Here is a 72,089-nt window from a genome sequence, read left to right as displayed (position 1 = left end):
TTGATCTCGCTCAGCTGGTCCTCAAGAGTACGGCACATCTTCTCCAGATTGCCCTGTTAGTGAAACATGTTCCATCATTACTTTATTTATGAGACTCCTGTCAACTTCAGTTCACTTGAATGGTAATGTAGTTGACCCTACTCAACACTGCTTGATCAAAACATCACTACTCACCTTAGCCTTGGCGATGGCCTCCATGTTGCTGGAGAGGTCATCAATCTCCATCTTGTACTCACTCTTCTCCTTCTCCAGCTTCTGTTTGACACGCTGCAGGTTGTCGATCTGCTCCCCGAGCTCAGCCACACTGTCGGCCTGTTTCTTGCGCAGAGCGGCGGCTGTGGCCTCATGCTGCAGGGTGGACTCTTCAAGATCACGACGTAGCTTCTGGAACTCTGCCTCACGCTTCTTGTTCATCTCAATCTGAACAGAAGTGGCGCCTCCGGCCTCCTCCAGCCTCTCGCTGATCTCCTCAAGTTCCCTGGAGAGATCGGCTCTCTGCTTCTCAACCTTAGCCCTGGCAGCACGCTCAGCCTCAATTTCCTCCTCCAGCTCCTCAATACGGGCCTAGAACAGGGGGCAGGAGCAGGGAGGGATGAACACTACAATACAGTTGAAACAACTGAACCAAATAAATAATAAACAAAATAATAAGAGTCTGTATATTTTTCATAAATGTTAACTTAAAATGTGTTCTTACAAAGCCAGTTTCACAAATATATTAAGTAGATAGTGTCCCTTGCAACCTTCAAGCCACCAGGAAAAATGTGTGCTACCAGAATATTTTTTTAGGAGATGTTTCAGGTGTGTTCTTTCCTGTACTGTACCTGGAGTTCCTTGATCTTCTTCTGCAGCTGAGCTCCCAGAGACTGCTCATCCTCTATTTTACTGAGGAGCTGGGATGTCTCAAACTCCTTCCTAAGAAACACAAACACGGACATTTTCAAACACATTTTGGGTTCAATAGTGTAAAGAGAGAGTATTGTACGAATCACATGCAAATGTTAATTCATATTTACAAGAATTAGACAAGAACAACCATTCATTTGCTCAATATTGCAGGTAAAATAGTCATTTGTTTTTGTTTACTTCTTGATTTTCTCATCAGACTGCTGCTTGTCATTCTCCAGGTCCATTATGGACTCCTGGGCCAGTTTCAGATCTCCCTCCAGCTTTCTCTTGGCTCTCTCAAGGTCCATACGGAGCTTCTTCTCTTGCTCCAGAGAACCCTCAAGCTACAAGATAAAAACACACATGTATTGTTCAAATCTAAACAACAGAAGATAATAACATCTTACATACTATCATGGCCAAAATGTCTAAATCCACTCACGTCGTCCACTTGCTGTTCCAGCTTGGTCTTGGCCTTGGTCAGAGTGTTGACTTTGTCCTCCTCTGCCTGCAGGTCGTCCAGTGTCTGCTGGTGGGCCTCTTGGAGGGCTTTCTTCTCCTTGGTAAGCTTGGCAACACTCTCATCCAAAGACGCCATCTCCTCTGTCAGGTTTTTAACCTGAAAACGGCCACCACATAATTAGCCTATTGTTACTTCACATAAATGGGAGATTTAGTTTCATACGTATTGCATTCATTTAATTCAGATTAGAAATGTGTCAACAGGTACTGTTCTATAGATTCAACACTAGGTGGCAGTGTACTCCATGCCAGTGTACTGAATGGAAGTTATAAACGAGGGGCAGCTGAACATACAATAAACGTGGGGAGTACCACTATTCTACTATTTTGTGTCTTCATGTTTCCGCCACCCACAATACATCTGGAATTCCATTTCTGTTGAGTTATGTTTTGAGTTGATTATGGTTTGGGTTATTGTTTGGTTAGACTGTCTTTGGTAAGACACAAGACCTTGTTTTCAGTGGCGTGCTTCTCCTTCTCCACTTTGGCTAGGGTGAGCTCCAGGTCATCAATGTCCTTCTTCAGCTCAGAGCACTCATCCTCCAGCTTCCTCTTCTTGGCAGTTAACTCAGCATTCATCTCCTCCTCATCCTCCAGCCTCTCAGCCGTCTCTTTGAGTTTGGCCTCCAGCTGGATCTTGCTCTTGATGAGTCCCTCACACCTTTCCTCAGAATCGTTCAGATTCTCTGATTCCTGGTTTCAGAACAGGAAAAATATTTGCAAACTCACGTTGTTTATCAAAATATAGACTTGATTTAGTCATAGAGGTCAGAGCAAATCAACATTCATGAAATATGTATTTAACATGGGCAATAAAAAAATGGTGCTCGTTTGTGTATTCATGTGTATGAAAATATGACCTTATGAGGATCATTTCTCACTCACAGATGCAACTTGGAGTGCCAGGTCGTTCTTCTCTTGCAGAATGGACACCATCTTCTCCTCCAACTCCTTCTTCTTGGCCAGAGCCTTGGCCAGGTCTGTTTTCATCTTGTCAAAGTTCTCCTTCATGTTGGCCAGCTCCTTCTCTGTCTCAGCGCTCTTCAGCAGGGGCTTGATCTTGAAGTACACCTTCATCCATGGCCAGGTTTTCACATTCATGAATGAACGGATGTTGTACTGGACGGTGAAGATGGCATCTCTGGTCGACAGAGAGAATAGAGTGGCATGGTGAGTGACAAGGCCCAGTGCCGTCAAAAACAGGATTGTCCTCTTTTTTATGTATATTTCCACACTATGAGTTGGGAATAATACTCTGAAATTGTGAAGATTATGATAATGCCCTTTTAAGTGTAAGCTTTATTTGAAACGATTGCCTGAAATTGGTAATGTAAACTAGTTAATAGACCAATAAGAAAGAGCTTTACAAACCCCTTTGCCAATAACAGATAGCCTCCCCACTTTTCACCTACCCCCAGACAGTCATAGATAAATTCTTGCTTGAGAAATTGCTCTTTGCTAAGAAGCTATTTTTGTTTGTTTTCAATTAACCTCTTTGGGTAGGTGGCTGCATTTGACATCTGGATGAAAAGCGTGCCCAAAGTAAACTCCCTGTTACTCAGGCCCAGAAGCTAGGATATAGAAAACACTCTAAAGCTTCTAAAAACTGTTGAAATAATGTCTGTGAGTATAACAGAACTGATTTGCCAGGCAAAACCCAGAGGACAAACCACAGAAGGAAAATGGGACTCCATTATTCATTTATTTATTTATTTTTTTAACCTTTATTTAACTAGGCAAGTCAGTTAGGAACAAATTCTTATTTTCAATGACGGACTAGGAACAGTGGGTTAACTGCCTGTTCAGGGGCAGAATGACAGATTTGTACCTTGTCAGCTTGTACCTTTCCGTCTTAAATTGTATTGATGATTTACATTTTAGGGTACCTGAGGTTGGATTAGGAACATTTTTTGAAATGTTTGGACCAAGTTTACAGGTAACTTATTAGATCCTTTATAGGCGTGTTGGGCAAGTTGAAACCGGTGTATTTCTGAATCAAACGCAGCAAATAAATTGACATTTTTGGGACATAAAGAAGGACTATATCGAACAAAGGGACCATTTGTCTGAGCCTGCCTGGCAGTGTTGGTCAAACAAAGCCAAAGCCCACGAATGGTGAGCATAATATACAAGGAATTTCTCAAAGCTGCTAATGAGAACCTTGACGACCCCCACCTAGGTAGAGACCCCCACCTAGGTAGTGGCAGTGCTGGCAACATTAGCAGCAGTAACCCATGGGGATGGGTTCACACTCAGACAATCAGAGAGGGGGCATATTATTATGGCCCTGGCAGGACAAAATAATTGAATGGTCTGACTGCATCGATGTGCTTGGTTAAATGGTCACAGCTCAGTTCAAGACTATGTGAAACATCACACCACAGTTGAACAATATATGGCTAACATAAATCCAATGAGGGGAGGGATGTTAGGGGGAAAGAATAAAGAAGCTAAATATATATATATATATATATATATATATATGCTTTCAATATATATTATATTAAATATGGGGGATTGGAAATTATGTAGACAATTACAATGATGGAAGCCACAATCTATCCACAATATTAATGCTGATCTACCCCCCCCACTCCCCAAAAAATACAAAATAATGAATGGGTAAACATTACCAATACAAATGACAACTGAACAGCTTTGCCAAATCCCAAACTGCAGCACTAATAGAGCATTATAACACCTACTTTCTCATTCTGATCAACTCACAGCATTTATTAAAGTATGTGATCATAATGCATTACATTCAGGTGGTTCACAGAAAGTTTTGCTAAAATGTCTACGCTTCCTCACCTCCTTTCCATCATCTTGGTGAACTCTTTTCTCATGAGGAATCCACGGCTGAGAGCCTGGACCATGCCGATCAGAACAGCCAGCTTCTCATCTCTCATCTCCTCCAAGACACCCAGCAGACCGGCTTTGAAGAACACCTGAGACACAGGTCAACATGGCCATTGGAACCAGAGTCAGATGGTGACAGATAGAAAGGGTTGGATCAGAACAGGGGAACAACATCACTAGATTCATTTGACCAACATAAATATTGCAATTCTTACAAACACACCATGAAATAGCTTGTTTAAAAGTTGTAGGTTTTGCAGAGTTGTAGATGAATAATCTACACAGATACAGATAACTGAAGCCATACCACTCCAACACAATGCACATGATAATGAGTTGAGTTCCTATACTTGTATGAATTTGAAGAAAAAAATACCCCCCAAAAATTATACATCTTTTTAAGAAAGAAAAAAGGATGGATAACCAACTGGTGAGATGTTTTTGTTACGTACCAGACATCGACACACCGGTGCATCAAACGATTCTAGGGGTTTAAATTATCATTGTAGTTCTTTTTTGTTGTCAGATTTTGCTGGGGGTATTTGACTGACCTTGGTGTGTCCAAACTTGTAATCGTCGTGATTTATATCAATGGACCCAAGCAGCTTCTCAGAAGCCTTCTTGTTGTCCATGAACTGGCCCTCGGGGATGACACTGGCATTCAGTACTTTGTACCTGAATGAGGAGACATTTTTAACATATGTCAAGTTGTAATAGGTTGGCTATATTACATAAAAAGTAAGCCTATTCTGATGCTGCGAATGCCCCTGGAGCAGATCCTTCTGTGGTTGTGTGTGTGTTGTATGTTGTGTGTGTTGTGTGCATGTGTGTTTGCATGAGTGTACCTCTGCTTGAAGTCAGCATAGATGATTCTGCTGGGGAAGCCCTTCCTGCAGATCCTGATACCCTCCAGAACACCATTACACCTAAGCTGGTGGATAACCAGGAAGTTCTCCATCAGACCTGGAAACACAAACCATGTCTCTTTAATACTTATTAACATATTAAAGAATTGTTAAGGTTACTGATACTGTACTGATAAGATGCCATATTAAACTCAATATTTCTTGTACCTGGAGTCTTTGACTCGTTTGGGATCAGGCAGCGCACAAAGTGAGGATGAGTGCTCCTCAAGTTGGTCATCAGCTTTTGTAAGTTCTCCTGGAAGAGGGTTACAAACCATTTTCTCAGAAATAATTTATGGTAATCAATGCACCTTTTGGAGGACTGAATATACACGTTACAAAAGCTCACCCTGAACTGGGACGACACAGTCTGCATGGAGCCACCCTTCTTCTTGCCTCCTTTCTTGGTCGTATCTGTCACATGTAAGTAAGTCAAAGATCATTAGAAATAAGAGAATCAAATGCTGCCAATGAGATTGTGAAAAATAACAACTATTGACTTTAAAAACAATGTGGGTCTGAATTGTAACAAGTGCATTTGATGTGATGCTAGTCTTACCCTCAGGTGGGGCAGCGGGATACAGGGTAGCCATCAGTTTGACTGAGGACTTCCCGTACATAAGAAGAACTGATTCGTTCAGGGGGTCCTTGTTCTTCTCCAGCCAGCCAGTGATGTTGTAGTCCACAACGCCAGCATAGTGCACCAGGGAGAAGTGGGCTTCTGCCTTGCCTTTGGCAGGCTTGGGCTTCTCATATGCCTTGGTTTTGCCAAGATGCTGATCGTTCAGCTTGTTCTTGAAGGTAGTGTCTGAAGCCTTGGGGAACATGCACTCCTCTTCAAGGATGGAGAAGATGCCCAATGGCTTTACAAAAACAGATGTGTATCAAATTAGTGATTTTACATTTAGGATCATCACATTTATTTCTTTAGTAAACATCATTTTATAGGATTATATTCATTTAGGGGGCCATAATAGGAAACATATTGAGTTCTCAACAGTCAGAACATTTTTACCATTGCGATAATATCTATCAATGCGCTCCCTATGAGCTTTGATGTTGCATCCCAATATAATCCTTACAGACAATTTACCTTCTCAATAAGCTCAATGCAGGCAGCCAAGTCCATGCCGAAGTCAATGAAGGCCCAGACAATTCCCTCCTTCTTGTACTCCTCTTGTTCCAGGACGAACATGGTGTGGTTGAAAAACTGTTGCAGTTTCTCATTGGTGAAGTTGATGCACAGCTGCTCCATGCTGTTGTACTGTTGATGGAATTTCAGAAGGGATCATTTCATGATACAAGGCTGTAACCCTTCTCAATCACAACTAATTGTCTTGTTCTGGTCTCATACTCACATCAAAGATCTCAAATCCGGCAATATCGAGCACACCGATATAGAACTGCCTTGGATTCTTGGTGTCCAACATCTCGTTGATACGGATGACCATCCACAAGAACATCCTCTCATAGATGGACTTGGCCAGAGCCATGACTGCATTATAAACCTTCAATGATAATGCCTCAAATTAATACATGATATATTGACCATGTCCAGTGATAAGGTTGGGAAAAACAACCTAAGTATTTATAAAAAGCAATGCAATTGTCCCCAAAATAATTAATGTGGTCAGAAAATATTTGATGCTGTGTGTTTAACCGCCTTACCTGAGGCACAGTCTGTCCCTTGGTCACGTACTCGTTGCCGACCTTCACTCTGGGGTAGCACAGACATTTCAGCAACTCAGCTGAGTTCAGGCCCAGCAGGTAGCCGATTTTATCAGCCACTGGAGAGAAAACCAACAGCAACAGATCGCTTGTTTCTGATGTCACAGTGACATTATAGTTTGGTCTTTTGATTTTTAACCCAGCTATGTTATTTAAAATATTTTATGGGGTTTTGAGTTTGTATCTCCTGCCTGACTTTCATGTGTCTGTCTTACGTGCTTGGGACTGGGAAAGGGACTAATGCTTTCCATATATTACGTCTTATGAGTGGGACTCACCCTCTGTGCCGTCTGGCTCGGCCTGCTCCTCACGCTGCTTCTGCTTGAATTTCAAGTTGCCATGGTGCATTACAGCTCCTGTCAGCTTGTAGATGGCCATTTTCTCATCGTTAGAGAAGCCCAGGATTGTAATTGCATCCTGGTATTAAACAGGAAGTACAACAGTGAGGAACTGAACGGTAGTTTGCTCAGTTACAGTACACTACCGTTCTGTATTCAGTCCAGAACAAATGGGATGGTTAGAATGAACTGGCTTCTCAGTTCCACATGATTACTTTTGGCCAACACACTAGTATATGACAGCACAATATGAGTTTTATCAATGCATTCAGTGAGTATTGTGGTCCTACCCATTCCATATCTAGAGTTTGGTTCACACTTTGTATCACTCACATCGGTGGCATCCAGCTCGACCTTGTCGTCAATGCTGGCCACACTGATCTGACCCTGGCTGATCATGGGGAAGTCGTAAGGGTTGGTGGTGATGAGTGTCATTTCTGTGGACAACAGAGAATGGCTTGTCAGTTAAATCACTGAGAATTCTGCTGTCCTACCTTTACAGTATCTCTCCCTCCTTTACTCAATAGATGGACTCAAGGATACATGCAGTATATAATGCATAGCATCAAAAGAGGGGGACTGATGCTCCTGGACTTGTGCATCACAGTGCATTACTTGATCTTTCCCATGAAAGACCTTGAAAGACCTGACCCATGTTTAGATGCCTTGTTACCTTGGAAGTACTCATTATAATAATATTAACAGTGTGGACTAGGAAACATTTGAATAAGTTCCACAGATGGCGGTGTAAATAATTTCACCTTAACCTGTACTTTGCCTTACCAACTAGCTCAGGTTTGTGGTTGGTCATCATCTGGTAGAAGATATGGTAGCCTCTCTCAGCGGGCAGCTGGAAGGCCACTCTGGACTTCTCTAGCAGGTCTGAGACAGAGAGCGAGAGAGAGAGAGATATAGATATAACGATATAGATATAACAATATAGATATATAGATATAGATATATAGATATAGATATATACAGTAGATATAACGATATAACGATATAGATATAACGATATAACGATATAGATATATAGATATAAGGATATAGCGATATAGATATAACGATATTGATATATAGATTTAACGATATAGATATATAGATATAACGATATAGATATATAGATATATAGATATATAGATATAACGATATAGATATATAGATATAACGATATAGATATATAGATATAACGATATAGATATTACGTCTGATGATATGATCTCCCCAAAATGTTGTGTTTGAATTTAAAGAGATTCTCCGGTACTTGTGTATACTTCATAGCCAGTAGTTCATAGTTCATAGTTCATAGTTCTGGAACTCTCACGAGTCAAAAGTGGTCCCTGACAATTACGTACTACCTCACATTGGTGCAGATATGAGGCACCAAGTCATTGCTCTATCTTTTGCTCTGTTGTGAGTGCAACTTGCTAGCTGTCACTCAAATGGTGAAGGGCTGAAGCTCATTGGCTGAAACTTGAATTACTAAGGGGGCTGACCCACATGGGGGAACATTTTGAGAAAATGGCGCCACATAACTTCCAGAAAACATTTCCTGGCTAATTAAGGTAAGAGAGATTGTGCATGTATGAACTACATATTGACACATCTAGTCCAAAGCGGGAGGTTGAAAAAATGCTTGCTAGTCTTCAAAGTTCCACAGCATGTCTTTAAGGAAAGCATTGAGAAACAAGGAAAACCAACTCACAGGTCTCAATGTCAGCTTTAGCCAGTTTTCCTCCTTGGAAGTGAATCCTGATGAATTTACCCTGTTGTAGAGCATGGTGGTTAGAAGTAGGTCAACTAAATAAATCTAACATTTTACTTTGATACACCACTTGAAATGTAACATGTGTTGGATAGCTGATGATAAAACTATACTGAAATTTTTCCACCCAATATAAGGTAACTTCCACAGTATGCCGTTCATACTCACAAAGCGAGACGAGTTGTCGTTCCTCACTGTCTTGGCATTACCATAAGACTCCAGCAGAGGGTTAGCTGCAATGATCTGATCTTCAAGAGACCCCTGATTGAGACAAACACAAGTTTCTCAGAAACTAGCAAACACTTTTCTTAAAACAGTATTCACCGCTTGAAAAACAAAGTTTACACAGCACACCAAAATGAAATATGTTATAAAAGCACAACCAACCTGCATTTTGGTGGGGTCTACTTCCTTCTTGACACCAGAAACTGCAATGGTGGCAAAGTACTGGATGACACGCTTGGTGTTGACAGTCTTTCCTGCACCGGATTCTCCGCTGGTTAATATGACAGACGGGTTTGAGTGTCAGATTGGTTTTTGCTAATCTGCATTGACAAATACAGTGTTTACCTGTTTTCTAACAAAAGTCAATTATTAACTAAATATTTCCACTCATTGGCTCATTATAATGCACAACCTAATCCATTTATAATGGAATATAATAACTGAACAGAAATATAAACGCGCCATGGAACAATTTCAATGAGTTACAGTTCATGTAAGAAATCAGAACATTTAAATAGATGAATTAGATCCTAATCTATGGATTTCACATGACCGGGCAGGGGCGCAGCCATGGATGGGCCTTGGAGGGCATAGGCCCACCCACTTGGGAGGCGGGGCCACCCACTGGGGAGCCAGGCCAAGCCAATCAAAATGAGTTTTTCCCCACAAAAGGACTTTTGTACAGACAGAAACACTCCTCAGGCTCATCAGCTGTGGCTGGTCTCAGTGCTTGTGAAACTGGTTGTACGTACTGCCAAGTTCTCTAAAACAATGTTGGAGACTTATGGTAGAGAAATTAACATTCAATTATCAAAACATCTGTGGCAATGTGACAAAACGGCACATTCTTTATTGTCCCCAGCGCAAGGTGCACCTATGTAACAGTCGTGTTGTTTAATCAGCTTCTTAATATGCCAATATGGTCCCATTCTTAATATTAGACCAACACTTTACATGTTGCATTTATATTTTTGTTCAGAATATTTTCATCACACCCAAGTCACACAACATATCAGAATAGAAACACTTAATCAAGTGAAATGATAGAAAACAACTTACGTAATCAGGACAGACTGGTTCTCCTTATCTGGAACCCAAAAAACATGTTGCTTATTATAATCAATCAACATTTGGAGTACATCATTGTCTTCATAAGCATCATCATGAATTTCATTTTGGAATATTTTCCATTCAAGGCTAGTGAAATGAGAGATTCCCAGCAAACTGTTCTAACTTAGACTAGAAGACAGTAGATTCCATCCATGCATCCATCCATCTATTTCTCCATGAGAGCTCGTACCAATCATCATGAACTGGAAGGCGTTGTCAGAGACAGAGAAGATATGGGGTGGAGCCTCCATCCTCTTCTTCCCTCTGTAGGCGTTGACAACCTCTTCGTCGTACACGGGGAGCCACTTGTAGGGGTTCACCGTGGCACAGAAGAGCCCAGAGTAGGTCTGGATGAAAGGGATTTCAAATAGGAGATTAGCAAAGTTATATTGACTTTTACCTGGATTTATGTGAGGATGTGGGTGTACTATGGTATACTAATGTGGGTCTACTGTATTTGTATGTTTTGGTTTCTACTATTCATTTGAGTGTTGTACTTTACGTGTGTATTTCTCATGTTCATGCATGTAGGAATTTCTTATGTTCATTTACAGTATGTGTGTATGTTTATGCAGGTTTCTTACATAGATCATCCATGCTGCATAACGCTCTTTGAGGTTATACAACACAGAGGCTTCATTCAGGTAGGTCATCATGGCCATGTCCTCAATCTTGTCGTACTTAGGGGGGTTCATCTGGTAGATGTCTGCTTCTTTGAACTCTTTGTCCTGAAACAGTCAGAAATCTAGATTTCACACGGATCAAATTGGTCATGAATGTTTTTGCTGATTAAATACAAGATAAATCTTTTTAAAAAATGCTTACCACCATTTAATCCAAGTACTTTGTTATCACCCACTGACAAATACATGTGATTCTTGAATTGTCATTATCAATAATTCAATGCCAATTTTAAACAGCATCTATAAAAGTGTTTTATTTGAGGGTTATTTTCTGCTTTAAAAAAAGAACAAAGAAATGATTCTTAATCTTTTTTTGTTACCGATTTCATATTGGCTTTGGGAATGTTTTTGATAATTTTTAAATTTCAATACTTTTCAGATCAGACTTACCATTGTAGTGCCGTCAGGATTTTTGACTTTGACAGTACACTTTCCCTCTGTCCTGCCAGTGATCAAACCCTTAAGGTACAGCTCCTTGACATCTGTCACATAGCAGGCGTTCTTTGAATCAAAGGGTGCGGCTTGTGCCTCAATCCTCTCCCTCTCGGGTTTACGAAGATACAAGGCAGCCTTGCCGTAGATTTTCATCTCCGCGTCCGTACTCATGTTGACGGTTCACTAGGAAAGAGATGAAACAAGAAACATGATTGACTCTGTGGTGCTTCCTCCACAGTCAACAGAGTGAGCGGTACTGTATCTCACACAGAATATTTTCACACAGATTATTGTTTCACCTTCTTTTTACCCCTCCTACAGATGTATTCGTACGTCTTGGAGGATCCTGTGAAACATTAGGCTGTTGTGAATAAGCATAGGTCTGAAGCCTTATCATTTAGCCCGCAAAGGACAAGAAACATTTTGAATGGCATAATTCAACTCCATCATTACAGCCATGTCCAATTCAACTACAGATGCAACCATACACTTTCATTTTCCTAGTTGCAATTCACTTTACATTCTCTCAAGAATTCTAAAAATAGCCCTGAAAACCCAGTTACATTCTAGACCACCCCCTCATTTTACAAAAAGGGTGCAGTAATACCAAATTTTACTGTGAATGAAAGTTACACTTTACAATGAAAGTTACACCTTACAATTGAAGTAAAACACATTTAACGAAAACCTTTTAAATCAATGCCACTTTGATTGCGTATTGTAAAATCTTACAAAAGACAAAAAAATGCTGAATTCAAACAATGCAGTTAGCTACTGCCTTAGATGCTGAGTGAAAATAGACTGTATGTACACACTAAGGAAGTCGAGAAAGTCTTACCACAGAGGAAGAAGGTATCAATCTGACTTATGAATGCTGGGGCCTCAGCCTCCTTATATCTGGTTGGAAGTGCCAACCAAGCAAAAGTTAATTATGGACCACTCTAGTAAAGGAAATGGATTGGATGTGAGACCCCTGTGTGTCTGTGTCTCTCTAGTCCCACCCACTTCGAGGAGCACCACACTCCTTATTCTTTTACCATGGATTGTTCTAGACTATTTTGAGACCTTAAGGAGGATCGGGTTGCCTACTGCAGGAATGTCTACAAATGACATGTCCATCTAACGTGCTCCTAGAGTAGAGCTCTGTGGCTGACCTTGAGCTGCTGTACATACTAAACATGTACACGCTGTCATTTACATAAATAAAACACAATAATTTAGTTTAGAACTTGACCGACTGGTTCCATGTAAATCTCAGACGGGGAACAATGTGATCTCCCGCTATCTGCAAGTTTGGCCAATGGCATAACACCTCATTGACATGTAAATTCAACCAACCAATACATACTTATCTTTAATATAATATAATATTACATTTCACAGAATTTTACGTAAATGAGAGATGTCATAACTAATAATTATGCCAATGTTTTATTAATCAAATTGATTCCAATAGTATTCCAGATTGATTCCAAATGTTCCTCAAATAGTGTAATGGAGTGAGTCCACGTTGCCTCCACAGCCATTATAATTCTTTCTAGAAAATATAATCTGACCTTATTTAGTTGAATTTCAGTAATTAATTCATCCTTATCAATAACTATATATCTTTTTTGAACCTCTCCTCACCTCATGCTTCTGACGGACTTGGCCATTACCTCACGCTTTTGCTTAGTTTGATTTATGACCCTGGTGAAACCATATGAAATAAATATTTAAAATCTAGAACAGACACATTTAGGCTTTTATATAGCTTATAGCACTGTTAACTCCAATGTGTAGTTATTCATCTACATTATGAAGATGCCGCAGGCGCTTTAAACAGTCCAGTAGGATTCTTACGACTTAAGGTTAGAGTTAAAATTCCGATGGTCCATAACACCGGTACACTATTTCATGACTCCTATCCACTCATATGGCTGAGAGAGATATAATATAGCTGCCTCAAACTTTTATGACACTCTGAATGAAGTAAATCGCTTAGCAGCTGAGCTTCAATAAAACTGATATGAAATGAATAGGGGTGGCACTTAATACCAACACCTTTGTAATAAATCATTTATCATTTATTATTAAATCGTTTATTCATAATTTATTAATCATTACTCACGAATGATAGTAAGCTAGTTATTCACACATTTATAAACAAATTTTAACATGTTTAATAATGATTTATAAGATCACTCATAAGATGTTAATTTAAGGCACCTATAAACCATGTATTAATCGGCAGAACGAAGTTGTCAGCTCAGGGATTCGATCTTGCAACCTTTTCGGATCCTAGTCCAACGCTCTAACCACTAGGCTACCCGCCACCCCATGTATATCCCCTTCAAACAAAATAACCGCTAATCCTGAAACAATTCATTTGTTTTCTCCAAATTGGAGATTACATGTGAGATGCATCTTTAAGATTTGATGTACTAGTGTGATTTGTATTTGTTAAAAGACATAAAGGTTCTTCAAATCAAATCAAATCATGTATTTGTTCTTGGTATCAAATCAAATCAAATCATGTATTTGTTCTTGGTATCAAATCAAATCAAAACTTTTAACAATCAATTCACAGCTTTTAATATCAACATTTTTCTGCAATCAATCGCTGTGTAAAAGTTATTTATTTCAAATTGGTTCAGATGAATTATTGTGGCATTCTGATTATTTCAGGTGCAGCGTCTCATTCCATCCCCCTACTAGCAAAATGAAGATGTCACAACGTTCTCCCAACTTATTAGCAACAATGTGACAATGTCCTGGATTAATAAAGTCACTGTTGGAAACATCATAGGGGGGCGTTGCAGGAGACACATGATGAGTAGGCAAAGCAAACAATCTTTTAATTTCTTAGGCTATGCTATTCTCATCTCAGCAGTCGAGGCGTATTGTTTTAAGCCTTTGAAGTGATTGAGTATCGGCCAACTCTTCCAAACAGCTGCCACAACATATTTTCTAGACACGTTTGTGGGTAGAGAGAGTCTTCGTACCATGCAGATTATTAAAATGGAGTTCATGACATTAAAGATATTTTAATGGGCAGGAGTGTAGATATCTTATATGATATTTAACCACTTGTCATTGTATCTGCGGGACTTGTTTCTCTTAGATCCACAGTTGGGTATAAGCTTTCCTTAGAATCAGTTTACCAAGTCCTCAACTTAACCATTACGGGGGAAATTATAAAACAGATCATTAGATTGATTTTAGATCAATATCAAAGTTATTCTGTGCTTACCTGACACTCCATGATAGAGGACACACTTGTACATTCGGCCACAAAGGCCAAAGCTGAGGATTCTCATAATGAGGGGAGCACTGTATCTGAATGGTAAAACAGTAGCTGGACAGGAAAGGGTTAAGGTGTGCTGTAGATGAAGGCGGTGGACCAAGCCCGGGCCTGGAGAGCTGCTGGCAGTGTGCACAGGCTTTTTTCACTAACACACCTGATTGGTTCGAATCAATGCTATGAGGAGTTGATTTGCTGAATCAACTGTGATAGGGCTGACACACCTGATTGGTTCGAATCAATACTATGAGGAGTTGATTCGCTGAATCAACTGTGATAGGGCTGACACACCTGATTGATTTGAATCAAGACTATGAGGAGTTGATTAGCCGAATCAACTGTGATAGGGCTGACACACCTGATTGGTTTGAATCAAGACAATGAGGAGTTGATTAGCCGAATCAGCTGTGATAGAGCTGACACACCTGATTGGTTTGAATCAAGACTATGAGGAGTTGATTAGCCGAATCAGCTGTGATCGAGCTGACACACCTGATTGGCTTGAATCAAGACTATGAGGAGTTGATTCGCCGAATCAGCTGTGATAGGGCTGACACCTGATTGGTTTGAATCAATGCTATGAGGAGTTGATTAGCCGAATCAGCTGTGATCGAGCTGCTGTGGAACAACAGTCTATACCACCTTTGCAGCTGTCCGGAACCGTCTCAGAACAGCGATGCTATTGTTAACTGCCAGCTGTCCAGAACTGTTGCAGAACCCTGATGGTAACATCACAATGACATCAATGATATCGCAGAGTGGCAAGTAGCTTATAGTGATTATAGTGTTAATAATAGAAAGGTTGCTAGTTCTAATCCCTGAACTGACAAGGGTTTCTCAGGGGGGAGTTGGCATATGGGAAGAACATTAAAAAAATGGAATTCACAAATGTAAATCACCCATCATGTTTAAATCAGACCAGCTCCTTGAAGTCTGCATTTGTCTACAAAACAGTATTTTGCTCAAAACTTATATATTTTTTTACCCTTAAGCATGTGTGCATTACTGTATTTTTACCTTGGGATATTGTTTTTCTACAGGAAAAGTATAAAATAAATAGCTGGAGTGCCTCTTTAAGGGTGTTGTATGTCACAAAGTAGTGTTATTGTGACAGGCATGAGTTGCCTGCGAGTCCTCCGCCATTGGCATACAACAGCGGGTTTTTTTGTAACGTGATTTAATCCATTACAATGTCCCCCCGGTAAAGGTCTAAATTGGGATGTATAATGTCACACACAGTGGCAGGGGTCCACATAACAGTTGTGGTATCCTTTTGAAAAGACTTGGAGTCGTCAGAGCAAGGGCTCAGCTCACTCAGAACTTATTTTCCATGCAGGTCACATATCTCAGTGGTACATCTATTACAGTAGCCAATGTCAGTCAAAGTGAGGACAGGGTTGACCAAAATGGTCAAAATATTGCGCTGTCCTGCACCAGATTCCTCTGTGTTCCACAGCATAGGTTGTCAGAGCTTTACTTTAACAGCAAGTTTATGAAAGGATGACATGTCTAATTAAAAAAATATATATTGCTTTTAAAAGTATAAAGAAATGAATCTTAAAAGTCAGTTATTGTGTCTTTTTAAAAAGATTTTCATCCCCATAACCACCCAATCAAATACATCTGTTAAACCTTGTTTTTGGAACTCCAGTCCAATGTCATGAGGTCAAAGAGCAAAAAACACGATTATTTACAAGCCCTATCAATGATCTTGTCTTCAATATTGCCATGTTCACAAACTGGGTGTCAGGAGTAAATGTAACCACCACACCATCGTTTGGCTTTATTACCCCCCCCCTCCCCCCGTCAAATTGAATGAGTATCAAACCAGATCTACTGCCGTTTGAGCACCAGTGGGATACAGACTAGACATGGCCAAATACAGACCAGTGTCAAATACACGCTTCTTTTTTTTTGGACAGCTATATATATGTTCAGATCCTTTTAAGACAGGACAAGTTCATAACAAAAGAGAACATTGATGAAAGCGGTAATCCCATCCCCTCCCCTCAAGGGTTAGGGATGTCCTGCAGCTGTTGAGTGTACATACATCTTGGGTAGCAGGGGACTGGTCCAGACCAGCCTTAGGAAAGAGTGACATCACAGTCCTCTAGAGCAGTGGTTCCATAACTGTGTATATACAAGTACCAGTCAAAAGTTTAGACACACCTAGTCATTCATATTTTCTACATAGTAGAATAATAGTGAAGACATCAAATCTATGAAATAACACATATGGAATCATGTAGGAACCCTCAAAAAGTGTTAAACAAATCAAAATATTTTTTATTTTTTATTTTGGAGATTCTTCAAAGTAGCCACCCTTTGCCTTGACGACAGCTTTTCACACTCTTAAATAGTACCCACGAAACACCAGTCTCAACGAAAACAGTGAAGAGGTGACTCCGGGATGCTGGCTTTCTAGGCAGAGTTGCAAAGAAAAAGCCATTTCTCAGTCTGGCCAATAAAAATAAAAGATTAAGATGGGCAAAAGAACAAACACTGGACAGAGGAACTGCCTAGAAGGCCAGCATCCTGGAGTCGCCTCTTCACTGTTTTCGTTGAGACTGGTGTTTTGCGGGTACTATTTAATGAAGCTGCCAGTTGATGACTTGTGAGGCGTCTATTTCTCAAACTAGATACTAATGTACTTGTCCTCTTGCTCAGTTGTGCACCGGAGCCTCCCACTCCTTTTTATTTTCTGGTTAGGGTCCTTTTGCGCTGTTCTGTGAAGGAAGTACGAGATATTCAGTTTCTTGGCAATTTCTCGCATGGAATAGTCTTCATTTCTCAGAACAAGAATAGACTGACTAGTTTCAGAAGGTCTTTGTTTCTGGCCATTTTGAGCCTGTAATCTAACCCACAAATGCTGATGCTCCAGATACTCAACTAGTCTAAAGAAGGCCCGTTTTATTGCTTCTTTAATCAGGACAACAGTTTTCAGCTGTGCTAACATAATTGCATAATGATCAATTATCCTTTTAAAATGATAAACTTGGATTAGCTAACACAACGTGCCATTGGAACACAGGAGTTGCTGATAAATGGGCCTCTGTACGTCTATGCAGATATTCCATATAAAATTAGCCGTTTCCAGCTACAAAATTAATTTACAACATTAACAATGTCTACACTGTATTTCTGATCAATTTGATGTTATTTTAATGAAAAGAAATGTGCTTTTCTTTCAAAAACAAGGACATTTCTAAGGGACACAACTTTTGAATGGTAGTGTATTTTTCTTAATTCCCTTTCTTTACTTTTAGATTTTTGTGTATTGTTGTGAATTGTTAGATACTGGGGCTAGGGACACAAGCATTTCGCTACTCCTGCAATAACATCTGCTAAATATGTGTATTTGACCAATACATTTTTATTTAGATTTTGCATTTGAATTCAAACCACAAGTCCAGAGATTAATGAACCATTTCTTTGTGGATTTTGAGGTGATTGTATTGTTTTCTTCCAGGCACACCGACACGACAATGCCTCTTCCCCCTCAGAACATGGGGCTTCAGATCCTCAGAAAGTTCTACAGAAGCACCATCGAGAGCATCACCGCTGGCTGCATCACCGATTGATATGGCAACTGCTTGGCATCCGACCGTAAGGCGCTTACAGAGGGTAGTGCGAAAAGCTCAGTACATCACTGGGGATGAGCTCAATGCCAATCCATTACCTCTATACCAGGCGGTGTCAGAGGTAGGCCCTAAAAATGGTCAAAGACTCCAGCTACCATATACTGTTCTCTCCGCTACCGCACAGGAAGCGGTACCGATGTACCAAGTCTGGAACCAACAGGTCCGTGAACAGCTTCTACGCCCAAGCTATTAGACTGCTCAATAGTTATTTAGTTATTTAAATAGTTACCTGGACATTCTGCATTGACCCCATCTGCACGAACTCATCACATACACTGCTGCTACTGTTCATCTGTCACTTTACCCCTCCCTATATGTACATATCTACCTCAATTACCTCATACCCCTGCACATTGACTCAGTACTGGTACCTGTTAGTCTACACCTGTTGTTTATGTCACTTTACCCCTACCTATATGTACATATCTACCTCAATTACCTCGTACCCCTGCACATCAACTCAGTACTGGTACCTGTTAATCCACACCTGTTGTTTATGTCACTTTACCGCTACCTATATGTACATATCTACCTCAAATACCTCATACCCCTGCACATTGACTCAGCAATGGTACCTGTTAGTCTACACCTGTTGTTTATGTCACTTTACCCCTACCTATATGTACATATCTACCTCAATTACCTCATACCCCTGCACATTGACTCAGCACTGGTATCCAGTAGTATATCATTATGTATTTATTCCTCGTGTTATTATTTTCTATTATTTCTCAATGTTATTCTCTGTATGGTTGGGAAGGGCCGTAAGTAAGCATTTCACTGTTAGCCTACACCTGTTGTTTACGACGTAACCAATACAATTTGATTTGATTTTGGAAGGTCCACTTACGGCCAGGTTTCAGCCTCCTGAGAACATACCCATACCCATAACATTACTGTAACGGCTGTCTTGGGAAGAAGGTGAGGACCAAAGTGCAGCGTGGTAAGTGTTCATCTTATTTAATGAAAAAACTGAACACTGAATAACAAACAACAAAGAAACAACTGAAACAGTTCTGTCTGGTGCAGACACACAAAGACTGAAAATAACCACCAACCAAACACAATAGAAAACAGGCTACCTAAATATGGTTCTCAATCAGGGACAACGATTAACAGCTGCTTCTGATTGAGAACTATACCAGGCCAAACACAGAAATAGAAAATCATAGAAAAACTAACATAGACAACCCACCCAACTCACACCCTGGCCATACTAAAACAAAAGACAAAACAAAGGAACTAAGGTCAGAATGTGACAGTACACCCCCAAAAGGTGCGGACTCCGGCCGCAAAACCTAAACCTATAGGGGAGGGTTTGGGTGGGTGTCTGTCCATGGTTGCAGCTCTGGCGCGTGACGTGGACCCCACTCCACCATAGTCCTTCTCCGTCTCTCTACCCGCCTCTGTGGCCTCTTTAACGCGGCGACTCTCGCCGCCGACCTCGGACTGAGTACCCAAGCCACGGGTCCCGAATGGACGGGAGACTCCGGCAGCTCCTGGCTGACAGACGGGAGACTCCGGCAGCTCAGGACAGACGGGAGACTCCGGCAGCTCAGGACAGACGGGAGACTCCGGCAGCTCAGGACAGACGGGAGACTCTGGCAGCTCAGGACAGACGGGAGACTCTGGCAGCTCAGGACAGACGGGAGACTCTGGCAGCTCAGGACAGACGGGAGACTCTGGCAGCTCAGGACAGACGGGAGACTCTGGCAGCTCAGGACAGACGGGAGACTCTGGCAGCGCTGGGCAGGAGGAAGGCTCTGGCAGCGCTGGACAGGCGGGAGCACCTGTAGGAAGGAGACGGAGAGAGCCTGGTGCGGGGGGCTGCCACCGGAGGGCTGGTGCCTGGAGTTGGCACCGGATAGACCAGACCGTGAAGGCGCACAGGAGGTCTTGAGTACCGAGCCTGCCCAACCTTACCTGGTTGAATGCTCCCCGTAGCCAGGCCAGTGTGGCGAGGTGGAATAGCCTGCACTGGGCTGTGCTGGCGAACCGGGGACCCCATGCGTAGTGCTGGTGCCATGTACCCCGGCCAGAGGAGACGCACTGGAGACCAGATGTGCTGAGCCGGCTTCATGGCACCTGGCTCGATGCCCAACCTAGCCCTGCCGATACGAGGCGCTGCCATGCACCGCACCGGGCTATGCCTGCACACCGGGGACACCGTGCGCCTCACGGCATAACGCGGTGCCTGCCCGGTCCATCTCTCTCCGCGGTTTGCACGGGGAGTTGTCACAGGTCTCCTACCTGACTTCTCCACACTCCCCGTGTGCCTCCCCCCAATACATTTTTGGGGATGCCTCTCGGGCCTCCTTGATCGCCGTGCCAACTCCATTCGCCGGTATCTCTCCTCACATTGTTCCAGAGAATCCCAGGCGGGCTCCGGCATTCTCCCTGGGTCAACCGACCATCTCTCTATTTCCTCCCATGTTGTAATATAGTCCAGATCTCGCTGCTGCTGCTGCCCGTTACCACGCTGCTTGGTCCTTTGGTGGTGGGTTGTTTTGTTACGGCTGTCTTGGGAAGAAGGTGAGGACCAAAGTGCAGGGTGGTAAGTGTTGTTCTTATTTAATGAAAAAACTAAACACTGAATAACAAACAGCAAAGAAACAACTGAAACAGTTCTGTCTGGTGCAGACACACAAAGACTGAAAATAACCACCAACCAAACACAATAGAAAACAGGCTACCTAAATATGGTTCTCAATCAGGGACAACGATTAACAGCTGCCTCTGATTCAGAACCATACCAGGCCAAACACAAAAATAGATAGAAAATCATAGAAAAACTAACATAGACAACCCACCCAACTCACACCCTGACCATACTAAAATAAAAGACAAAACAAAGGAACTAAGGTCAGAACGTGACAATTATCCATATCTTTTCAGGGAAAAATGTATTACTTGTTAAACAAAATCTCTTTACCTGAGCAATTGTATCAGTATAAAATAATATAATTTTCCCTAAAATATTTTATTCTTTATTTTATGCTTTTTTTGCACAGTTTTCATTTTGGACCTGACTGCAAGTGGCAGACATAGTGGAGATCTGAGATCAGACGATTTTGATTTAATACCTGCTGACAAAGATCTACAGGCTGGGCTCATTGCAACTTGAAGCCTCTGGTATGTAGATAAGTGTAACAAATACTGAATACATGAAATGCTTTTATCTTGGTCGTAAACTGGTATAGACTAATGTTGTCATTATAGGAGTATGGTTCAAGTGAACGCTGACAGCATAATTCCACCGTGTCTAATTTTGATAAATCCTATAATAAATCTATTATCATAATGAGGACAGTGGAAGGCAAGTTGGTAAATATATTTGATGGCAGCATTGAGGGTAACATTTACTGTAATTTCACAAACCAATATGCTGCACTGGTCATGCTGTTCCCTAAAGAGTGTACAACGCAGGCACATTCTCTCTCACACAGACAGGCACACACACTGGTAGACCAAGAATGTAAAGTACCAGGGGAAGCACTGGCAGCATGAGGACGACTGCAGTGATTCTCCTACTACACACTGACTCACAGAGCCAGGAGGAGAGGTTCTGTCTCTGACTCACAGACAGCCAGGAGGAGAGGTTCTGTCTCTGACTCACAGACAGCCAGGAGGAGAGTTTCTGTCTCTGACTCACAGACGGCCAGGAGGAGAGGTTCTCTCTCTGACTCACAGACAGCCAGGAGGAGAGGTTCTGTCTCTGACTCACAGACAGCCAGGAGGAGAGGTTCTGTCTCTGACTCACAGACAGCCAAGAGGAGAGGTCCTGTCTCTGCTTCACAGACAGCCAGGAGGAGAGGTTCTGTCTCTGACTCACAGACAGCCAGGAGTAGAGGTTCTGTCTCTGACTCACAGACATTTAGGTTCTGTATCTGACTCACAGACAGCCAGGAGGAGAGGTTCTCCGATTTTTTCCAGACTATTTCAGTCAAAAGAACATGTCTTTCGATACATTTTGTTCATTTGATGCCCCCCTACTGGTGAACGTTGAACTGAAGACTTGAAAGAGTCAGGATTCAAGAAACCTCTGGTTCTCATGTCGTTCACCATGGGGAGCTTATTCATTGGAGCGATCATTTGTGACTCTGCCTTGTGTAGTAATGTGTACCTTTAAACAATGTACAATTTGTTGATTGCTAGGCACACAAATACAATTATTTTATGATACATTTCAAATCAGATCTAGTTCCGGCCACAACCGAACTAGATCATGAACAACTTTAGGCGAATGTCACGCCCTGACCTTCGAGATCCTTTTTTATGTCTCTAATTTGGTTTTGGTGAGGGCGTGAGTTGGGGTGGGCATTCTATGTTTTTTGTTTCTATGATTTTCTATTTCTATGTTTTGGCCGGGTGTGGTTCTCAATCAGGGACAGCTGTCTATCGTTGTCTCTGATTGGGAACCATACTTAGGTACCCTTTTTCCCACCTGTGTTTGTGGGAAGTTGACTTTCTTTATGGCACTTAGCATTAAGCGTCACTGTTTTGTAGTGTGAGTTGTCTTGTTCTTAATTAAAGATCATGTACGCTCACCACGCTGCACCTTGGTCCAGTTCCTTCAACAGCCGTGACAGCGAAATACAGGATGATAAGCAACAATATCAACAAACATGACTCAGTTACATCAGCTCTGTCTGGAGGAATGGGCCAAAATTCACTCAACTTATTGTGGGAAGCTTGTGGGAGGCTACCCGAAACGTTTGACCCAAGTTAAACAATTTAAAGGCACTGCTACCAAATACTAGTTGAGTGTATGTAGACTTCTGCCCCCCTGGAATGTGATGAAATAAATAAAAGCTGAAATAAATCATTCTCTCTACTATTATTCTGACATTTCACATTCTTAAAATAAACGGGTGATCCTGACTGACCTAAAACAGGGAGTTTTCCCAGGATTAAATGTCAGGAATTGTGAAATACTGAGTTTAAATGTATTTGGCTAAGGTGTGTGTAAATGTCTGACTTCAACTGTGTATGACAGACAAGTTGTTGATTGAAGCACATCTCGGGAGCCATATATATGACAGACAAGTTGTTGGTTGAAGCACGTCTCGGGAGCCATATATATGACAGACAAGTTGTTGGTTGATGCACGTCTCGGGAGCCATATATATGACAGACAAGTTGTTGGTTGATGCACGTCTCGGGAGCCATATATATGACAGACAAGTTGTTGGTTGATGCACGTCTCGGGAGCCATATATATGACAGGCAAGTTGTTAGTTGGAACGGAGTCTACAGTCTAAGGTGACACCAAACCGTTTAGTCCCCTCAACTTACTCAACAGCCAATCAATCATTACCAGATTCAGCTGAGGTCTAGAATTTAAGGAATTATTTGTATCAAATACAATGCTTTTAGTTTTAGATATGTTCAGAACAAGTTTATTACTGGAAACCCATTCCAAAACAGACTGCAACTCGTTGTTTAGGGATACAGTGATTTCACCAGCTGTGGTAGCTGACGTGTAATAATTCTGAATCATCAGCGTACATAGACACACAGGCTTATTTTAATAGTGGGGCTGACACTCAGTGTCAGAGGATATACCCAACTAGACAACTGTGTATTTGGCCACAACAGACCTCATCAACTGACTTGACAGCCATGGGTCTTCTCACATTCTACTGAGCACTGTATCGAGATCAGGGCCGGTATGTATCAAGCGTCTCGGAGTAGGAGTGTTGATCTAGGATCAGGTCCTCAATGTCAATGTCATTTTATTTATTGTGATCTAAACAGCAAACCTGTTCCTAGATCAGCACTCCAACTCTGAAATGATAATGGGTTCAATTCAAGTCAATTCAGGAATGTAACTGAAATGATTCTCATTCAAAAGCAGTGTGAACAGTTTACTTCCCGATTGAACTGAATTTTATTTGTTCCAATCCAGCACTAACATACTGAACCTAATTTTAAGTCATTAAGGGCTAAATTGAAAGATTATGATCTGTTGATTTAGCTGAACCCGCTTTGTTTGTGCTTGGGGTTTTGAATAGAATCCTACACACCATGTGGATGGGCTGTCCAGAACAGGAGGTCCTTGATATACTGTTATTAAAGCAGAAATCTGCAGTTTAAAAAAAAATTGTAAAGTAGGGACCCCGCCTTTGATTTGGTTAAAGAGCTGAGGGATGGGGCTGGTGGAAATGTAACTCATCTCAAATGTATAGATAGAGCTATGGGCGCTAAGGACTGATCAGATTAATAGTTTTAATGATGTTTTGAAGCTATATTTGTTTACAATGACATTCTTTACAAACAGTGGCGTTAAAAAAAACCGATTTTGGTTTCTGATTGGGTTCTGGTCGGGTTCTGATTGGGTTCTCATTGGGTTCTGATTCGGTATGACAGTTGAACTAAACTCATGAGGCATTAATAAGTTATATTCTTCAAGAATTAATGAAGATAACATTAATATAAAAGTAATATAACACATTAATATGAAAGCTGTGGTATATCAGAACATATACCACGGGTATGACAAAACATTTCTAATGACATTGGTAAACAGTTTATAATAGCAATAAGGCACCTCAGGGGTTTTGTGGTATATTGCCAATATACCATGGCTATGGTCTGTATCCAGGCTCTCTGTGTTGCGTCGTGCTTAAGAACCAACATTAGCCGTGGTATATTGGCCATATACCACACCCCCTCGGGCCTTATTGCTTAAATATTCAACTGGCGTTCTACAGTATATATTTGCTGTATTCTGTCAGGGCCTTGGGAGGGTTGAACAATAACTCTTGCTCCTATACATTTTAAGGGATTTAGTGCTCACTTCAATCCGTAGCCCATAAGATCTGTGTTGTAGTGCGATTGACATGTAAAGGCAATGTTACCGCAATCTGTGAGACTGCGTTTACTGTAAAGGCTGCATATGTCAACACAATCATATCATCATTCAATTTTGTTTTGTCAACCGCGCTACAACTCATATGTTCTGTGATACAGATTGAATCGAGCCCCTAGTCTGTGCTCGCAAAGTCGTTTTTATCGCCACAGACAGGAGTTTGCCTGAGACACCCCAACACCTTGGCTCATGTCAGCATTTTTTTAACATGATTTCATCCATTCAAATGCCACAAGTCGCAAACATCTAAATCTGGATTTGAAATGTCACAAGCTATGGCATGGATCCACAAAACAACTGATCTGGTTGTTTTTTACCCCCCTGACAGTGACCTTTTCCTTGGCCAATGGCCATGTTCCCGAAACTGGATGTCAGAAATACATGCAGCCTTAAGTTGTTTAGGATTGTTTTATGACCCTGTGTCATGGAGATGGTATCAAACCACATCTGCTGAGCTGTTCTTCAAACTCCAATTTGATCCCATTACAGTCAGAGTTACAATAGCAACAAATTATTTACAAGCCCAATATGGTCATGTTCAGAAACGAGTGTGTCAAGGGGCGGACTGGGACCAGCCATGGCATTTCAAACACATCGGACCATAGTTTTCCTCAAGGCCCCCACACCGGCCCATTTGATTTATTTAGGCCCCTAATATAGTCCAGATAACAATACATTTTGTGCAAGAAACCCAAGTTAAACAGGCCCACTGAAGAAAACAAAAACGAACAGCCCATCTGAGAGAAATACATCCAGCTTCCACAACAATATATCTAAAATAATTTCTTTATTGTTTTGTTTCCATTTTGAGGTGTGCACCAGCGGATAAAGACCTGAAATGGCCATTAAAACGGACCAATCAAATACATGTTTCTTTTTTAGACAGCTTTATTTTTAGACTTTCAAATGTCAAGACAACACCGATTGTAAGAAGATGCAGTCGAGGACAAGAAAAGTAAAGGCCATAAGAGAGAGCTTCAATAAAACTGGGAAGCCCACACCATCCCTTCAGCTGCAGCTGTTGGAACACAAGCGTCTGGGGGAGCAGGGGACTCATCCTAGCCAAGCGTTTGGAAGAGGCAGGGTAAGTGGTTAGCCCAAATCCACTAGGTAACCCTGCACCTTAGAGGCTGCCGCCCCATATACATAGACTTGAAATCACTGGCCACTTTAATAATGGATCACTAGTCACTCTAATAATGTTGACATATTTTTGCTTTCCTCATCTCATATGCATATACTGTATTCTATTCTACTGTATTTTAGTCTTATGTTTGAGGAGAGTACACAGTTATGAACTGGAAAATGTATTAATAAACTAATTAGGCACACTTGATACATTTAAAATTTTTTTTAATGCAATGGTTCATTTGATCAGTCTAAAACATTGCACATACACTGCTGCCATCCAAAAATCTAAATTGTGCCTGGGCTGAAATAATACATTATGTCCGTTCTCTTGCATTTCAAAGATGACGGTAAAAAAATACATTTAAAAATGAATATTTTTTTATTTGTATTATCTACTCTACTTATCTTATCTACTGTATTACCTACTTTTTTCCAAAAACGTCAAAGTGTTTCCTTTCAAATGGTATCAAGAATATGCATATCTTTGCTTCAGATCCTGAGCTACAGCCAGTTAGATTTGGGTCATTTTTTGTGAACATTTTTTAAAAAAAGGGGCGGATCCTTACGAAGTTTTAACCAACAATGCTTTAAGAAGTTAAGAAGAAAAACGTGTTAAAAGTAAAAAATAATTGAAAATAAAAGTCTAAAATAATTAAACAGCATAAGTAAAATAACAATAGCGAGGCTTTATACAGGGGTACCAGTACAGAGTCAATGTGGAGGCTATATACAGGGGTACCAGTACAGAGTCAATGTGGAGGCTATATACAGGGGTACCAGTACAGAGTCAATGTGGAGGCTATATACAGGGGAGTCACTATATACAGGGGTACAGAGAGTCAAGGCTATATACAGGGGGTACCGGAGAGTCAATATATATACAGGGGGTACCGGTACAGAGTCAATGTGGAGGCTATATACAGGGGTACCAGTACAGAGTCAATGTGCGGGGGCACAAGTTAGTGAGGTAATTGAGGTAATATGTACATGTAGGTAGAGTTAAAGTGTCCATGCAAAGATAATAAACAGAGAGTAGCAGCAGCATAAAAGAGGGGTCTGGGTAGCCCTTTCAGGAGTCTTATGGCTTGGGGGTAGAAGCTGTTGGCGCTGCGGTACCACTTGTCGCGCGGAAGCAGAGAGAACAGTCTATGACTAGGGTCGCCGGAGACTTTTGCCAATTTGTAGGGCCTTCCTCTGACACCGCCTGGTATAGAAGTCCTGGATGGCAGGAAGCTTGGCTGGGCCGTACGCACGACCCACTGTAGTGCGTTGCGGTCGGAGGCTGAGCAGTTGCCATACCAGGCAGTGATGTAACCAGTCAGGATGCTCTCAATGGTGCAGCTGTAGAACCTTTTGAGGATCTGAGGACACATGCCAAATATTTTCAGACTCCTGAGGGGGAATAGGCATTGTCGTGCCTCTTCACAACTGTCTTAGTGTGTTTGGACCATGATAGTTTGTTGGTGATGTGAACAAAAGTTCTCCAACTGCTCCACTGCAGCCCCGTTGATGATAATGGGGGTGTGCTCAGCCTTTCTTTTCCTGTAGTCCACAATCATCACATTTGTCTTGATCACTTTGAGGGAGAGGTTGTTGTCCTGGCACCACATGGCCAGGTCTCTGACCTCCTCCCTATAGGCTGTCACATTGTTGTTGGTGATCAGGCCTACCACTGTTGCGTCAACGGTAAACTTCAAATCAAATCAAATTTTATTTGTCACATACACATGGTTAGCAGATGTTAATGCGAGTGTAGCGAAATGCTTGTGCTTCTAGTTCCGACAATGCAGTAATAACGAACAAGTAATCTAACTAACAATTCCCCCAAAAAAACTACTGTCTTATACACAGTGTAAGGGGATAAAGAATATGTACATAAGGATATATGAATGAGTGATGGTACAGAGCAGCATAGGCAAGATACAGTAGATGATATCGAGTACAGTATATACATATGAGATGAGTATGTAAACCAAGTGGCATAGTTAAAGTGGCTAGTGATACATGTATTACATAAGGATGCAGTCGATGATATAGAGTACAGTATCTACGTATGCATATGAGATGAATAATGTAGGGTAAGTAACATTATATAAGGTAGCATTGTTTAAAGTGGCTAGTGATATATTTACATCATTTCCCATCAATTCCCATGATTAAAGTGGCTGGAGTAGAGTCAGTGTCATTGACAGTGTGTTGGCAGTAGCCACTCAATGTTAGTGGTGGCTGTTTAACAGTCTGATGGCCTTGAGATAGAAGCTGTTTTTCAGTCTCTCGGTCCCAGCTTTGATGCACCTGTACTGACCTCACCTTCTGGATGACAGCGGGGTGAACAGGCAGTGGCTCGGGTGGTTGATGTCCTTGATGATCTTTATGGCCTTCCTGTAGCATCAGGGTGGTGTAGGTGTCCTGGAGGGCAGGTAGTTTGCCCCCGGTGATGCGTTGTGCAGACCTCACTACCCTCTGGAGAGCCTTACGGTTGAGGGCGGTGCAGTTGCCATACCAGGCGGTGATACAGCCCGCCAGGATGCTCTCGATTGTGCATCTGTAGAAGTTTGTGAGTGCTTTTGGTGACAAGCCGAATTTCTTCAGCCTCCTGAGGTTGAAGAGGCGCTGCTGCGCCTTCCTCACGATGCTGTCTGTGTGAGTGGACCAATTCAGTTTGTCTGTGATGTGTATGCCGAGGAACTTAAAACTTGCTACCCTCTCCACTACTGTTCCATCGATGTGGATGGGGGTGTTCCCTCTGCTGTTTCCTGAAGTCCACAATCATCTCCTTAGTTTTGTTGACGTTGAGTGTGAGGTTATTTTCCTGACACCACACTCCGAGGGCCCTCACCTCCTCCCTGTAGGCCGTCTCGTCGTTGTTGGTAATCAAGCCTACCACTGTTGTGTCGTCCGCAAACTTGATGATTGAGTTGGAGGCGTGCGTGGCCACGCAGTCGTGGGTGAACAGGGAGTACAGGAGAGGGCTCAGAACGCACTCTTGTGGGGCCCCAGTGTTGAGGATCAGCGGGGAGGAGATGTTGTTGCCTACCCTCACCACCTGGGGGCGGCCCGTCAGGAAGTCCAGTACCCAGTTGCACAGGGCGGGGTCGAGACCCAGGGTCTCGAGCTTGATGACGAGCTTGGAGGGTACTATGGTGTTGAATGCCGAGCTGTAGTCGATGAACAGCATTCTCACATAGGTATTCCTCTTTTCCAGATGGGTTAGGGCAGTGTGCAGTGTGGTTGAGATTGCATCGTCTGTGGACCTATTTGGGCGGTAAGCAAATTGGAGTGGGTCAAGGGTGTCAGGTAGGGTGGAGGTGATATGGTCCTTGACTAGTCTCTCAAATCACTTCATGATGACGGATGTGAGTGCTACGGGGCGGTAGTCGTTTACCTCAGTTACCTTAGCTTAACTTAATGATGGTGTTGGAGTCGTGCCTGGCCATGCAGTCATGACTGAACAGGGAGTACAGAAGGGGACTGAGCACGCACCCCCTGAGGGGCCCCCCATGTTGAGGATCAGTGTAGCTGATGTGTTGAATAACATTCTCACATAGGTGTTCATTTTGTACAGGTGGGAAAGGGCAGTGTTGAATGCAAGAGAGATTGCATCATCTGTGGATCTGTTGGAGCAAATTGGAGTGCAGAATGACTGCATTTAATCAGTGAACCCCTTGTTTTTATTACAACACACCAGTCATAATTGTTTTATTTACTAAAGTAGAGGTTTATTATTATTATTATTATTATTATTGCTAAAGGTATTGCATAGGTGTAAACATAATTTTTTTAGCAAGAGATAGTACTTGTGTAGCCTATTATGAAATTAGCATAAATGTGCAGAAAGTAGTTTGAATGCATTTTATTGAATGGAAACAATAACAGTCTTGAACTTGTTTGGCAACATATTGACATATTCTTATATATTCTACAATGTAGAATTCAACTACAAAATACTAGTCTTCTCCCATTTTTTTAACCATTGCCCCCACCCATAAAGTGTATAAACAACATCAATAAAGTAAGATAAAACAAAAACAAAACAAAAACGTGACAAACATAAATCAATCAACTCTAATTAGCACATGTAGGACAGTATGCAAGTGTGTGTGCATGGACTTTGCAGATGTATTTCTCACATGTGCAGCATATAGTATTTGTTTTACAGTCCTTCTTTTGGGGACAGAATTGGCATCCTCCTCTTGCCTGCAGCAGCCTCAGGTGGATCAGGACAAGATTCAGCCTCCTGAACAGCTTTCACAAGCGCTGCAGAGGCTGCTGTGCGGGGGAGGTGCCCCCGTCTTTGAATGTGTGGGGTTACAAATGCCTTTCCCAGCTGCTCCAGGAACACCCTCCTCTAGTTCCGCTTATCAGGCATCCAGATAGGGTTGATCTTGTTCCATATCATGAAGGCATTGTATGAGGACACATCATTGATGCTATGAAAGATGATCAGGGGCCAGCGGGCAGTCATCCTCCTGCAGCTGTAAGTTCCAATCACCTTGTCCAGGTTGTTCATGGCTCCTTTGTTGTGGTTGTAGTCCAGGATGATGGCTGGCTTCCTGTCCTCACGATCACTGATCTGAGCTGTTTTGTGCAATGTGCTCAGGAGGACCACATTCTTGTTCCTCTTTGGGAGGTAAGAAACTAGAGTGGTGGTGGGGATGAAGGCAAACTTTGATGAGAAGGCCTCTCTCCCCCTTGTTGTGAGGAGTGCAGGGGGGATCTCAGGCTTGTTCTCTCTAGCTGTGCCAACTATGGTGATCTTCCTCCTCAGGAGCTGCTGGCTGAGTTTATAGGAAGTGAAGAAAATCACTTACAATGAAAATCACTTACGTTACAGATATGACATTTAAAAATGTACCTCTGAAATGAATCAGTTGCTCATCCACTGTTACTTCAGGCCCAGGGTTGTAGCGGTATGGCAGACGCTCCACCCACTTCTCCCAGACCTCTCTTAGGGCCGCCAGTTTGTCTCTCAAACATCTTGCAGGTCTTGACTCACGGTTATCAAATCGTGGTATTCTTGAGAAAGTGTGAAAGACTTTCAGTGGCATCGTGGCACGGACAATCGCCCTTCCACTCTCTGCATCCCAGAGACTACATGTAGCTTCGCCTCAGGACCTATACACACACGCTAAGATTAGCAGCCCTATGTAGGCACGCAGGTCAATCTCATCCATCCTTTTCCAGTTGTCTCCATATTTACAGAAACCCTCCAAATTTTGCCATGGGGAATAGAGAAAATGTTGCTGTTTCTTAAAGGGCTCCCGAGTGGTGCAGCGATCTGCATCTCAGTGCTAGAGGCATCACTACAGACCCTGGTTTGATTCCAGGCTGTATCTCAACCAGCCGTGATGGGGCGGTAGACAATTGGCCCAGTGTTGTCCATGTTTAGCCGAGGTAGGCCGTCATTGTAAATAAGAATTTGTTCTTAACTGACGTGACTAGTTAAATAAAGGTTAAATCAAATAAATTAAAATTCTACACTTTCTGCTATAGGATGGAGGCAAATGTTTGCAGCTTTTAATGTGATTCGACATACTACAAGTTGAGATACTGTAGCTTGCCGTTAGACTAATTTACAAGTCTAATACATTTTTAGCTGACATGGGCTTATTGAGTAACTGATGCAAAATCAAATTTCTAAAATTACACATTGTGTATACATTACAATTCCAGCTATTTTATGTGTACCCATGAGGTCACCAGTCAAATTGCCAAGATCAGAGGTTCCAAGACTGTCCTACTCGCTTTATTTCTATGGCCGTAACACTGTCATAAGGCAACACAACACCCATGTATTGGTCCTGCATATACAGTGCCTTGCGAAAGTATTCGGCCCCCTTGAACTTTGCGACCTTTTGCCACATTTCAGGCTTCAAACATAAAGATATAAAACTGTATTTTTTTGTGAAGAATCAACAACAAGTGGGACACAATCATGAAGTGGAACGACATTTATTGGATATTTCAAACTTTTTTAACAAATCAAAAACTGAAAAATTGGGCGTGCAAAATTATTCAGCCCCTTTACTTTCAGTGCAGCAAACTCTCTCCAGAAGTTCAGTGAGGATCTCTGAATGATGCAATGTTGACCTAAATGACTAATGATGATAAATACAATCCACCTGTGTGTAATCAAGTCTCCGTATAAATGCACCTGCACTGTGATAGTCTCAGAGGGAAGATACAGGTAAAATGCCAAAATAACGGAAACACTTGAGTAAATAAGGGATACAAAAAAAATGTTGGAAGCAGGTGTGCTTCCTGGGTTAATTAAGCAATTAACTTCCCATCATGCTTCGGGTCAGTTTCCCATTATTTTAGCTACCACTGATAAAAGAAGAGATCTCAGTGACTTGAAAATAAGAGTCTCAAAGGAGCATAAGGGGTTTAAAGGGTATCTGTGTCACCAGATCCCAATTGAACACTTATAGGAGATTCTGTAGCAGTGCCAGAGAGAACGTTTTCCACCACCATCAACAAAACAGCAAATGCAACAATTTTTCCAAAGGAAATTCCATCATCTCTTCATTGATCTGCAGTCTGCAATACTTTCTGGGTAAGTACCGCAGCTCATATACAGCTTAATCTAAAGTGTTTGTGCGTGGACTCCTGACATAAATGTCATCTTAGACATTGACCTCCATATTGAGTCTGTCTGTTAAAATCTCTTTTCCCCTCCCAGTGTTTGTTTTGAGGAGCAGCATTTGAACCGTTTTTGAGGAACTGCGTATGGCCCTTGTTGACACCATCACCCTCTCATAAACCTTCTTCGAGGTCAAGGAGGAACAGAAATTACCACTCTCTGGAAGTGTATATCTGCTGAAAAATATATTGGAAATGCAAATTGGCTAATGATAAATCAACATCACGTTTGTAATTTTTTCCATTTATAGTCAGTTAAATCTCACGTAATCTCATGTAATTTGGTCAGATGCTCGATTACCATTTATGTTGACATAGTCTGTCCATGAGAGATGAATGTGCACGTAATGTGACAAATCTGGTCTGTTTCCTGAGAACCCCACAATCTCTAAAGAGTGCCCTTTCAATTGCTACCATGGTTATGCAAATGCTTCTCTTATTATGTATTTTTTTGAAACATTTCAATTTAGGCCTGTCCTTATAGACCAATGGTGTCAAACTCATTCCATGGAGGGCCGAGTGTCTGCGGCTTTTTCCTTTCAATTAATCCCTAGACAACCAAGTGAGGGGATTTCCTTTCTAATTAGTGACCTTAATTCATCAAGTACAAGAGAGGAATGAAAACCTGCAGAAACTCAGCCCTCTGTGGAATGAGTTTGACACGTGATATTGGCCAATTTCCCCAAGTGTAAAGGGTAAAAACAATAATTTTAATGTTAGTGCTAGTCAGTTCTTGCATCCATAGCTGTCATGCTGTCAGTGCTACTGTATCTTTTTTGTGTCACGTCCTGACCTTAGTTCCTTTTTTATGTCTCTGTTTTAGTTTGGTCAGGGTGTGAGTTGGGGTGGGCATTCTATGTTTTTGTTCTAGGTTTGGTATCTCTGTGTTTGGCCTGGTATGGTTCCCAATCAGAGGCATCTATCGATCGTTGTCTCTGATTAAGAACCATACTTAGGCAGCCTGTTTTCCCACTAGGATTTGTGGGTAGTTATTTTCTGTTTTGTGTCTGCACCAGACAGAACTGTTTCGGTTTCATTTCGTTCTCTTGTTGTTTTTGTCATTCAGTGTTCTATTAAATAATCATGAACACTTACCACGCTGCGCTTCGGTCTTCACCTTCTTCCACCAACGAAAACCGTTACACATAGCTATGAATTTGAGTGGTAACATTTTTCCAGCCTCATCCCTCAGCTGTTTACCAAAAAAGGTGATTGCTTCGTTGGGGTGACCGCTTTGTTGTTAGAATCCCCAGATTGCTTTTTTAAAAGTATAATTTTATGATATGAATAATCTGATTACGGGAGACCAGATTCCCAAGGCAATTTAAATTGCGAATTCTCGTTTGAACGACTTAGTATCCCATTTTAAATGTATTTTTCTACTAAGTCGTTCAAACAAGATACTAAGTAGTTTGAACGACTTCAACGTGATTTTGTCTAATTTATGCCTCATTTGTTATTGCAGCTTCTCAGACTGTAATGTTGCTGCAGCCATTCATTCACTGAGTCCATCCATTGATATGATCATTCATTCACTGAGTCCATCCATTGATATGATCATTCTTTTTAAAGCCTAAAGAAGTGCTGCTTTTGAATGCCTGAGCATAAAAGTGGGCGGAGCAGAGCGTAATTCGAGTGGATAAAAAATAAAATGGTGTCTCCCACTCCAATATCGCTCGGGTACTGCTCAGCCACAAGCTCTGGGTATCACTGGCACTATTTTAATTTTCAATTGACTATTCGGTTGCAAAAAAAAAAAAGACTTAGTATCTCATTTGAACTTCTTTTTTTTTTTACAAAGTGTTTTTTTAAAATTAAGTTATTCAAATGAGATACTAAGTCATTTGAACGAGTATTCCAATACTGTTTTTTTCCCCACAGTCACAAAAGTGTAAATGTAGACCTACATGTGTTTGCTGAGTAATGAGTCCACAGTCACAAAGAGAGTAAATGTAGGCCTACATGTGTTTGCTGAGTAATGAGTCCACAGTCACAAAGAGAGTAAATGTAGGCCTACATGTGTTTGCTGAGTAATGAGTCCACTTTCACAAAGAGAGTAAATGTAGGCCTACATGTGTTTGCTGAGTAATGAGTCCACAGTCACAAAGAGAGTAAATGTAGGCCTACATGTGTTTGCTGAGTAATGAGTCCACAGTCACAAAGAGAGTAAATGTAGGCCTACATGTGTTTGCTGAGTAATGAGTCCACAGTCACAAAGAGAGTAAATGTAGGCCTACATGTGTTTGCTGAGTAATGAGTCCACAGTCACAAAGAGAGTAAATGTAGGCCTACATGTGTTTGCTGAGTAATGAGTCCACTTTCACAAAGAGAGTAAATGTAGGCCTACATGTGTTTGCTGAGTGTGCACTTTCACAAAGAGAGTAAATGTAGGCCTACATGTGTTTGCTGAGTGCACAGTCACAAAGAGAGTAAATGTAGGCCTACATGTGTTTGCTGAGTAATGAGTCCACAGTCACAAAGAGAGTAAATGTAGGCCTACATGTGTTTGCTGAGTAATGAGTCCACAGTCACAAAGAGAGTAAATGTAGGCCTACATGTGTTTGCTGAGTAATGAGTCCACAGTCACAAAGAGAGTAAATGTAGGCCTACATGTGTTAGCTGAAATGAGTCCACAGTCACAAAGAGAGTAAATGTAGGCCTACATGTGTTTGCTGAGTAATGAGTCCACAGTCACAAAGAGAGTAAATGTAGGCCTACATGTGTTTGCTGAGTAATGAGTCCACAGTCACAAAGAGAGTAAATGTAGGCCTACATGTGTTTGCAGAGTAATGAGTCCACAGTCACAAAGAGAGTGTACGTAAGCCGACACGTTTTTAATCCAAGTTAAACATTTAACCATGAAAATCATATTTTATGCAACACAGGAAAATGATGTAAGACTTTGGTCTTGTTTATTCAGCAACTTCTTTGCCCTGTAAGGAAGACAGAAAGAAAATAATGGATGAGTATTAATAATGAACATGTAAAATATATGAATATATGAACAGTTAGAAATAATGTAATGGATGAAGCATTAAAGGCTCAGTGCTGAGCTTTGATTTTCAATGTTGAAGTACCATCTTAGTTTGAATTCATCTATTTTTACCCTACCTGAAAGTGGTTCTTAGAGATCTTAAATACATTTTAGTGAGTGTAAACGTTTGGTATTGACCTCTGTGAGGACCGAATCATAAGTGGTGATGATGTGGCCATATTTGAACAGGTTTAGGTTTAGTAGCAACTCTGTACCTTTCCAGTGTCACGGGTCTTGGCTCTGAGCTTGTTGACTTGAGTCTCAGCGATGTCAGCACGCTCCTCAGCCTCCTCCAGCTCATGCTGAACCTTCCTGAACTTAGACATGTGGCCGTTGGCTTGTTCCTCCTGGGTGCGGAAAAGAGAGGGGGAGCGTAAAATCAGCATTCAAAGTTTGAAGCTTCAGGTAGCAAATTAATAATATTTTTTCTTAAAAGGTATTTCAATGCTTTTTGTTGACAGATTTAGGATAACAATGTATATAGGGAGATAGAGGATCCAGCAGAGAGAATGGGTGGTGAAATGGGGGATCTAACCACTGCCTCCAGGGGTGTTCAGTGTCTAAAACAAGTATTCACACCCCCTTGGATAACATCACATTTTATAGTGTTACAAATTCAGATTAAAATGGATTTAAATTAGGTTATTGTCAATGATCTACAAAACATACTCTGTAATATCAAAGTAGAAGAACAATTTTTTAAAACCTTTAGCTGTGTCTTTATGGGTAAATCTCTGGATTGTGCAATACTTTCATAATTCTTCAAGATCTGTCCATTTGGATGTTGATCATTGCCATACAGACATTTTTAAAGTCTCGCCACCATTTTTCAAGAAGATATAAGTCAAAAATCCTTCTCATTAGCTACCCACAGTTAATGCTACGCCACAGATAGCCTAGCGGTTAAGAGCGTAGGGCCAGTAATCGAAAGGTTACTGGTTTGAAACCCCCCAGACGACTAGGTGAAAGTCTGTCGGTGTTCCCTTGAGCAAGGCACATAACCCTAATTTCTCTGGATGAGTGTGTCTGTTTAAAGAATGTGTTTGGAGCGAGTATTTGTCTGTAAGCTATTTTATCTTAATTTATAGGCTGTTAAAAATGTTTTTTATTTAAGTGAATAAACTGACGGCCAGTACAGGTCTGGAATGATAGACTCCTTTTTGTTGTTGCTTTTGTAGCCCATTTTAGCGATCAATATGGCTGAAAGCAGCCTAAATTCAAAGGTGGAGATTATCCCCCACTCCTGGTCCACCTACACCGAAAGAAGTGGATGGCGAGTGGGATGGAAATCCTCCCATTCACAGGGTGAATTTGGGCCATGAACAACTTTAGCCACACCTGATATCACCGTTCCTCCTTTCCTTTAGTTTCCTTACTAGGCCACTCCGGAACATTCCCTGTTTTCTTGGTAAGAAACTCAAATGTAGATGTGTCCTTGTGTTTTAGGTTATTGTCGAGCTGAAAGGTTAATTTGTCTTCCAGTGTCTGTTGAAAAGCAGACTGAATGTGGTTTTTCTCTAGGATTCTGCCTGTGCTGTACACCAATCTGTTTTTTCTCTAGGATTTTGCCTGTGCTGTACACCAATCTGTTTTTTCTCTAGGATTCTGCCTGTTCTTATCTACATTACGTTTTTTTTTACCCTGAAATACTCCCCAGTACTTGCCGATGAAAAGCATTCCCGTAAAATGTTTATTCCTTTGCAATTTTTTTTACCCATCTACCAATCAGTGCTCTTCTTTGCGAGGCATTGGTTAAAGCCTAAACTAAACTGTCTGGATATTAAGGGTTGTAATGTCTACAAGGGGAGAAAATTGTTTACCAATGTATGCTGACAAAGTATGTGACTCACCGCTTCCTCAGCCTGCCTCTTGTAGGCCTTGACTTTCATCTGTAGCTTATCTACCAGGTCCTGAAGTCTGACAACATTCTTCTTATCCTCCTCAGTCTGTGGGACAAGATCAAAGAATCAATGCCACATAGTTTTATACACAAACCTGGCTGTGTTAGTGTCAAGTTTGGGATGAAGGCACTTTCTGTTACCTGGTAGGTGAGCTCCTTGACTTTGCGCTCATACTTGCGGACTCCCTTGACCGCATCTACACTTCTTCTCTGCTCAGCCTCCACATCAGCCTCGAGCTCACGCACCTTTATGGACGAAAGGCGTTTGTTTGAGGTGGTGAAATCAGACGTCTACCCAGTCAAGGAGGCACAATTGTTGTCTGTTCCTATGTACTTTCACAATTGTAATTAAAGGGATCTGTAATGACACATTTTCATTATCTATGTGGGGTATTGAGAGAAAGTCATTATACAATGCTCCTGTGTATTTGCATGGTTAAATACATTTTCGGCAATTAGTCATTCAATCCACCCTAATCCACCCAGCTCACCCTGGACTCCAGTTTCTGGAGCTGCTTCTTGCCTCCCTTCATGGCCAGATTCTCAGCCTCATCCAGACGGTGCTGCAGGTCCTTGACTGTGACCTCCAGGTTCTTCTTCATCCTCTCCAGGTGAGAACTGGTGTCCTGTTCCTTCTTCAGCTCCTCAGCCATCATGGCCGCCTGGAATGGTAGTTTGTTTAATTTATGCACCATTTGGCACCAATCATAACATTCCTCTGAGATCTTTTTTTTCTGTTAAACCATCCCAGATACCATTGGCCTTTGGATACAAATCAAGTTAAGGCAGTTAACCCACTGTTCCGAGGCCGTCATTAAAAATAAGAATTTGTTCTTAATGTTCTTAACTGGCTTGCCTAGTTAAATAAAGGTAAAATACATATTAAAAAGTGAATGCAATTGAACAGGTCATAACGACTCACGTCAGTGATGGCCTTTTTGGCCTTCTCCTCTGCATTCCTGGCCTCCTGGACAATGTCTTCCACCTCTCCCTGCACCTGCACCAGGTCAGACTCCAGCTTCTTCTTGGAGTTCAGAAGGCTGATGTTCTGGAGGAGAAGTAAGAAACAACATGTGACTCTCAAGACAACTTTCAGGTAACAAGGCAGAAACGGTATGCTTGGTTGAGTTTCATTAGAAATGGCTTTTGACCCATACCTGGGAGTGCAGCAGTCCAACACGCTCGCTGGCGTCTACCAATTCAGTCTCAGCAACTTTGCGGCCTCTCTCTGTCTGCTCCAGAGCAACTCTCAGCTCCTCGATTTCAGCCACCATCAGACCGTTCCTGCGCTCCACCATAGCTGCCTGCTCCTTCATATCATCTGCGGCGCGGACGGCGTCATCAAGGTGCAATTGGGCATCCTGGGGTTCACAATGACATGGGTTCATTAGGACTTGTGGAAGTAGAGGTGATTGGGTCATTGATTTAAATGTTAGTTAAGAATTTCCCCAATATCTCTACTTTTCGACACTATATTAGTCAAATCTATTAAATTCTTCTGTTCTTTTCTACAGATTCACAAACAAATCTCTCCCCAGTCCCTTTACCTTGAGCTGTCCCTGGACGTTCCTCAGCTGTTTCTGGGCCTCAGCGGCCTGCCTGTTGGAGTGGCTCAGCTGAACCTCCATCTCGTTCAGGTCTCCCTCCATCTTCTTCTTCACCCTCAGGGCATCATTCCTGCTCCTGATCTCAGAATCCAGGGTGCTCTGCATGGAGTCAACCATCCTCTGGCTGTTCCTCTTGATCTGCTCCATCTCCTCGTCCTTCTCAGCCAGCTTCCTGTCCACCTCACCCTTGATCTGGTTCAGCTCCAGCTGCACACGCAGAATCTTGGATTCCTCGTGCTCCAGTGTTCCCTGGACAAAGAGAAGCAGTCAGGCCCATTGTGTTCAATACATTTGGATGTGTATAACACAAGGAATGAAATATATATGACTACAATAAACACCAATACAGGGAGTGTGGGACTGTAGCTGGCATTGGCTAGTGTACCACTTTAGTTGTATTGTTTGTATATCGTATTTTACATTTGTGTGACTGTCCTTGTCTATCAGTGTTTTGTTATTTGTTGTCTTGTGTTTTTTGTGGACCCCAGGAAAATTAGTTGATGCTTCTGCAAAAGATCATGGGGATCCAAATGATCAAATGAAAACTGCTTTTCCCATCAAACAGCTGCAGTTTGTACCTCAGCCTCCTCTAGAGCAGTCTGGATCTCAGACTTCTCTGTCTCCACAGTTTTCTTGGCCTTCTCCAGCTCATGGATGCTCTTGCCAGTCTCTCCGATCTGCTCAGTTAGGTCACCGATCTCCTCTGCACACACAAACACAGGAGCAGTTCAGACTTGGGAGATTTTCAGTGGGAATTGTCAATGCAATGAAGTTGACATTGAATCATAATAATTACTGGGGCCGAGCTTCCTCCCATCCAGGACCTCTATACCAGCCGGTGTCAGGGAATGCCCTAAATATTGTCAAAGACTCCAGCCACCCAAATCATTGACTGTTCTCTCTGCTACCACATGGCAAGCAGTACCAATGCATCAAGTCTGGAACAGACAGGACCCTAAACAGCTTCTACCCCAAGCCATAAGTCTGGGTAGCTATTGGTTACTATGTACCGATCTACACATCTACATATCGACTCGGTACTGGTGTCTTGTGTACATAGCCAAGTTATCGTTACTCATTGTGTATTTATTCCTCATGTTATTTTTTCACTATTGTTTCCTTTTTTTCTCGCTGCATTTTTGGGAAGGGCCGTAAGCATCTGTTTTTTACGAAGCAGGTAACAAACACAATTTGATTCATGAATTAATCAGCACTTCATAGGTTCTTGTAAATCTAAATGCCCCCCTCCTTTGGGTTGTTCAAAGAGTATCGATTATAAGTTGAAAAAAACGTAAATGTTGATGTTTAGACTAGTCAAACATGAGCCCAATAGAACTGCTGTCAAATGCTCACGTTGCAGGTTCTTGTTCTCTCTCTTCAGAGTCTCCAGATGATCCAGAGCCTCCTCGTAGGAGTTCTTCATCTTGAAGAGTTCAGTGCTCATTGAGCGAACCTCCTTCTGAGCTCCTTCCAGCTCAGCCTGGCCTTCCTCATACTTCTGCTTCCACTCTGCCAGAACCTAAGGAAATCAATGGGATTTTCATTAGGTCTTGATGAAGAGTTTTGAATCAGACATATGGTGGAGTTATGCTACATTTGATCATACATCAGACAGAAAATATCACTCAAATTTTCACCTTGTCAAAGTTCCTCTGCTTCTTGTCTAGGTTGGCGGCCATGGCGTTTGCTCTCTCAACGTCAATCATGAGGTCCTCCACCTCTCCCTGCAGCCTCTGCTTGGTCTTCTCCAGGGAGGCACACTTGGAGTTGGTCGCCTCAATGGTCTCCTCAGCCTCCTGCAGACGCTGGGCCAGCTTCTTCCTGTTTGACGACAGAGGGTTTACAAACGTTACAATACATCTCAAAGGTGACCTTTTTTTTAGAGTTCCCTACCACTCACTATCCACACCCTATATTTGTGTTTGCTGTTCCGTGCGACTCACTTGGACTCCTCCAGCTCTTCTGTGCGCTGGATGGCATCAGTTTCATACTTAGTCCTCCACTGAGCCACCTCACTGTTCGCCTTGGACATGCCGCGTTGCAGCTCTGCCTTGGCCTCCTGCTCCTCCTCAAACTGCTCCCTCAGGAGGTCACAGTCATGGCGGGCAGACTGGACACCGTGGGCCAGTGCGTTTTTAGCCTTTGCGAGACAAAGAGTGAAATATATAGACTAAGAGAGATAGTAAAACATATGACACTTAGAAGTCTCTGAGGGTGGCCTGGTTACCGTCTATATCAGGTGTGGGCAATCACTTTGTCTCGAGGGCCACATTGAGATTTCAAAATTGCTTTACCTTGACCTCCTCTTCAATCTGCCTCTTCAGCTCCTCTACCTGCTGGGTGAAGGCCTGTTTGCCTCTGGTCAGCTGAGACACCAGAGATTCCTTCTCCTCCAGCTGGCGGCCAAACTCACCTGCAGGGACAGAGGGACATCTTGTTAAAAGGGTCTTTGTTCTCTAAGATTGAGCATGTAATTCAAGGTAATGTAGGGCAATGTTAGGTGTTAAATAGTCGGGCTTGGGTAGGCTACTTTCTAAATGTAGCCCATTACAGTTACTAGTTACCTGTCAAATTGTAATCAGTATCGTAATTTTTGGATTCCTGAAAATCAGTAATGTAATCTGATTACTTTTCATAACTTTTGGATTACTTTCCCTTACGAGGCATTAGAAGCAGACGAAAGCATCCATGAAATCATTTTGGTGTGTCATCATAGTGGTCTCTGAATTGTGGGTAGACTCCATCAGGTGGAACTAACAAACTTGCTAGAAAACTAAATGAAGTCGATGTATTTTTTGACCAACATTATTTCTGAATTTAAAAGTAATCAAATAAGTAATCATCTAATTTTCAAAAGTATTAGTAATCTGAATAAAATATTTTAATAATGTAACAAATGGCTCTAAAGTGCGACCATTACAGTTCAAGTCAGAACAGTAGAAACTATGTGGACTGGAATACGTGGATACAGCCCCCAATACATGTTATTGTGTTTTACTGAAGAATTAATTGGTTTGTTGTTCATTGTTGATGAGGGTACCATTTTCTGTCAGGAGTCTGGCCCTCTGTCCACTGATGTCGTTGATCTGGCGAACATTCTCATCATTCTTAGTCTTGATCTCGCTCAGCTGGTCCTCAAGAGTACGGCACATCTTCTCCAGATTGCCCTGTTAGTGAAACATGTTCCATCATTACTTTATATATGAGACTCCTGTCAACTTCAGTTCACTTGAATGGTAATGTAGTTGACCCTACTCAACACTGCTTGATCAAAACATCACTACTCACCTTAGCCTTGGCGACGGCCTCCATGTTGCTGGAGAGGTCATCAATCTCCATCTTGTACTCACTCTTCTCCTTCTCCAGCTTCTGCTTGACACGCTGCAGGTTGTCGATCTGCTCCCCGAGCTCAGCCACACTGTCGGCCTGTTTCTTGCGCAGAGCGGCGGCTGTGGACTCATGCTGCAGGGTGGACTCTTCAAGATCACGACGCAGCTTCTGGAACTCTGCCTCACGCTTCTTGTTCATCTCAATCTGAGCAGCAGTGGCGCCTCCAGCCTCCTCCAGCCTCTCGCTGATCTCCTCAAGTTCCCTGGAGAGATCGGCTCTCTGCTTCTCAACCTTAGCCCTGGCAGCACGCTCAGCCTCAATTTCCTCCTCCAGCTCCTCAATACGGGCCTAGAACAGGGGGCAGGAGCACAGTTGATGGATACTACAATACATAAAACAATAAGAGTATAATTATGTATTAAATGTGTTCATACAAACCATCCCATGTGGGAACCAAAACCAGTTACACTAATACATTCAGTAGATAGCATCCCATGTGGGAACCAAAACCAGTTTGACTAATACATTCAGTAGATAGCGTCCCATGTGGGAACCAAAACCAGTTTGACTAATACATTCAGTAGATAGCGTCCCATGTGGGAACCAAAACCAGTTAGACTAATACATTCAGTAGATAGCATCCCATGTGGGAACCAAAACCAGTTAGACTAATACATTCAGTAGATAGCATCCCATGTGGGAACCAAAACCAGTTAGACTAATACATTCAGTAGATAGCATCCCATGTGGGAACCAAAACCAGTTAGACTAATACATTCAGTAGATAGCGTCCCATGTGGGAACCAAAACCAGTTAGACTAATACATTCAGTAGATAGCGTCCCATGTGGGAACCAAAACCAGTTAGACTAATACATTCAGTAGATAGCATCCCATGTGGGAACCAAAACCAGTTAGACTAATACATTCAGTAGATAGCATCCCATGTGGGAACCAAAACCAGTTAGACTAATACATTCAGTAGATAGCGTCCCATGTGGGAACCAAAACCAGTTAGACTAATACATTCAGTAGATAGCGTCCCATATGGGAACCAAAACCAGTTAGACTAATACATTCAGTAGATAGCATCCCATGCGGGAACCAAAATCAGTTAGACTAATACATTCAGTAGATAGCATCCCATGTGGGAACCAAAACCACAACGATAAGAAACCACATCTTCCAAAAAATGTGTGCTACCAGAATATTTTTTTAGGAAATGTTTCAGGTGTTGTTCTTTCCTGTACTGGAGCTTAGGTTCTGTACTGTACCTGGAGTTCCTTGATCTTCTTCTGCAGCTGAGCTCCCAGAGACTGTTCATCCTCTATTTTACTGAGGAGCTGGGATGTCTCAAACTCCTTCCTAGGAAACACAAACACGTCGATTGCAAAGTTGGTTTGGGTTCAATAGAGTTAGAGTATCATAAGTATCGCATGTAAATGCTAATTCATAATGACAAGAATGAGTCAAGAACAAGCATTATTGTCAATCCGGCAGGTATTGTTTGTTTACTTCTTGATTTTCTCATCAGACTGCTGCTTGTCATTCTCCAGGTCCATTATGGACTCCTGGGCCAGTTTCAGATCTCCCTCCAGCTTTCTCTTGGCTCTCTCAAGGTCCATACGGAGCTTCTTCTCTTGCTCCAGAGAACCCTCAAGCTACAAGATAAAAACACACATGTATTGTTCAAATCGAAACAACAGAAGATAATAACATCTTACATACTATCATGGCCAAAATGTCTAAATCCACTCACGTCGTCCACTTGCTGTTCCAGCTTGGTCTTGGCCTTGGTCAGAGTGTTGACTTTGTCCTCCTCTGCCTGCAAGTCGTCCAGTGTCTGCTGGTGGGCCTCTTGGAGGGCTTTCTTCTCCTTGGTCAGCTTGGCAACACTCTCATCCATAGACGCCATCTCCTCTGTCAGGTTTTTAACCTGAAAACAGCCACCACATAATTAGCCTTTTGTTGCTTCACATAAAGGGGAGATTTCGTTTCATACGTATTGCATTCATTTAATTCAGATTAGAAATGTGTCAACAGGTACTGTTCTATAGATTCAACACTAGGTGGCAGTGTACTCCATGCCAGTGTACTGAATGGAAGTTATAAACGAGGGGCAGCTGAACATACAATAAACGTATTTTGTGTCTTCATGTTTCCGCCACCCACAACACATCTGGATTTCCATTTCTGTTGAGTTATGTTTTGAGTTGATTATGGTATGAGTTATTGTTTGGTTAAACTGTCTTTGTTAAGACACAAGACCTTGTTTTCAGTGGCGTGCTTCTCCTTCTCCACTTTGGCCAGGGTGAGCTCCAGGTCATCAATGTCCTTCTTCAGCTCAGAGCACTCATCCTCCAGCTTCCTCTTCTTGGCAGTCAACTCAGCATTCATCTCCTCCTCATCCTCCAGCCTCTCAGCCGTCTCTTTGAGTTTGGCCTCCATTTGGATCTTGCTCTTGATGAGTCCCTCACACCTTTCCTCAGCATCGTTCAGATTCTCTGATTCCTGGTTTCAGAACAGGAAAAAAATTTGCCTCCTCACTTTGTTTATCAAAATAAAAATTTGATTTAGTCAAAAATGTCAAATCAAATCAATATAAATTCATGAAATAAATTTAAATGGAGAATAAAAAAATGGTGCTCGTTTGTGTATTCATGTGTATGAAAATATGACCTCATGAGGATCATTTCTCACTCACAGATGCAACTTGGAGTGCCAGGTCGTTCTTCTCTTGCAGCATGGACACCATCTTCTCCTCCAACTCCTTCTTCTTGGCCAGAGCCTTGGCCAGGTCTGTTTTCATCTTGTCAAAGTTCTCCTTCATGTTGGCCAGCTCCTTCTCAGTTTCAGCGCTCTTCAGCAGGGGCTTAATCTTGAAGTACACCTTCATCCATGGCCAAGTTTTCACATTCATGAATGAACGGATGTTGTACTGGACGGTGAAGATGGCATCTCTGGTCGACAGAGAGGATAGAGTGACATGGTGAGTGACATGCTTAAAGCTACATTCTGGGATTTGAAGAACAACATCCCCCCCAACACTTTGAGTATACAGCTGAGGAACAGAGCTAAGGAAACAACTCTTACATTCCTAGACAGAGTTCTAGATGCAAGGACTGACAGGTCATGCTTAAATCAGGAGGCATTTTATGTTATTAAATAATGAATGGGTAAATATCACCAATATAAATGACAACTGAACAGCTTTGCCAAATCCCAAACTGCAGCACTAATAGAACATTATAAGACCTACTTTCTCATTCTGATCAACTCACAGCATATACAGTATGTGATCATAATGCATTACATTCAGGTGGTTCACAGAAAGCTTTGCCAAAATGTCTACGCTTCCTCACCTCCTCTCCATCATCTTGGTGAACTCTTTTCTCATGAGGAATCCACGGCTGAGAGCCTGGACCATGCCGACCAGAACAGCCAGCTTCTCATCTCTCATCTCCTCCAAGACACCCAGCAGACCGGCTTTGAAGAACACCTGAGACACAGGTCAACATGGCCATTGGAACCAGAGTCAGATGGTGACAGATAGAAAGGGTTGGATCAGAACAGGGGAACAACATCACTAGATTCATTTGAACAATATAAAGATTGCAGTGCTAACAAACAAACCATGGGACAGCTTGTTTAGAAGTTGGAAGTTGTTGCAGATTAATAATGTACACATTATTACTATAACGAATTGCAAAAATCACTGAAGTTGGAGACATATTTCCCTCACTAACTTTAAACATCTGCTATCTTAGCAGCTAACCGATAGTTGCAGCTGTACATAGCCCATCTGTAAATAGCCTGCCCAATCTACCTATCTCATCCCCATATTGTATTTATTGACTTTTCTGCTCTTTTGCACACCAATATTTCTACTTGCAAATCACCATCTGCTCATCTATCACTCCAGTGTTAATCTGCTAAATTGTAATTACTTCGCTACTATGGCCTATTTATTGCCTTACATCCTCACGCCATTTGCACACACTGCATATAGACTTTCTGTTCTTTCTATTGTGTTATTGATTTTACGCTTGTTTATTATGTGAAACTCTGTGTTGTTGTTTCTGTCACACTGCTTTGCTTTATCTTGGCCAGGTCGCAGTTGTAAATTAGAACTTGTTCTCAACTAGCTTACCTGGTTAAATAAAGGTGAACTGGTCTACCTGGTTAAATAAAGGTGAACTGGTCTACCTGGTTAAATAAAGGTGAACTGGTCTACCTAGTTAAATAAAAGTGAACTGGTCTACCTGGTTAAATAAAGGTGAACTGTTCTACCTGGTTAAATAAAGGTGAACTGGTCTACCTGGTTAAATAAAGGTGAACTGGTCTACCTGGTTAAATAAAGGTGATCTGGTCTACCTGGTTAAATAAAGGTGATCTGACCTACCTGGTTAAATAAAGGTGATCTGGCCTACCTGGTTAAATAAAGGTGAACTGGTCTACCAGGTTAAATAAAGGTGAACTGGTCTACCTGGTTAAATAAAGGTGAACTGGTCTACCTGGTTAAATAAAGGTGAACTGGTCTACCTGGTTAAATAAAGGTGAACTGGTCTACCTGGTTAAATAAAGGTGAACTGGTCTACCTGGTTAAATAAAGGTGAACTGGCCTACCTGGTTAAATAAAGGTGAACTGGTCTACCTGGTTAAATAAAGGTGAACTGGTCTACCTGGTTAAATAAAGGTGATCTGGTCTACCTGGTTAAATAAAGGTGAACTGGTCTACCTGGTTAAATAAAGGTGAACTGGTCTACCTGGTTAAATAAAAGTGAACTGGTCTACCTGGTTAAATAAAGGTGAACTGGTCTACCTGGTTAAATAATGGTGAACTGGTCTACCTGGTTAAATAAAGGTGAACTGGTCTACCTGGTTAAATAAAGGTGAACTGGTCTACCTGGTTAAATAAAGGTGAACTGGTCTACCTGGTTAAATAAAGGTGAACTGGCCTACCTGGTTAAATAAGGGTGAACTGGTCTACCTGGTTAAATAAAGGTGAACTGGTCTACCTGGTTAAATAAAGGTGAACTGGTCTACCTGGTTAAATAAAGGTGATCTGGTCTACCTGGTTAAATAAAGGTGAACTGGCCTACCTGGTTAAATAAAGGTGAACTGGTCTACCTGGTTAAATAAAGGTGAACTGGTCTACCTGGTTAAATAAAGGTGAACTGGTCTACCTGGTTAAATAAAAGTGAACTGGTCTACCTGGTTAAATAAAGGTGAACTGGTCTACCTGGTTAAATAAAGATGAACTGGTCTACCTGGTTAAATAAAGGTGAACTGGTCTACCTGGTTAAATAAAGGTGAACTGGCCTACCTGATTAAATAAAGGTGAACTGGTCTACCTGGTTAAATAAAGGTGAACTGGTCTACCTGGTTAAATAAAGGTGAAATAAAAAATACATTTAAAAACAATAATCAATATTTGACTGACCTTGGTGTGTCCAAACTTGTAATCGTCGTGATTTATATCAATGGACCCAAGCAGCTTCTCAGAAGCCTTCTTGTTGTCCATGAACTGGCCCTCGGGGATGACACTGGCATTCAGTACTTTGTACCTGAATGAGGAGACATTTTTAACATATGTCAAGTTGTAATAGGTTGGTTATATTACATAAAAAGTAAGCCTATTCTGATGCTGCGAATGCCCCTGGAGCAGATCTTTCTGTGGTTGTGTGTGTGTTGTATGTTGTGTGTGTTGTGAGCATGTGTGTTTGCATGAGTGTACCTCTGCTTGAAGTCAGCATAGATGATTCTGCTGGGGAAGCCCTTTCTGCAGATCCTGATACCCTCCAGAACACCATTACACCTGAGCTGGTGGATAACCAGGAAGTTCTCCATCAGACCTGGAAACACAAACCATGTCTCTTTAATACTTATTAACAGATTAAAGAATTGTTAAGGTTACTGATACTGTACTGATAAGATGTCATATTACACTCAATATTTCTTGTACCTGGAGTCTTTGACTCGTTTGGGATCAGGCAGCGCACAAAGTGAGGATGAGTGCTCCTCAAGTTGGTCATCAGCTTTTGTAAGTTCTCCTGGAAGAGGGTTACAAACCATTTTCTCAATAATCATTTATCATAAACAATGCTCCTTTTGGAGGACTGAATATACACGTTTCAAAAGCTCACCCTGAACTGGGACGACACAGTCTGCATGGAACCACCCTTCTTCTTGCCTCCTTTCTTGGTCGTATCTGTTCAAATGTAATCATTAGAAATGAGAGAATCAAATGCTGCCAACGGGATTGTGTAAATTAACAGGTATTGAATGAGTAAATTAACCCAGTAAATAACCCTGATAAATTGTGATTCATTCAAAGAATTTAAAGCTTTGGTCACCAACATGTCGATCGGGATTTTAAACCGTTTCATGTCTGAAGGTAGAGAGCAAATCAACTGCACGTATAGGCCTACTGCTGGCCAATCAGATAGCTCAGAGCACCGTGCCTGTACAGTTTCCTCGAGCCATAGACTGTAAAAACAAGAATCGGACCCACAACAAAGTTACTACTTTGATATGTAAAAACGATATAAACTATAACTAGAGAGAGACTCAACAAATACAGCAGAGGGTGCTGTTTTAATGAGTTAGTTCATGTTTAAGTTGTTATTCAACACTTTGTTCAACACTTTTATGAGACATAAAATGTGTGTTCTCCCTACTTCTACTCATGCTACAACCAGCACTGCAGCTGTAATGAATGACTACAACCATCACTGCAGCTGTAATGAATGACTACAACCATCACTGCTGCTGTAATGAATGACTACAACCATCACTGCAGCTGTAATGAATGACTACAACCTGCACTGCTAATGTAATGAATGACTACAACCATCACTGCAGCTGTAATGAATGACTACAACCTGCACTACAGCTGTAATGAATGACTACAACCATCACTGCTGCTGTAGTTAATGACTACAACCTGCACTGCTAATGTAATGAATGACTACAACCTGCACTGCTAATGTAATGAATGACTACAACCTGCACTACAGCTGTAATGAATGACTACAACCATCACTGTAATGAATGACTACAACCTGCACTACAGCTGTAATGAATGACTACAATCAGCACTACAGCTGTAATGAATGACTACAACCTGCACTACAGCTATAATGAATGACTACAACCATCACTACAGCTGTAATGAATGACTACAACCGGCACTGCAGCTGCATACAATGAGTAAAGCAATGTGTTCTGATACACTTGTGTTGTTATTATTAGTGGCTTGTGTCTTATTTAATATCGAGGAATGTTTCACTATCTCTGGTCACCGCAGTAACAACATGAATTGGTGCATGAGGCAGAAAGAATGCAGTGCGACTTGAGTATCACCAGGTCGATATATTGGGCCTATAGCCTACTGCACAAATCTCTTCGCTACAGATCTGTTTTTAATTGATTCATGTTGCATAGGATTGTGTTTTCTAAGTCGTTGTTAAAACAATTCTCAGCAGTAGATCTTAGCTTGCATTTTGACTCACAAAGTGATCTTGACTCTGAAAAGGTTGGTGGCCAGTGCTTTAAAGACAATGTGGGTCTGAGTTGTAACTATTGCTTATTAATTTAATATTTTGACTTGATGCTAGTCTTACCCTCAGGTGGGGCAGCGGGATACAGAGCAGCCAACAGTTTGACTGAGGACTTCCCGTACATCTGAATAACTGAGTCATTCAAGGGGTCCTTGTTCTTCTCCAGCCAGCCAGTGATGTTGTAGTCCACAGTGCCGGCGTAGTGCACCAGGGAGAAGTGGGCCTCTGCCTTGCCTTTGGCAGGCTTGGGCTTCTCATATGCCTTGGTTTTGCCAAGATGCTGATCGTTCAGCTTGTTCTTGAAGGTAGTGTCTGAAGCCTTGGGGAACATGCACTCCTCTTCAAGGATGGAGAAGATGCCCAATGGCTTTAAAAAAATAGATGTTTATCAAATGAGTGTCATTTGCATTTAGGATCACATTTATTTATTTAGCAAACATCATTTTATAGGATTATATTCATTTAGGGGTCATAATAGGAAACATATTGAGTTCTCAACAGTCAGATATGTTGTACCATTGTGATAATATCTCTCAATGTGCTCCCTATGAGCTTTGATGTTGCATCCCATTATAATCCTTACAGAGAACTTACCTTCTCAATAAGCTCAATGCAGGCAGCCAAGTCCATGCCGAAGTCAATGAAGGCCCAGACGATTCCCTCCTTCTTATACTCCTCTTGTTCCAAGACGAACATGGTGTGGTTGAAAAACTGTTGCAGTTTCTCATTGGTGAAGTTGATGCACAGCTGCTCCATGCTGTTGTACTGTTGATGGAATTTCAGAAGGGATCATTTCATGATACAAGGCTGTAACCCTTCTCAATCACAACTAATTGTCTTGTTCTGGTCTCATACTCACATCAAAGATCTCAAATCCGGCAATGTCGAGCACACCGATATAGAACTGCCTTGGATTCTTGGTGTCCAACATCTCGTTGATACGGATGACCATCCACAAGAACATCCTCTCATAGATGGACTTGGCCAAAGCCATGACTGCATTATAAACCTTCAATGATAATACCTCAAATTAATACATGATTATTTTTAAAAAGAAAATACAATTTAGTCCCAAAATAATTCATGTGGTCAGAAAATATTTTATGCTGTGTATTTAACCGCTTTACCTGAGACACAGTCTGTCCCTTGGTCACGTACTCGTTGCCGACCTTCACTCTGGGGTAGCACAGACATTTCAGCAACTCAGCTGAGTTCAGGCCCAGCAGGTAGCCGATTTTATCAGCCACTGGAGAGAAAACCAACAACAACAGATCACTTGATTCTGACGTCTTTTATCGGTTAAGTTTTCATTTTCACCCACATCCATTATTCAAATCATTTCTGGAGGTTGGAATTTGATCTCCAAAATGTATATCCTGCCTGACGTTCATGTGGCACCGTCTGTCTTGGTCATTTCCCTATAAAAGGACCAATGAGCACCAACATGGGAAGTTCATAGGCGCATGTCAAATTGGGTGTCAAATGAAAGCTAAGAGTATATATTTTTCTAGAAATGAAGGATTATTATTCCTTCAAATATTTCTTCATATATATATATATATATGTTTTACCATTTGCCATCTTGAAAATGAGGAATAAACAAATGCTTTGATTTCTGGTCAAACAGATGAACATGAGTTTTATAAAACAGCAGAAAAAGTCTTAAAAGGTATTAGAAATACAACTAATATCAACCCTTCTATTTTGTTTTGGAGAAATGTTTCTGCCTTCTGTCAGTTTGAAAGACATTGCCTTGTGCATTAAAATTCTGTTACCTCATGAGGCAGGAGAACAATGAAACTTTACAGAATTAACAAGTAAAGGTAGATTAGTTAGCTAGTAAAGGTAGGTTAGTTAGCTAGTAAAGGTAGACCTGCCAATTAGTTAGTGTTTTTACTCATATCAATTTTGTTTCTGAATTATGAATCGGTAACAGAATTTCCGGAATGAAATTGAATTGGCTACAATGGGAAATCATAGTAGTCATAAACCACAGTTGGGTTCACAAGTTTATACAGTATAGAATGTGTATATTTCAATACAGTAGTATTGAATTCACTACTGCAATGCACTACTTTCCGGCTACCTGGATAAAACACTAAATAAACTTCAATTAGTGCTAAATACGGCTGCTAGAATCCTGACTAGAACAAAAACATTTGATCATATTACTCCAGCGCTAGCCTCCCTACACTGGCTTCCTGTTAAGGCAAGAGCTGATTTTCAAGGTTTTACTGCTAACCTAAAAAGCATTACATGGGCTTGCTCCTACCTATCTCTCTGATTTGGTCCTGCCGTACATACCTACACGTACGTTACGGTCACAAGACGCAGGCCTCCTAATTGTCCCTAGAATTTCTAAGCAAACAGCTGGAGGCAGGGCTTTCTCCTATAGAGCTCCATTTTTACGGAAGGGTCTGCCTTTCCATGTGAGAGACGCAGACTCGGTCTCAACCTTTAAGTCTTTAATGAAGACTCATCTCTTCAGTAGGTCATATGATTGAGTGTAGTCTGGCCCAGGAGTGGGAAGGTGAACGGAAAGGCTATGGAACAACGAACCGCCCTTGCTGTCTCTGCCTGGCCGGTTCCCCTCTTTCCACTGGGATTCTCTGCCTCTAACCCTATTACAGGGGCTGAGTCACTGGCTTACTGGTGCTCTTCCATGCCGTCCCTAGGAGGGGTGCGTCACTTGAGTGGGTTGAGTCACTGATGTGATCTTCCTGTCTGGGTTGGCGCCCCCCCCTTGGGTTGTGCCATGGCGATCTTTGTGGGTCAGCCTGTTATATATGGAGTACTTCTCCTGTCTTATCCGGTGTCCTTTGTGAATTTAAGTATGCTCTCTCTAATTCTCTCTTTCTCTCTTTCTTTCTCTTTCTCTCGGAGGACCTGAGCCCTAGGACCATGCCTCAGGACTACCTGGCATGATGACTCCTTGCTGTCCCCAGTCCACCTGGCCGTGCTGCTGCTCCAGTTTCAACTGTTCTTCCTGCGGCTATGGAACACTGACCTGTTCACCGGACGTGCTACATGTCCCAGACCTGCTGTTTTCAACTCCCTAGAGACAGCAGGAGTGGTAGAGAAAGGTTAATGATCGGCTATGAAAAGCCAACTGAGATTTACTGCTGAGGTGCTGATTTGCTGCACCCTCAACAACTACTGTGATTATTATTATTTGACCCAGCTGGTCATCTATCTATCAATTTTGAACATTTTGGCCATGTTCTGTTATAATCTCCATCCGGCACAGCCAGAAGAGGACTGGCCACCCCTCACATCCTGGTTCCTCTCTAGGTTTCTTCCTAGGTTTTGGCCTTTCTAGGGAGTTTTTCCTAGCCACCATGCTTCTACACCTGCATTGCTTGCTGTTTGGGTTTTTTATAGTTCAGCAGTTTATAGTTCAGTACAGTAGTGTAGTGTATAGTTCAGTGCTGTAGTGTAGTGTATAGTTCAGTACAGTAGTGTATAGTTCAGTACAGTAGTGTATAGTACAGTACAGTAGTGTATAGTTCAGTACAGTATAGTACAGTAGTGTAGTGTATAGTTCAGTACAGTAGTGTCTAGTACAGTACAGTAGTGTAGTGTATAGTATAGTATAGTACAGTACAGTAGTGTAGTGTAGTGTATAGTACAGTACAGTACAGTACAGTAGTGTATAGTTCAGTACAGTAGTGTATAGTACAGTACAGTAGTGTATAGCTCAGTACAGTAGTGTATAGTACAGTACAGTAGTGTATAGTTCAGTACAGTATAGTACAGTAGTGTAGTGTATAGTTCAGTACAGTAGTGTCTAGTACAGTACAGTAGTGTAGTGTATAGTATAGTACAGTACAGTAGTGTAGTGTATAGTACAGTACAGTACAGTAGTGTACAGTTCAGTACAGTAGTGTATAGTGTATAGTACAGTACAGTAGCTCAGTACAGTAGTGTAGTGTATAGTTCAGTACAGTAGTGTATAGTTCAGTACCAGTAGTGTATAGTACAGTACAGTAGTGTATAGTACAGTACAGTTCAGTATAGTAGTGTATAGTTCAGTACAGTACAGTAGTGTATAGTTCAGTTCAGTACAGTAGTGTAGTGTATAGTATAGTACAGTACAGTAGTGTAGTGTATAGTATAGTACAGTACAGTAGTGTAGTGTATAGTACAGTACAGTACAGTAGTGTATAGTTCAGTACAGTAGTGTATAGTTCAGTTCAGGACAGTAGTGTATAGTTCAGTATAGTAGTGTATAGTTCCGTACAGTACTGTAGTGTATAGTTCAGTTCAGTACTGTAGTGTAGTGTATAGTTCAGTACAGTAGTGTATAGTTCAGTTCAGTACAGTAGTGTAGTGTATAGTATAGTACAGTACAGTAGTGTAGTGTATAGTATAGTACAGTACAGTAGTGTAGTGTATAGTACAGTACAGTATAGTACAGTACAGTACAGTAGTGTATAGTTCAGTACAGTAGTGTATAGTTCAGTTCAGGACAGTAGTGTATATTCAGTACAGTACAGTAGTGTATAGTTCAGTTCAGTAATGTATAGTTCAGTACAGTAGTGTATAGTTCAGTTCAGGACAGTAGTGTAGTGTATAGTTCAGTTCAGGACAGTAGTGTATAGTTCAGTACAGTAGTGTATAGTACAGTACAGTAGTGTATAGTACAGTACAGTAGTGTAGTGTATAGTATAGTACAGTAGAGTAGTGTAGTGTATAGTATAGTACAGTACAGTAGTGTATAGTTCAGTACAGTAGTGTAGTGTAGTGTATAGTTCAGTAGAGCAGTGTATAGTATAGTATAGTATAGTACAGTAGTGTAGTGTATAGTATAGTATAGTATAGTATAGTATAGTATAGTACAGTACAGTACAGTACAGTACAGTACAGTACAGTAGTGTAGTGTATAGTATAGTATAGTATAGTATAGTATAGTACAGTACAGTACAGTAGTGTATAGTTCAGTACAGTAGTGTATAGTTCAGTACAGTACAGTAGTGTAGTGTATAGTATAGTATAGTATAGTATAGTACAGTACAGTACAGTAGTGTATAGTTCAGTACAGTAGTGTATAGTTCAGTACAGTAGTGTACAGTTCAGTACAGTAGTGTACAGTTCAGTACAGTAGTGTACAGTTCAGTACAGTAGTGTATAGTATAGTATAGTATAGTATAGTACAGTACAGTACAGTAGTGTATAGTTCAGTACAGTAGTGTATAGTTCAGTACAGTAGTGTACAGTTCAGTACAGTAGTGTATAGTTCAGTACAGTAGTGTACAGTTCAGTACAGTAGTGTACAGTTCAGTACAGTAGTGTATAGTACCTTTCTATTCTCACAGTTTCTAAATAATGTAAATTAAACATTTTTGCTAAGAGGATTATTGTATTATTGATTTACTATGACTTTTCAAATCACCCAGTAGTGCTATTTGCAGACCTTGTTGAATCTTAATTCAGAGCAGATTCAGAGTGTTTTTGGAAAAAGTGGGCACAGAAAAACTGAGGGAGATTTGACCAAATATCTTGTTACCAAACTTTGCATATCTGCACAGTAAATGTTTTTTTGTAATATGTTCAGTGTAAATTGTTAAAAGTGTTCATTGTACATTGAATTAAACTGTAAAATGTATGATTTTTGTTAGTCATACATTTTAAATGAAAATCTCAACACAAATCCGTTTCCGTGGATTGAACTTCTTACGTTGTTATTTCTACGTTGGGGAAAGGGACTAATGCTTTCCATATATTACGTCTTCGAGTGGGACTCACCCTCGGTTCCATCTGACTCGGCCTGCTCCTCACGCTGCTTCTGCTTGAATTTCAAGTTGCCATGGTGCATTACAGCTCCTGTCAGCTTGTAGATGGCCATTTTCTCATCGTTAGAGAAGCCCAGGATTGTAATTGCATCCTGGTATTAAATCAGGAAGTACAACAGTGAGGAACTGAACGGTAGTTTGCTCAGTTACAGTACACTATCGTTCTGTATTCAGTCCAGAACAAATGGGATGGTTAGAATGAACTGGCTTCTCAGTTCTACATTGATTACTTTTGGCCAACAAACTAGTATATGACAGCACAATATGAGTTTTACACAGTTCCACAGGGGACTTAGTGACAGTCTCTGATGTCTTACATGTGTATGCCTCAAGGTGAAGTGTGAAGGCATGAAGAATGGCCTTGAAGCACATGACTAACTAACACAAGGTGGCCAGCTGCCATCAAGTTGGATTTGAGCAATGCATTCAGTGTGTATTGTGGTCCTACCCATTCCGTATCTAGAGTTTGGTTCACACTTTGTATCACTCACATCGGTGGCATCCAGCTCGACCTTGTCGTCAATGCTGGCCACACTGATCTGACCCTGGCTGATCATGGGGAAATCGTAAGGGTTGGTGGTGATGAGTGTCATTTCTGTGGACAACAGAGAATGGCTCGTCAGTTAAATCACTGAGAATTCTGCTGTCCTACCTTTACAGTATCTCTCCCTCCTTTACTCAATAGATGGACTCAAGGATACATGCAGTATATAATGCATAGCATCAAAAGAGGGGGACTGATGCTCCTGGACTAGTGTATCACAGTGCATTACTTGATCTTTCCCATGAAAGACCTTGAAAGACCTGACCCATGTTTAGATGCCTTGTTACCTTGGAAGTACTCATTATAATAATATTAACAGTGTGGACTAGGAAACATTTGAATAAGTTCCACAGATGGCGGTGTAAATAATTTCACCTTAACCTGTACTTTGCCTTACCAACTAGCTCAGGTTTGTGGTTGGTCATCATCTGGTAGAAGATATGGTAGCCTCTCTCAGCAGGCAGCTGGAAGGCCACTCTGGACTTCTCTAGCAGGTCTGTGAGAGAGAGAGAGAGAGAGAGAGAGAGAGAGAGAGAGAGAGAACATAAGATAACATTAGATTTGATGATTCAATCTCCAACAAATATGCAGTGTGATTTATTGAAAGCATTGAGAAACAAGGAAAACCAACTCACAGGTCTCAATGTCAGCTTTAGCCAGTTTTCCTCCTTGGAAGTGAATCCTGATGAATTTACCCTGTTGTAGAGCATGGGGGTTGGAAGTAGGTCAACTAAATAAATCTAACATTTTACTTTGATAGATCCCTGAAAAGACACAAATTGTTTGACATCTATTGACAAAACTATAGAGCACCACTGTATCAGTCGTAAAATCCATAAAACCTAGCGGTCAAACAGGGAAATGGTTCCAAATGTTTTTACACCATTCATTTTCCCAATAGTGGATTTTAAAAACACTTAAAACAAGGTTTTCTGTAGAAGGCTTACCATAGCATGTAGTATTGATAACTGTAAATCTATCTAAGACAAGGGGCCTTTTAGCTAAATATTTTTGACTGTATTTAGCCACAACAAATTAAATGCTAATTCCCTGCTAATGTGGCTAACATAAAGAACTACAAATGCCATAATGATCTGGACGAGAGTGCCTAAATTAGGCAAAGGTTAGAATCTCTGGATTAACTACCTAATGTTAGCTAAATTTAGTAATGATTAAATTGGCTACATTTATTGACACAATAGCTGATAGCAAAGATGTCCGCTAGAGATGACCTGCAAGATCTGGCAGTGATTTGTATTTTTCCATGATGTCTACTTTGATGCTAATTAGCATTTTGCAATCTGAGAGTAAATAGAGATGAAAATATTGATAAAAGTCACCTTTTCTGATTGACATGGTGGTCAAAACGTCACACCAGGGTGAGCCTACACGGACCACAGCCCTTATTTGAAGTGTTTCTAAAATCCCCTGTGGGTGAAATAAAAGGTGGAAAAACAATTGGAAGCATTTCCCTGTTTGACCGCTAGGTTTTATGGGTATTATGACACCTATAGGGATCTACTAAAATATTTTTTCCAATTGAAGGTCACTTCCACAGTATGCCCTTCATACTTACAAAGCGAGACGAGTTGTCGTTCCTCACTGTCTTGGCATTACCGTAAGACTCCAGCAGAGGGTTAGCTGCAATGATCTGATCCTCAAGAGAGCCCTGATTGAGACAAACACAAGTTGCTCAGAAACTAGAAAACACTTTCATTAAAACACTATTCACCGCTTGAAAAAAAGTTTACACAGAACACCAAACTAAAATGTGTTACCTTCATTTTGCTGGGGTCTACTTCCTTCTTGACACCAGAAACTGCAATGGTGGCGAAGTACTGGATGACACGCTTGGTGTTGACAGTCTTTCCTGCACCGGATTCTCCACTGGTTTATATAACAGAAAAAGATTGGTTTAGTCACATGTTTGAATGTCAGATTGGCTTTCACTAAGAAATAGCTTTGACAAATACACTGCAGACACGTTTTCTAACATAAGCAAATAATTAATAAATATTCCCACTCATCGAGTCATTGTTAAACAAATTCTAATCCATTCATAATGTCCTGTATTTTATAACACCCAAGTCACCCAATATATTAGAATAGAAACACCTTCTCAAGTGAAATGATAGAAAACAACTTACGTAATCAGGACGGACTGGTTCTCCTTATCTGGAACCAAAAACAATGCTGCTTATTATAACCGATCAGCATTTGGAGTACATAATTGTCTTCATAAGCATCATCATGAATTTCAATTTGGAATATTTTCCATTCAAGGTTAGGGAAATGAGAGATTCCCAGCAAACTGTTCTAACTTAGACTTGAAGACAGTAGATTCCATCCATGCATCCATCCATCTATTTCTCCATGAGAGCTCGTACCAATCATCATGAACTGGAAGGCGTTGTCAGAGACAGAGAAGATATGGGGTGGAGCCTCCATCCTCTTCTTCCCTCTGTAGGCGTTGACAACCACTTCGTCGTACACGGGGAGCCACTTGTAGGGGTTCACCGTGGCACAGAAGAGCCCAGAGTAGGTCTGGATGAAAGGGATTTCAATTAGGAGATTAGCAAAATTAGATTGACTTTTACCTGGATTTATGTGAGGATGTGGGTGTACTATGGTATACTAATGTGGGTCTACTGTATTGGTATGTTTTGGTTTCTACTATTCATTTGAGTGTTGTACTTTACGTGTGTATTTCTCATGTTCATGCATGTAGGAATTTCTTATGTTCATTTTCATACACACATACATGTTTATGCAGGTTTCTTACATAGATCATCCATGCTGCATAACGCTCTTTGAGGTTATACAACACAGAGGCTTCATTCAGGTAGGTCATCATGGCCATGTCCTCAATCTTGTCGTACTTAGGGGGGTTCATCTGGTAGATGTCTGCTTCTTTGAACTCTTTGTCCTGAAACAGTCAGAAATCTAGATTTCACACGGATCGAACTGGTCATGACTCAATGCTTTTTGCTCATTAAAATGCATACCCCCATTTAATCCAACTACTTTGTTATCATGCGCTGACAAATACATGGAGATTCTTGACTTGTCATTATCAATAATTCCATGACATTTTTAAATAGCAGCAATAAAAATGCATTGTTTGAAGGTTATATTATATACAAAGAAATGCTTCTTAATCTTTTTTCGTTACTGATTTCATATTAGCTTTTGGCATGTTTTTGACAATTTGGATAATTTTTTTACTTTAATAATTTTCAGATCATACTTACCATTGTAGTGCCGTCAGCATTTGTGACTTTGACAGTACACTTTCCCTCTGTCCTGCCAGTGATCAAACCCTTAAGGTACAGCTCCTTGATGTCTGTCACATAGCAGGCGTTCTTTGAATCAAAGGGTGTGGCTTGTGCCTCCATCCTCTCCCTCTCGGGTTTACGAAGGTACAAGGCTGCCTTGCCGTAGATTTGCATCTCCGCGTCCGTACTCATGGTGACGGTTCACTAGGAAAGAGATGAACCAAGAAACATGATTGACTCTGTGGTGCTTCCTCCACAGTCAACAGAGTGAGCGGTACTGTATCTCACACAGAATTTTTTTCAGCACTTTTTATGTGAAGACAAACCATGTCTCACCTTTTTCCCCTCCTACAGTTTAAATTGTATGTCTTGGAGGATCCTGTGAAACATCAGGGTGTTGTGAATACGCACAAGTCTAAAACCTTGTAATTTGGCCCCTGAAGGGCAAGAAACATTTTGAATGGCATCATTCAACTCCATCATTACAGCCATGTCCTATTCAACTACAGTTGCAACTGGTAACATTCATTCTCCTACTTTACTGTATATTCTGTCAAGTAGCCCTGACAATCCAGCTACATTCTTGACCACCCCCTGAATTTACAAACAAATGCAGGTGCAGCACTTTTCACCTTGAATGAAAGTGACAGATTTGAGGCAAAACACAATTAAAGTACATTTTAAATCAATGCCACTTGATTGAATATTGTAAAGCCTTACAATACATTCAATTATGAACTCAAACAAAGCAGTTAGCTACCGCCTCAGATGCTGAGCACAAATATGAGACAAATGTAAAAATCTAAGGAGTCTTACCACAGAGGAAGAAGGTATCTGACTCATGGATACAGGGGCCTCAGCCTCCTTATATCTGGTTGGAAGGGACAACCAAGCAGAAGTTAATTATGGACACCTCTAGTAAAGGAAATGTATTGGACGAGAGGCCTCTGTGTGTCTGTGTCTCTCTAGCCCCACCCACTTCGAGGAGCACCACACTCCTTATTCTTTTACCATTGATTGTTCTAGACTATTTTGAGACCTTAAGGAGGATCAGGTTGCCTACTGCAGGAATGTCTACAAATGACATGTCCATCTAACGTGCTCCTAGAGTAGAGCCCTGTGGCTGACCTTGAGATGCTGTACATACTAAACATGTACACGCTGTCATTTACATAAATAAAACTCAATAATTTAGTTTAGAACAAGTTTGGCCAATGGCATAACACCTCATTGACATGAAATTCAACCAACTAATCTGAATACATAAACGTTAGAATACATATTTCTTTTTTTCCCTGTTTGTTTTACCTTTATTCAACCAGGCTAGTCAGTTATGAACAAATTCTTATGTTCTGAATACTTAAACGTCATAATGCATATTTCTGTAGAGTCTAGTAGAAGCAAAACCAACCCTGTTACACTACCCCCAGCGTGTTGACTGAATAGTGTCTGTCAGGGTGTTGGGTACACGGACTTTATAATGACAAGTTTTCACCGTAAAAATAAAGACTTGTATTTTGAAGATTCCTTATGAATGACGCTAAATACATGTGTTTTGATTGTTACAGTGAATGGTACTACAACACAGGCTTAAAGGTGTAATGAATGGTACTACAACACAGGCTTAAAGGTGTAATGAATGGTCTACAACACAGGCTTAAAGGTGTAATGAATGGTACTACAACACAGGCTTAAAGGTGTAATGAATGGTACTACAACACAGGCTTAAAGGTGTAATGAATGGTACTACAACACAGGCTTAAAGGTGTAATGAATGGTACTACAACACATGCTTAAAGTTGTAATGAATGGTACTACAACACAGGCTTAAAGGTGTAATGAATGGTACTACAACACAGGCTTAAAGGTGTAATGAATGGTACTACAACACAGGCTTAAAGGTGTAATGAATGGTACTACAACACAGGCTTAAAGGTGTAATGAATGGTACTACAACACATGCTTAAATTTGTAATGAATGGTACTACAACACAGGCTTAAAGGTGTAATGAATGGTACTACACAGGCTTAAAGGTGTAATGAATGGTACTACAACACAGGCTTAAAGGTGTAATGAATGGTACTACAACACAGGCTTAAAGGTGTAATGAATGGTACTACAACACACATTTTCTGTCAAACATCTGCAATCAATTGTTGTATAAAAGTTATTTCCAATTGGTTCAGATGAATTATTGTGGCATTCTGATTATTTCAGATGCAGCGTCTCATTCCATCCCCCTACTAGCAAAATGAAGATGTCACAACGTTCTCCCAACTTATTAGCAACAATGTGGCAATGTCCTGTATTAATAAAGTCACTGTTGGAACATCATAGGGGGCGTTGCAGGAGACACATGATGAGTAGGCAAAGCAAACAATCTTTTAATTTCTTAGGCTATGCTATTCTCATCTCAGCAGTCGAGGCGTATTGTTTTAAGCCTTTGAAGTGATTGAGTATCGGCCAACTCTTCCAAACAGCTGCCACAACATATTTTCTAGACACGTTTGTGGGTAGAGAGAGTCTTCTTACAATGAAGGTTATTAAAAAGGAGTTCATGACATTAAAGATATTTTAATGGGCAGGAGTGTAGATATCTTACATGATATTTAACCACTTGTCATTGTATCTGCGGGACATGTTTCTCTTAGATCCACAGTTGGGTATAAGCTTTCCTTAGAATCAGTTTACCAAGTCCTCAACTTAACCATTACGGTGGAAATTACAAAGCAGATCTTAGATAATTTGATTAGCTGAATCAGCTGTGATAGAGCTGACACACCTGATTGGTTTGAATCAAGACTATGAGGAGTTGATTCGCTGAATCAGCTGTGATAGAGCTGACACACCTGATTGATTTGAATCAGGACTATGAGGAGTTGATTCGCTGAATCAGCTGTGATAGAGCTGCTGTGGAACAAAAGTCTGTACACCTTGCTGCTGTCCAGAACCGTGATGGTAACATCATAAGGACATCAACGATCTCACAGTGTCAAACCCTGATGCTTTTGTTAACCACCAGCTGTCCAGAACCGTGATGGTAACATCATAAGGACATCAACGATATCCCACAGTGTCAAACCCTGATGCTATTGTTAACCACCAGCTGTCCAGAACCGTGATGGTAACATCATAAGGACATCAACGATATCCCACAGTGTCAAACCCTGATGCTATTGTTAACCACCAGCTGTCCAGAACTGTTGTCAAACCCTGATGCTGTTGTTAAATACCAGCTGACAATAACTGTGCTATTGTTATCGAGAAGGACCTTCCCAAAGCTACACCACAGGACAGAACTGTCAGGCAAGAGGCCCAGGACCACCGACTAATACCCAGCTACACCACAGGACAGAACTGTCAGGCAAGAGGCCCAGGACCACCGACTAATACCCAGCTACACCACAGGAGAGGACTCTCAGATATACACAACAACTGCTGTAGCTACTAACATACTGAACCCCCGGCCAAACGTAAAACATTTATAGTATTCACTCATGACTGTCGGCGATGGATTGATTTCTGACTGAGACACTTATACAAAGAGTTACAGTAATACAGACATGAGGAAATTAAAGCATTTACATGTTTCTCCAGATCATTGACTGAGATGAAAGTCTTGATTTTAATTATATTTTAATTATACTTCCTCAGTCGGTCAATACAAATGTTATGATCAAAATTATCCAAAATAACTAGAATATAGCATTCACCACCGGCTTCGGTAGCCAACAGAAGGTCACTAATGACTTTCAATAAAACTGCTGTGAAGTGATCGGAAGCCCGACTGGATTAAAAAAAAAAATAAGTTGTGAATGCTCAAATGAGTCAGAAATTGCTTGAAAATAACTTTTTCTAACATCTTGGATTAAAAAAAAGGAAGCTTAGAGATAGGTCTATAATTTCTCAGTGAAGAAGGGGACTAGATTGAGCTTTTAAGGAGAGTTTGGACAAAACAGTTTTAAAGTGGGCTGCAATGGAGCCAGAGGTCAGTGAACTATTTACAATAGCGAATGTTGGAGTCAACAGTAGGCATAACGTCTTGTAGTAGTCTTGTAGGGACCATGTCCAAGGGGCAGGAGGAGGTCTTCATGTGAGCAACAGTATCAGGGAGGAAGAAGAAGCAGTAGACGGTTTCAGAGTATTTGCCGCTTCCTGAACAGAAATGCAGTATGGGGCTGGCTACTGTCAATCTGGGATCTAATATGTTCTATATTTTCTGTAAAGAAGAGATCAGGGGTGGAAGCTGGCCGAGCTACAGCAGTGTTAGACCATGAGACATCCCATCTGTGGTGGAAGCTGGCCGAGCTACAGCAGTGTCTGCCAGACTATGAGACATCCCATCTGGGGTGGAAGCTGGCCGAGCTACAGCAGTGTTTGTCAGACCATGAGACATCCCATCTGGGGTGGAAGCTGGCCGAGCTACAGCAGTGTCTGCCAGACTATGAGACATCCCATCTGGGGTGGAAGCTGGCCGAGCTACAGCAGTGTTTGTCAGACCATGAGACATCCCATCTGGGGTGGAAGCTGGCCGAGCTACAGCAATGTTTGTCAGACCATGAGACATCCCATCTGGGGTGGAAGCTGGCCGAGCTACAGCAGTGTTTGTCAGACCATGAGACATCCCGACAATTGGCCTTCTCACAAAAACATTTGTAGCGTCCGAAAGGTTTGGCCTACAAACTCATTTGAAACTCGTCTGAATTTGGTAACGCTGATGTGTTCAACTTCTGTCTGTAGCATCCGTAACAATATGACCCCACTGGGGAAACAATATGACCCCACTGGGGAAACAATGTGACCCCACTGGTTTAACAATGTGACCCCACTGTGTTAACAATGTGACCCCACTGGGGAAACAATATGACCCCACTGGGGAAACAATATGACCCCACTGGGGAAACAATATGACCCCACTGGGAAACAATATGACCCCAATGGGGAAACAATATGACCCCACTGGGAAACAATATAACAATGTGACCCCACTGGGGAAACAATATAACAATGTGACCCCACTGGGAAACAATGTGACCCCACTGGGGAAACAATATGACCCCACTGGGGAAACAATATAACAATGTGACCCCACTGGGGAAACAATATAACAATGTGACCCCACTGGGGAAACAATATAACAATATGACCCCACTGGGGAACAATATAACAATGTGACCCCACTGGGGAAACAATATGACCCCACTGGGAAACAATATAACAATATGACCCCACTGGGGAAACAATATGACCCCAATGGGGAAACAATATGATCCCACTGGGAAAAAAATGACCCCACTGGGGAAACAATGTGACCCCACTGGGGAAACAATATGACCCCACTGGGAAACAATATGACCCCACTGGGGAAACAATATGACCCCACTGGGGAAACAATATGACCCCACTGGGGAAACAATGGGGAAAAAATGACCCCACTGGGAAACAATGTGACCCCACTGGGGAAAAAATATGACCCCACTGGGAAACAATATAACAATATGACCCCACTGGGGAAACAATATGACCCCACTGGGGAAACAATATGACCCCACTGGGGAACAATATAACAATATGACCCCACTGGGGAACAATATAACAATGTGACCCCACTGGGGAAAATATAATATAACAATATGACCCCACTGGGGAAACAATATGACCCCACTGGGGAAACAATATGACCCCACTGGGAAACAATATGACCCCACTGGGGAAACAATATGACCCCACTGGGAAACAATATGACCCCACTGGGAAACAATATGACCCTGGGAAACAATATGACCCCACTGGAAACAATATGACCCCACTGGGAAACAATATGACCCCACTGGGGAAACAATGTGACCCCACTGGGGAAACAATATGACCCCACTGGGGAAACAATATGACCCCACTGGGAAACAATATAACAATATGACCCCACTGGGAAACAATATGACCCCACTGGGGAAACAATATGACCCCACTGGGGAAACAATATGACCCCACACAATGGGAAACAATATGACCCCACTGGGGAAACAATATGACCCCACTGGGGAAACAATATGACCCCACTGGGGAAACAATATAACAATATGACCCCAATGGGAAACAATATGACCCCACTGGGGAAACAATATCACAATATGACCCCACTGGGAAACTGGACCCCACTGGGGAAACAATATGACCCCACTGGGGAAACAATGTGACCCCACTGGGGAACAATATAACAATATGACCCCACTGGGGAAACAATATGACCCCACTGGGGAACAATATAACAATATGACCCCACTGGGGAAACAATATGACCCCACTGGGAAACAATATGACCCCACTGGGGAAACAATATGACCCCACTGGGGAAACAATATGACCCCACTGGGGAAACAATATGACCCCACTGGGGAACAATATAACAATATGACCCCACTGGGGAAACAATATGAACAATATGACCCCACTGGGGAAACAATATGACCCCACTGGGGAAACAATACCCCACTGGGGAAATATGACCCCACAATATGACCCCACTGGGGAAACAATATGACCCCACTGGGGAAACAATATGACCCCACTGGGGAAACAATATGACCCCACTGGGGAAACAATATGACCCCACTGGGGAAACAATATAACAATATGACCCCACTGGGAAACAATATGACCCCACTGGGGAAACAATATCACAATATGACCCCACTGGGAAACAATATGACCCCACTGGGGAAACAATATGACCCCACTGGGAAACAATATGACCCCACTGGGGAAACAATATGACCCCACTATGGGGAACAATATAACAATATGACCCCACTGGGGAAACAATATGACCCCACTGGGGAACAATATAACAATATGACCCCACTGGGACCCCACTGAAACAATATGACCCCACTGGGGAAACAATATGACCCCACTGGGAAACAATATGACCCCACTGGGGAAACAATATGACCCCACTGGGGAAACAATATGACCCCACTGGGTTAACAATGTGACCCCACTGGGGAACAATATAACAATATGACCCCACTGGGGAAACAATGTGACCCCACTGGGGAAACAATATGACCCCACTGGGGAAACAATATGACCCCACTGGGGAAACAATATGACCCCACTGGGGAAACAATATGACCCCACTGGGGAAACAATATGACCCCACTGGGGAAACAATATGGGGAACAATATGACCCCACTGGGAAACAATATGACCCCACTGGGGAAACAATATGACCCCACTGGGAAACAATATGACCCCACTGGGAAACAATATGACCCCACTGGGGAAACAATATGACCCCACAATATGACCCCACTGGGAAACAATATGACCCCACTGGGAAACAATATGACCCCACTGGACCCCAAAACAATATGACCCCACTGGGGAAACAATATGACCCCACTGGGGAAACAATATGACCCCACTGGGGAACAATATAACAATATGACCCCACTGGGGAACAATATAACAATATGACCCCACTGGGGAAACAATATGACCCCACTGGGGAACAATATAACAATATGACCCCACTGGGGAAACAATATGACCCCACTGGGGAAACAATATGACCCCACTGACCCCACTGGGAAACAATATGACCCCACTGGGGAAACAATATGACCCCACTGGGAAACAATATGACCCCACTGGGGAAACAATATGACCCCACTGGGGAAACAATATAACAATATGACCCACTGGGAAACAATATGACCCCACTGGGGAACAATATAACAATATGACCCCACTGGGGAAACAATGTGACCCCACTGGGGAAACAATATGACCCCACTGGGGAAACAATATGACCCCACTGGGGAAACAATATGACCCCACTGGGGAAACAATATGACCCCACTGGGGAAACAATATGACCCCACTGGGGAAACAATATGACCCCACTGGGAAACAATATGACCCCACTGGGGAAACAATATGACCCCACTGGGGAAACAATATGACCCCACTGGGAAACAATATGACCCCACTGGGGAAACAATATGACCCCACTGGGGAAACAATATGACCCCACTGGGGGGGAAACAATATGTGACCCCACTGGGGAAACAATATAACAATGACCCCACTGGGGAAACAATATGACCCCACTGGGGAAACAATGGGGAAACAATATGACCCCACTGGGGAAAATATGACAATATGACCCCACTGGGAAACAATATGACCCCACTGGGGAAACAATATGACCCCACTGGGGAAACAATATGACCCCACTGGGAAACAATATGACCCCACTGGGGAACAATATAACAATATGACCCCACTGGGTATAACAATATGACCCCACTGGGGAAACAATATGACCCCACTGGGGAAACAATATGACCCCACTGGGGAAACAATATGACCCCACTGGGGAAACAATATGACCCCACTGGGAAACAATATGACCCCACTGGGGAACAATATAACAATATGACCCCACTGGGAAACAATATGACCCCACTGGGGAAACAATATCACAATATGACCCCACTGGGAAACAATATGACCCCACTGGGGAAACAATGTGACCCCACTGGGGAACAATATAACAATATGACCCCACTGGGGAACAATATAACAATATGACCCCACTGGGGAAACAATATGACCCCACTGGGGAAACAATATAAAAATATGACCCCACTGGGGAAACAATATGACCCCACTGGGGAAACAATATGACCCCACTGGGAAACAATATGACCCCACTGGGGAAACAATATGACCCCACTGGGGAAACAATATGACCCCACTGGGGAAACAATATGACCCCACTGGGGAAAATATAACAATATGACCCCACTGGGAAACAATATGACCCCACTGACCCCACTGGGGAACAATATAACAATATGACCCCACTGGGGAAACAATATGACCCCACTGGGGAAACAATATGACCCCACTGGGGAAACAATATGACCCCACTGGGGAAACAATATGACCCCACTGGGAAACAATATGACCCCACTGGGGAAACAATATGACCCCACTGGGGAAACAATATGACCCCACTGGGGAAACAATATGACCCCACTGGGGAAACAATATGACCCCACTGGGGAAACAATATGACCCCACTGGGGAAACAATATGACCCCACTGGGGAAACAATATGACCCCACTGGGGAAACAATATGACCCCACTGGGAAACAATATGACCCCACAATATGACCCCACTGGGAAACAATATGACCCCACTGGGGAAACAATATGACCCCACTGGGAAACAATATGACCCCTGGGAAACAATGGGGAAACAATACTGGGGAAACAATATGACCCCACTGGGGAAAATATGAACAATATGACCCCACTGGGGAAACAATATGACCCCACTGGGGAAACAATATGACCCCACTGGGGAAACAATATGACCCCACTGGGGAAACAATATCCACTGGGGAAACAATGACCCCACTGGGGAAACAATATGACCCCACTGGGGAAACAATATGACCCCACTGGGGAAACAATATGACCCCACTGGGGAAACAATGACCCCACTGGGAAACAATATAACAATATGACCCCACTGGGGAAACAATATGACCCCACTGGGGAAACAATATGACCCCACTGGGGAAACAATATGACCCCACTGGGGAAACAATATGACCCCACTGGGAAACAATATGACCCCACTGGGGAAACAATATGACCCCCCACTGGGGAAACAATATGACCCCACTGGGGAAACAATATGACCCCACTGGGGAAACAATATGACCCCACTGGGGAAACAATATGACCCCACTGGGAAACAATATGACCCCACTGGGAAACAATATGACCCCACTGGGGAAACAATATGACCCCACTGGGGAAACAATATGACCCCACTGGGGAAACAATATAACAATATGACCCCACTGGGGAAACAATATGACCCCACTGGGGAAACAATATGACCCCACTGGGAAACAATATGACCCCACTGGGGAAACAATATGACCCCACTGGGGAACAATATGACCCCACTGGGGAAACAATATGACCCCACTGGGGACAATATGACCCCACTGGGGAAACAATATAATATGACCCCACTGGGAAACAATATGACCCCACTGGGAAACAATATGACCCCACTGGGAAACAATATGACCCCACTGGGGAAACAATATGACCCCACTGGGGAAACAATATGACCCCACTGGGGAAACAATATGACCCCACTGGGAAACAATATGACCCCACTGGGGAAACAATATGACCCCACTGGGGAAACAATATGACCCCACTGGGGAAACAATATGACCCCACTGGGGAAACAATATGACCCCACTGGGGAAACAATATGACCCCACTGGGGAACAATATGAATGACCCCACTGGGGAAACAATATGACCCCACTGGGGAAACAATATGACCCCACTGGGGAAACAATATGACCCCACTGGGGAAACAATATAACCCCACTGGGGAAACAATAATGACCCCACTGGGGAAACAATATCACAATATGACCCCACTGGGAAACAATATGACCCCACTGGGGAAACAATGTGACCCCACTGGGGAACAATATGAATATGACCCCACTGGGGAACAATATAACAATATGACCCCACTGGGGAAACAATATGACCCCACTGGGGAACAATATAACAATATGACCCCACTGGGAAACAATATGACCCCACTGGGGAAACAATGACCCCACTGGGGAAACAATATGACCCACTGGGAAACAATATGACCCCACTGGGGAAACAATATGACCCCACTGGGGAAACAATATGACCCCACTGGGAAACAATATGACCCCACTGGGGAAACAATATGACCCCACTGGGGAAACAATGTGACCCCACTGGGGAACAATATAACAATATGACCCCACTGGGGAAACAATGTGACCCCACTGGGGAAACAATATGACCCCACTGGGGAAACAATATGACCCCACTGGGAAAAAAATGTCACCCCACTGGGGAAACAATATGACCCCTCTGGGGAACAATATAACAATGTGACCCCACTGGGGAAACAATATGACCCCACTGGGGAAACAATATGACCCCACTGGGGAAACAATATGACCCCACTGGGTAAACAATATGACCCCACTGGGGAACAATATAACAATATGACCCCACTGGGGAACAATACTGGGGAAACAATATGACCCCACTGGGAAACAATATGACCCCACTGGGGAACAATATGAACAATATGACCCCACTGGGGAAACAATATGACCCCACTGGGGAAACAATATGACCCCACTGGGAAACAATATGACCCCACTGGGGAACAATATGACCCCACTGGGGAAACAATATGACCCCACTGGGGAAACAATATGACCCCACTGGGGAAACAATATGACCCCACTGGGAAACAATATGACCCCACTGGGGAAACAATGTGACCCCACTGGGAAACAATATGACCCCACTGGGAAACAATATGACCCCACTGGGAAACAATGTGACCCACTGGGGAAACAATATGACCCCACTGGGGAAACAATGTGACCCCACTGGGGAACAATATGACCCCACTGGGAAACAATATGACCCCACTGGGGAAACAATATGACCCCACTGGGGAAACAATATGACCCCACTGGGGAAACAATATGACCCCACTGGGGAAACAATATGACCCCACTGGGGAAACAATATGACCCCACTGGGGAACAATATGACCCCACTGGGGAATATGACCCCACTGGGGAAACAATATGACCCCACTGGGGAAAATATAACAATATGACCCCACTGGGGAAACAATATGACCCCACTGGGGAAACAATATGACCCCACTGGGAAACAATATGACCCCACTGGGGAAACAATATGACCCCACTGGGAAACAATATGACCCCACTGGGGAAACAATATGACCCCACTGGGGAAACAATATGACCCCACTGGGGAAAATATGACCCCACTGGGAACAATATGACCCCACTGGGGAAACAATATGACCCCACTGGGGAAAATATGACCCCACAATATGACCCCACTGGGGAAACAATATGACCCCACTGGGG

The 72,089-nt window shown here is 42.1% G+C and overlaps 2 protein-coding genes across 2 annotated transcripts in view; both read right to left on the bottom strand.

Annotated features, from left to right (window-relative positions):
* LOC112237551 (myosin heavy chain, fast skeletal muscle) overlaps positions 1-12,400 on the bottom strand; it is a 21,045-nt gene extending 8,645 nt beyond the window's left edge. Inside the window, exons 1-28 of the mRNA XM_024406168.2 lie at positions 12,297-12,400; positions 11,758-11,804; positions 11,414-11,641; positions 10,925-11,068; positions 10,531-10,687; positions 10,290-10,317; positions 9,393-9,501; positions 9,174-9,266; positions 8,946-9,006; positions 8,024-8,122; positions 7,574-7,677; positions 7,181-7,319; positions 6,843-6,961; positions 6,533-6,682; positions 6,268-6,438; positions 5,734-6,037; positions 5,524-5,588; positions 5,343-5,430; positions 5,115-5,232; positions 4,821-4,944; positions 4,222-4,358; positions 2,296-2,551; positions 1,861-2,103; positions 1,331-1,507; positions 1,087-1,232; positions 825-915; positions 175-564; positions 1-53 (exon numbers count right to left, since the gene is read on the bottom strand). The exon at positions 1-53 is cut by the window's left edge and continues 74 nt beyond it. Coding sequence (XP_024261936.2) covers positions 1-53; positions 175-564; positions 825-915; positions 1,087-1,232; positions 1,331-1,507; positions 1,861-2,103; positions 2,296-2,551; positions 4,222-4,358; positions 4,821-4,944; positions 5,115-5,232; positions 5,343-5,430; positions 5,524-5,588; positions 5,734-6,037; positions 6,268-6,438; positions 6,533-6,682; positions 6,843-6,961; positions 7,181-7,319; positions 7,574-7,677; positions 8,024-8,122; positions 8,946-9,006; positions 9,174-9,266; positions 9,393-9,501; positions 10,290-10,317; positions 10,531-10,687; positions 10,925-11,068; positions 11,414-11,629 — 3,782 coding nt within the window. The 5' untranslated portion in view covers positions 11,630-11,641; positions 11,758-11,804; positions 12,297-12,400. The remainder of the gene's footprint in view (positions 54-174; positions 565-824; positions 916-1,086; positions 1,233-1,330; positions 1,508-1,860; positions 2,104-2,295; positions 2,552-4,221; positions 4,359-4,820; positions 4,945-5,114; positions 5,233-5,342; positions 5,431-5,523; positions 5,589-5,733; positions 6,038-6,267; positions 6,439-6,532; positions 6,683-6,842; positions 6,962-7,180; positions 7,320-7,573; positions 7,678-8,023; positions 8,123-8,945; positions 9,007-9,173; positions 9,267-9,392; positions 9,502-10,289; positions 10,318-10,530; positions 10,688-10,924; positions 11,069-11,413; positions 11,642-11,757; positions 11,805-12,296) is intronic.
* Positions 12,401-35,834: 23,434 nt separating this feature from the next.
* On the bottom strand, positions 35,835-60,273 carry LOC112237552 (myosin heavy chain, fast skeletal muscle-like). The gene is made up of 39 exons (XM_042308243.1): positions 60,046-60,273; positions 59,577-59,720; positions 59,182-59,338; positions 58,942-58,969; positions 58,573-58,681; positions 58,371-58,463; positions 57,430-57,490; positions 57,192-57,290; positions 56,742-56,845; positions 56,204-56,342; positions 51,586-51,704; positions 51,318-51,467; positions 51,053-51,223; positions 50,522-50,825; positions 49,043-49,107; positions 48,862-48,949; positions 48,634-48,751; positions 48,340-48,463; positions 46,259-46,395; positions 45,601-45,856; positions 45,165-45,407; positions 44,656-44,832; positions 44,412-44,557; positions 44,171-44,261; positions 42,856-43,245; positions 42,608-42,734; positions 41,862-41,980; positions 41,511-41,707; positions 41,205-41,388; positions 40,921-41,086; positions 40,146-40,270; positions 39,508-39,816; positions 39,118-39,321; positions 38,883-39,008; positions 38,452-38,622; positions 38,102-38,206; positions 37,911-38,006; positions 36,276-36,407; positions 35,835-35,959 (listed from the first exon to the last, which is right to left on the bottom strand). Exons 1-39 carry the CDS (start codon positions 60,259-60,261, stop codon positions 35,939-35,941), a joined length of 5,811 nt encoding a protein of 1,936 aa, XP_042164177.1. The 5' UTR covers positions 60,262-60,273; the 3' UTR covers positions 35,835-35,938.
* Between the last annotated feature and the right edge of the window lie 11,816 nt (positions 60,274-72,089).

Source organism: Oncorhynchus tshawytscha, linkage group LG28 (assembly GCF_018296145.1).
Source record: "Oncorhynchus tshawytscha isolate Ot180627B linkage group LG28, Otsh_v2.0, whole genome shotgun sequence".
NCBI lineage: Eukaryota > Metazoa > Chordata > Actinopteri > Salmoniformes > Salmonidae > Oncorhynchus > Oncorhynchus tshawytscha.
The sequence above is the reverse complement of the archived record's forward strand: the minus strand, read 5'-3'. Positions and strand labels throughout refer to the sequence as shown.

What these genes read in the sequence shown, in the direction of transcription:
- LOC112237552 (XM_042308243.1), bottom strand. Translation starts at nt 60,261, where the DNA reads ATGAGTACGGACGCGGAGATGCAAATCTACGGCAAGGCAGCCTTGTAC. An exon ending in TAGACCCCAGCAAAATGAAG is followed by an intron (nt 58,464 to 58,572) that starts GTAACACATTTT and finishes TGTCTCAATCAG; the next exon opens with GGCTCTCTTGAGGATCAGAT. An exon ending in AAACGAGTCAAAGACTCCAG is followed by an intron (nt 48,752 to 48,861) that starts GTACAAGAAATA and finishes TTGTGTTTCCAG; the next exon opens with GTCTGATGGAGAACTTCCTG.